Source organism: Pseudopodoces humilis, chromosome 10, assembly GCF_049639895.1.
Source record: "Pseudopodoces humilis isolate 2021_Gansu_Grassland_sample_001 chromosome 10, ASM4963989v1, whole genome shotgun sequence".
NCBI classification, from domain to species: Eukaryota; Metazoa; Chordata; class Aves; order Passeriformes; family Paridae; genus Pseudopodoces; species Pseudopodoces humilis.
In genome coordinates this window covers 19,827,013-19,899,101 of record NC_142209.1, presented here as the reverse complement: position 1 = coordinate 19,899,101, position 72,089 = coordinate 19,827,013, and the positions used below count along the sequence as shown (strand labels likewise).

Here is a 72,089-nt window from a genome sequence, read left to right as displayed (position 1 = left end):
TGGAAAGGGACGCCTTTCACTATTAGGTTGCTCTATCCAGCCTGGCTTTGAACAATTCCAGGGCTAGGGCATCCAGAGCTTCTCTGGACAAACAATTCCAGTGCCTCATCACCCCCACAGTAATGAATTTCCTTCTAATCTCTAAACCTACTCTTTCAGTTTAAAGCATTCACCATCACTACAGGTCCTGGTGAAAAGTCCCTTTCCAGCTCTCTTGTGTCCCCTTTATGAACTTAGAAACTGATGTTAGGGTCTCTTCAATGATGTTATGTGGATGCCAAATGCAAGAAGCAAACAGGGAGCACAGTGCCTGTGTGAAACTAAGTCACACAAGCTTCTCACTCTGGCCTGAGAAAGCATAAGAAAGAATCCAAACAGTCCTTGGTGAAAGACAACAATCTTTGCAGGAGTTATTTAGGATCCTTGTTGTTTAGTTTCAAGGAACAGTCAAGGGATGGTGTTTCACTTGAACAGTGATAGTGATGTGTAAGTTTAATGACCAATGAGAGTTTTTCCTCTCAGACCTTCTTGAACTTGTCTATAGAAGAAAAACTACAGTAATAAAACTTGCTGTCTTGGAGCTCTCTTGGACAACACAGCTAAGAGAGTCAGTGTCGTGCTTCTCACCGTTCCTAATATAGCGTGACAATGTTAAGGTCTCTTCTACAGGCTGAACAACCCCAACTCTCTCAGCCTGTGTTCCCAGGAGAAGTGTTCCAGCCCTCTGAGCATCTTTGTGAACTCGTCTGCACTCACTCCAGCAGGTCCCTGTCCTTATGCTGGGGCCCCAGAGGCGGGTGCAGCGCTCCAGGCGGGGTCTCACGAGGGCAGGGCAGAGAGGTAGAATCCGCTCCCTCAGCCTGCTACCCACACTGCCTTTGGTGCAGCCCCGGCCACAGCTGGCTCTCTGGGCTGCAAATGCACCCTGATGGATCATGTGGAGTTTCTCATCTCCAAATAACCCCAAGTTCTTCTCCCAAGGGCTGCACCTGTCCCATTGTCTGCCCCACCTGTGTTTGGGCTTGGAATTGCCCTGACCCAGATGCATCACCTTGCACCTGCTGAACTTCTTGAAGGTTGTACAGGCCCACCTCTCCAGCTTGTCAAGGGCCCTCTGGATGGCATCCCTTCCCCCCAGAGTGTCAAAATTAGAAATTGGTTCTGATTTGCTGTAACAAATGGAACTGCTCTGCTGCTGGTCATTAATTGGGTCATTAATCCTCAAGTGACATACAGGAGGATCAGCTGTGATCCCATGCCAATAAACAAAGTAAGATGTTCCATGGGTTGGGAAGGCTCTTGTAGATTGACTAGAGTCTGAGTTTTCCCTTGATGAATATTTTATGCCCATTTTCTTTGGAAATTTCTTTCATCCTCTGTGTTGTATAAAAGCTTTTTGAAATCCGTGGATTAAATATCACAGTGCTAGAATTAAGAATGCAATTATTTATTGTCAAATAACAGTTCAAACTGAGAATTAACATTCTTTTCATGGTTATCATATGATAAACCCACTCTGTGAGATAGAGTTCTCAGCTGCCCTCCTCTTTAGTTCTGTATCCCTATGTTCTTGACAGACCAAAAATAGTGAAGTGAAAGGAAAACTGTCCATTCAAATGAAATATATTATCCAACACAGACATGGAAACTTGAATAAGGTCTTCTCTGTATTACCTGACCTATTCAGAATGACTCAATTTCCTTTTTTTTTTGTGTGCTTCCCAGTGAATCCAGACGCCTCCCAAAGAACCCAGGAACTTTTCTTTATTGCTTTCCTAATGGGAACCATCTGCCAGTGGTGCTGGGCAGGCACAGCTTTGCTTAGTTTATGGGACCATGATCCATGGTCGATTAACCAGGCTTTTTTGGTTCTAGAAGAGGTGTGTTTACAAAAAACCAGCCCCACCATCTGGTACCGTTGGCTGTAGGTCCGCTGCAGATCACTCACAGTGAACAAATATTTTTCTCATTTGTCAGTCTGCCTTTGTCCACACACAACTGACTTTTCTAATAATGTTAAGTGTTCCTTATTGTACTGTTTTACTGCTACTTATGGATTATTTAATTCTTTTAATGGCTCTGCAATGGTTCATTTGCTTTCTGAAATTATTCTTTAAAGTACATGTGCAGATGGGGATAGACAAGGTTGATTCCTCCTGCAAGGAGCTGTTGATAGATTCAGAGATGCTGGCTGCTGAGCACTGTTGTAAATATTCTCTATCTCAGCTCTGCAGGCTTAGCCTCTTTGTAGGGTGTTTGGGAATATCTGACAGTACAGAGTATAAAAGCAGAACAGTGCCTTCAGCTTCCAAATGAAAACGACTGATCATAAACCCCCTATTTTAATGGCATTGTCTCTCCCAGGAACATTTGAAAGTTGAGCCAGCAAACTCCCAAACAGATTTTATGGACCAGTCACACCCGTGGGCTGTTCAGGCACGTGTCAGTCCCTGGTAGAGCGTGTACCAGCTCCCAGAGCCACAGCTTTACAGCGCTCTGCCCATCCCCTCTGCAGTGCTCACACTGCCTGGCCTGGAGAGACCAGGAACCAGCCCAGGAGAGACCTCACTTGGGAGAGATTTCATCAACAGCAGCTTTTCAGAAAAGGCTCACTTGGCCTTGCTGTTCTGAGCGTGGTGTGATAAACCAGACTGGCTCCTGGACACCTGCTCAGAGGGACCACCATCACCTGTCCGGCAGGGGAAATGAGAGCAGCACCAGAGAGAATGGCACACGTGTGCCCTGGGGGGGATGTCCCTTCTCCCCTTCTCCCTTTCCAGCTCTTTCTGTGCAGGGCTGCAGCTCTGGTGCTTTCACAGTGCCCTCTGCTGCAGGCTCCTGATTCGAATCCCAGCAGAGCCCTCGGTCTGCTCGCATCAGTCGGGAGAGCAGGTACAGCTCGGGGGTCAGAGCCCAGCACTGAGGGGTGCCCATGTGCAAAAGTCCCTGACACAGTAGAGGGGTTGTGAGCTGAGTGAGTGAGGCATTTAAATGTATTTAAGAATTTTTATTTTTTGGAAAAAAACAGAAAGATTTCTTGCATCTACCTGTCACATTACACAAGTATAGAATACTTATTAGAGATATTGTGATTTTTCTTGTAATGCTGAATTGCTGAGGCTCTCAGAGATGGAATACAGAGCCATGTAGGATTGTACAGAGTATATATCCAATGCTCTGGATATATGTATATAATTTGTGTAAACAGAACATTTTCATATGTTCTTGAATGGTCTAGGTAGGAATAAAAAAAAAAGAAAAGGAACCCTTAAGAAATTCAGATTAGAATTGGTTAAAATAAATAAGATTTTTCTTCAGATAAAAACACAAATATTGAAATAGATATGCATATATACAAAGTTGATTGATTTCTTTCTTTACCCCTGTAACAATCAAGATCCTTCAGTTGCAAAATACCTGGATTGCTTGGCACTTGGCACAGGCATATGTGATGACTTGGGGGGCCATTTTGACATGCTTCTTCAGCCTTTGGAGGGGTAAAGGTATGTGACTCCTAGGTCAATTTGCACAACTTGGCTTTGTGACTGTTTTTATATCTAGCTGAAGTTTTCCCCAGGAGATGGAGAAACCTGATTTTTGTTTTCTGAGGGAAACTGTGCAGAGGAATGAGGAATCAATGACCCTGCTTGGGGCAGCAGCCACCTCTGACACCCTTTGGGAATGGGGGGAGCTTGTTGTGAATGGACTGTGCTGCTGGGTTTTGTGTCCTGGCCAGGAGTGAGTCCAGAGTCTAAGTCCCCTTTCTGACTGCACCAACAGATAATTCCCTTCTGCTTTTTCATTGCACTGGAAGGGTGGCAGAATGTTAAGTACTTCTCCCACTTGTTCATTTCCATTTCTGACAGCACTTGTAGTAAGTGGTGGGCACACAAAATTATAGCTCTGTAGTGGGTGAGAAAGCTGCTTGCTGCATTCAAAGCGAGACAGACATTGACAGCAGACTTTGGTGCTTGCAACAGAATAAATGAGACATGTCAGGAACTATTCTGACAACATGCCCAAAGCTTTGGGGGAATCTTGCCAGACCTCAGGCCGGATGTTTAACCTTCCCACCTTCTTATGACATTACCACTTGTTAATAAAATATCCCCACTTGAAGAAAATACAGAGTTCTTCCCTCTGTGTTCTGTGCAGAGATATTTCAGAGTGCTTGTTCTGTTCTTTGAGGGCACTGTAGTTCCATTTCCTCCCTCCTTGCAGGGAATAATTGCCCCATTGCAAAAACATACAGTTGAACATCACTACTATATTCTACAGCCTCAAATGAAAGCCTCAGAATATTTTCATGCCAATAGTAAAGAACAATGAGCATGGACATGTTCCTTAGTATTAAAATGGTAGCAAAGAGGGAAAATTAACATAGTCCAACTCATGAATGGGGCCTCATCAAATTAATTGGTGAAATCTTGTTAATACTCATTGATATTTTTTATTGTGCCACAGCTGAATCATATTTTACATAAGGATGTTGTTCAGAAATAATGCCATTGATGAATTATTATTAGTCACTTTTACAAAAGCAGACCATAATGTTATTTATTACAAATAACATACAGGAAAACAAATCAATGTTAGCAGTGTATATCTGTACCTAGTGTTTTATATTGATTTACTTTTTGCTTTCTGGAACTCAAGAGTATTCATGTGTAAAACATGCTCTTGATATTTTAATTAATTAGGTTATCTAAACCAGTAATAGAAAGTGGAACCCCTGGCTTTGGTGCTGTCTGGTTTATTATTATCCTGCTACATTTTTGGCAAACAATGCACAAATTTCATGCTGTAATAACTCCCCTTGGATTAGCTAAGGAGCAGAAGGAAGGGAAAAGAGAAAGGATATAACATGAATGCTGTGTTTGCAACTTGTGTTCACTTTTTTGTCCCCTGTGACAGTATAGATTTGATGTAATATTTAAATTCAAGCAAAGCAAAGTCATTGATACAATTTCTTTCTTGTGCCATGATCTATTTAGGCTGAATTCTGTTGACAGCTGAGTAACACTGTTACCTGCCAGTATGATTACAGCAGTGTCCGCCTTCATTTTCAAATCCAATTTGCATTTAATAAAATGAAAGATGAAAGCAACCTGGCTGAAAGTGCATCATCAGCACCAGCTTGCTGAATAATGGATTTGAAAGACTGGAAAGAAGTCACCAAACTACTTACAACGTTGGAGTGAATCTAGGTCAGAGAAACTTCAGCATGGCTTATTGCAAGCCCATGACATAAATCATCCAGGAGAGGCCAGAGAAGACCAGCTTCCCAGCTTATTTATTGTAGAAAAGATTGGCATTAATGAGCTGGAGGAGCAGAACGCATCCATCTGGGATCAAAATATCAGCATGTCCTTCAAGGGGATGGTGACTATCCAGAAAATGTGTCCAGAGAGACCCTGTGCTCCAAACCACGGGGGAGTTTCCTGCAGACTGCACTGTCATCCCGAGGTACCCTGTGCCCTGCTGTGCAGCCCTGGGAGCACACATGGGAGCTGCTGGGGGCTCAGCGCTGCCCTGGCTGGGCCAGCAAGCCTGCCTGGGGGCTGAGTGCTGCATCTGCTGCTGCTTTTACAGCTTGGCTTTCCTGGCCTCAGCTGGCCTGGCTGGCCTCATTCTGTCCTGGCTCCGATGGTGTTTCTGTGGTGCTGTGAGGGTGATGGGGGGAAGCCTCCATGTGGCAGTGGTACAGATTGCGGTGAACCAAAAATCAGCCCTTTGTGAAGATCAGCCCTTTCTCGTCCTGTCATTCTTCTTTTTGCACAGGCAGGAAAAGTGCTTCAGCTTTGGTTCATGAGGGTTGAATTACTGCTGTTTGCTGCCTTTGAGCAGAGAGGATTGAAAGTTCGTGGGCTTGGGACTAGCCTTGATTAAGGCCTTTTTTCTCCTCTGGGGTATAAATATTTAGTGCTCAGTTGGACAGGGACGTTTTCCAGTGCAATTCAGTTTTCAGCATGATTTCCACTTTAGCTCCCATTTCTAAGTCACAAAATTTTGCACTAATGATTCTGGATGCAAAAGAATGGAAGTAGTTGGATTGTGGGAAATTTGATATCATGACAATGTACATATGTTATTTTCTTTCCTTTATCTGCTTTACTTGTAAGGCCTGTTACCTAACTGTTATTTTCCTGGCTGGATTTCCTGTTTTATGTTCTAGTCCCAGAGTATTTATTTCTCTTTTGTCTGCACCCAGTACTTGTAAGTGTCTTAATTTTGTTTTTTCTTGACATGCTCCTGTGATGCTTTATTTCATAAAAAAGTACACCTGGCAGGGAAGCCTTGTTTAGCCCATCAGTCCTCAAGAGTGTTTATAGAATAAAAAGAACTTCCTGATGTTTCTGAAGGCGTAAATATGTTCAGCCACACCTAACATTCACAATTGTAAGTTATTTTAGGTTTTTTTTTCAGGAAATGATAATTATACAACAGTAATTTCTTTCAAGTTTTACTATCACATGTATTGCAAGGCATGGAGGAAACTCTTTGGTTTCAAAGATTTATGTATCTTAAAAGGGCTATGCCTTTGTTTGGTTATTACTGCTGCCACAGTCTCCATAATGCTTGTCATTTTCATAAGATTTTAAAAGTTAAGCTGTATAAAACATGTTTCTGATGCAAGGAAAGAGGACTTGAATATACCTAACCAGTGAAGATGGGCAGAAAACCTGCATAAATCTTACTGGGGGGGCTAATGTAGCTGGAACCAGGATGGAAAAACTTTCAAGGGCCTGACAGCTATCAGCAGGACCTGAAGTGAGGGGAAGCTTTTGTTCAGCAGAGCTGATGAACAGCTCATTGATGTTAATAGGACACTTTTCATGTAGTTCGAATTTTTGGACTTTGAATCAGGTCTAACATTCTCATTGTGACTGTGATATTGCAATCCTTCTGTTGTCACAAGAATGGCACCTTCTTCAGAGGAGATTATTTTCTTTTGGAAAGGGAGGGAGCCATGGAGGAAATAATTGATAGTCTTAAATCCTGTACTTTGGAAATTCAGGTTCTCTTTATAATCCTCATAGAATGAGAAAAAATTACTAGCAACTGCAAAATACTTACAGCAGACCTGATAATGGAGTAATTATTTTACAGAAGAGCACATTCTTTATTGCAAAGATGAGCATTTAATTCTATCAATACACAGCTTTGCAATAAAGGTAATAATTTCCACCAGAACATGTATGATTAAATGAGAAACTTTGTATAGGGTTGTCAATCTTGAATGTTCTGGTAGCAAGGAAAGAACAAGGACACCTCGTCTGTGATTATTGTTATTGGGGTGGGGGTGGACAGAAAGTTATTATGAACAGTGTCTCAGCTCACCTTAGGTGTGTCCTTTAGATCCACAAAAGAGAATGGGGGATGAGGGGAATAAAGAAGTTAAATTGCAGAAGCAGGCAGCCTGCTTGCTGCTGAACAAACCAGTTCATTTTCCCTTGGAAAAATGAAGCAGAAGCATAAGATGGGGAAATGCATGATCTGTGCCTGAGGAGAATAATACGAAAGTAGAGAGAAAAAAATTAGTACAACTTAGGTTTAGGAGAATAACATTATCTAAAATTACAGTTCCTTGGAGGCAATAAAAATGTTTTAATATCTTTATTTTCCCCATTTTTGATCTGTGGGATTTTTTTTTTAATCATTAAGAATTGGAAAAGTGAAGTTCTAATTAATTTTTTAAATATACAGGAAATTATACTGTTGTTTCAGATGGTACATATGCATGGATTAGTAACTTAAAAAAAAGTGTTTTTTTTCTTAAACTGATAATTGCATTAGTGGTTCATAATCTATTAATAAGAATGTAACTTTCATGTACTTTGGTTAAAAGACATGCTCCAAAGCAGAAAAGAAGCATTAGAGATGTGCAGTACAATCCTCAGTGTACTGGCAAAATACATGAATGGAACACAGTGGAAGTGAAAGCAAAGTTTTAGGAACAAGCATTTGAAGTTCACAGTTTATACCAAAGACATGTCTCTGGAGAGCTGTGGGTCACAGCAGCAGGAACTTCTGTGCCTGCTCACACCACAGACCTGGGAACATCTGGAAGGTGACCGCTGCAGTGCGTCAGGGTAAGCAGCACTTGTGTGCCCAGAACTGCACCAGTCACCACACTACAGAAGAGAAAAGAAGCTCATTTTCTCATCCCTTAGATTTTAGCTTGTGTGGCACAAATTCTGACAGGCTTGTGCCTGTATGTTTTGTAAGCAGTGGAACTATCTGCAATATTTCAGTTTGTTGATGTCCTGTGGCGTTGAATTCCTTGAATTCCACAGATTGCGTTTGCATGAAGTTTTGGCTTTTAACTTTCCTGTTATTTCTCACTTTGATCATTAGTTTGGGAAGACAAAGAAGTGTGATCTCTGTTTTCTGAGCCCTGTTGCAGCAAGAGTTGGTTTATGGGAAAGCACCTGCAGAGGACAAGGAGAATGTATTTGTTGGTGAGCACACAACTGTAGCAAAACACCAGGAGCTGTGAGCACTTTGAATTTGCCCATTTGTTGATCTGTTTTTTGTCTGTGTGCTGTCCTCTGCTGGGAGAGATGGGGCTCTCCAGCCTCCTGGGGCAACTTTTGAGGTGTCAGTACATTGCTACCTATGCTTACCCAGCTACTTGTGAGGTGTCAATGAACAAGTAAAGAGGCTCTGTGCTCTATATATATTGAGTAAGAAGATGCTTCTTAGTATCAGGTGTTCTTATGTAAGGTTTTCTTATACAACCTGAGAACATTTGCTGTGGTGCATGTTTTATTATAAAATGACTTTACAGATAATACTGATCTCTATTTAAAGGAGGCCAAGCTATGCAATAGCATTGGGCTGGACTGGGCTGTATGTAAATGCATTGTCAGCCAGCTCCCAAACTGGTGAACCAGGTTAATGAATCTTTGTTCTTTCTTTGCAACTGGTAACAGTGAAAGCCATCTCATTTTGGCATCCTGCTATTCACTCTGTTATTTTCTGCCCCTTCAAGCTGCTGGTGTTTTCATCTCTGTATTGAAACTTACAGACTACGGAGAAGTCCAGGATAGAGCCCAGCCCTCGCTGACTTACTCCTCATTGAAAGTTACAGATAAATGCTGTGGAGCTGTGGATTTGGGGTTTAAGGAAATCTAAGCCTCCACAGTGGGAAAAATACCCTGTAACAAAAATATTAACCCCAAATTGCTTCAGAGTTCAAAGCTGCAGACCAGATTGAGAGTGTTCAGCCTCATATGTGTACATTTTCTTCAACACAGAGATGAAAGAAAGCAAGCGACATCCAGAGAAACTTCACAATCAATCCTCTTTTTAATTGGGACTGCAAGGTATGTGTCAGAGGAAAGGCAATGGAGACTCAGTAAACCTGATGTCTTTAAAAACAGAATATATATAGATATTATATAGTTGTGTAAAGGGTTGCATTTAAATTTCATACTGGTTACATGCTATTATAAATACACAAGAATGGGCTATGAACCCTTGACTTTTGTTAGTTCAGAATCTACTTACATGTTTTAGTGTGGATATATGCATAGAATTGATAATTGGGTCCTTAACATTACTTCTAGACATTTTCAGCCATCTCAGCTTCTCTACATCACATTCTCTGCTCAGCTAAAATCTTAGTGAAAATCCCATCCTTTCTCCACTGATAGTTTTAAGAAGTGATGGGACATAATGAAACTGACATCTCCCAGTTTGTGTTGAGTGGATGAAGACACTTCTTTAGAAGCAAATATTGCATGGAGATATATAATTTTCCAAAGAAATAGCCCTGATAAGGAACATTTTCAAGAGACACACAATAAAGTCTATAATTGAATAGCTGAATCCAGTGCCTGTATTTTTAAAATCATACTTTATTTGCGAGAACCACAGTGATGAGTTTCAGACAGGGAGCAGGTACAAAACTCCACGGGGAACACAAGACAGTGTGTAACCCCAGCCCTTCCTCTCCATCTGTAGGCTAGGGGACATACTTTCAAGTGACAGTAACACAAGAAATTAAAACATTCCCTTGACATCAGAGACAATAATTCAGTCTTTGTTTCCAGATGAAAGCACAGACTCTTGCTTGCCACTGTGACAGAAGTAATTTCGAAACAACAAGTGTTAGGGAGCACTCCGTGGGCTACAATGAACTACAGGTTTATTGCCTTTTATATCTTTTGTATTGTTTTTTATTCTGCCTAGATTTAAGTTACCCAGGGAATCTTGGAAAGATTCTTTTAAATTATCTGGACTGAGAGGAGATAATGTTGTACGTATTTGATACCAAGTACAAGCATCCTGACACATGAAGACTTATTTTTTAGCATACAGGTAGATGTACTCAAAGAGACATTTTGATAATACAGAATAAGAGATGTGAAAACAGCCTGACCCATTGGTCAGGATTTAGCAATCTGGGCTATGCATACCTGGCCAAAAAGGACAATAACCTTGTTTGCAGGATGTCTTCTATTCTGGCTGAACAGTGAAGATTTATTCTGGCAAAGCTGTCAGTATGGAAAAGAGCAAAAGCAGGGTGTGATAGAAAAATGATTCAAACAAGAAAACCAACAGCTGGTTTGAGTTGGGTCAACACATATTCTAGTTTTTGACATCCATGCACAAAGAGTAAAATGCAAGTTGACTAGAAAAATGCACAGATAAAATTTATGTGCTCCCTAAGGGATGCAGTTTGCTGAAATTCCAGAATTCAAGAGGTTTGTGCAGACCATAAAATGTCATAAAAATGTCAACAGTGTGTTGTATGACCAGTCTTTATAGAAACTGTTATTTAAAATATGTCTATAAAAAGTTTATAAATAATGCAAAATATTAGTGAGGACATAGATATGATTTTACTCATTCAGGACTGACCAGTATAGCAGTTTTTGATGTCTTTTTCATGCTTAATAGATACAGAAAAAGTCATTCCAAAGATGAAAAAGTCCTTGAGACTAGTTAAAGATTTATCTTGTGTTTCTTTATCTTAAAAATGGAGATAAAAGCAGTCTCTTTTAGTTGTTTACCTTGTTTGTTCCAATTCTGGGCCTTGAATTTCAAGGACCATAATTTCTGTTCAGGCATCTCTCTGACCTCAGTAGCCCTGACCTCAGGCTGGTGTTTCCAAGCACTGCAGCTAAAACGATAACAATGTTAATGTTACCAGTAACAGGCACGGCATCTGACGTGGGAATGAATCTGTAAATATTTTTTTCACTTTCCCATTCAAGAGGAAAGAAGTATTTCTGAATTACTGGAATGTAATTTTTTATCTCTTCTTAATAAGAACGGTGTCCATGGTTACCTCACTGCTGCCAGTCAAGCCAAGTGTTGTTATCAAGGTCTGACTTCGCAGTCATACATAATAAAACTGATGGTGTTTATAGATGTTTTATTAGTCAAAATTATATTCCAGCTGAAAGGTTTGCTAAAAATGAAATGGAATTTCATTTTGCATTAAACAAGAAAGAGTGCAAAGGAAAAATATCTTATTAGAGACAATGCCTTGTATGCAGGTTTATAAATTTGACCCTCATTTTGGATACAAGTCTCTAATCTTGCTGCGCAAGCAACACATGCTGCACAATAATAGCACAGCCATAACATCAGGTTTTAAAAACTGCACATTCAGTGTGACAGACTTCCTTGGAAATTATCTAAATCTTGTGGAATGTGAGTCAAAGGCAGGTTAATACTAAAAAGCTCTGGTGACCCACTTTGAATGTTGTACTGCTCTGTCTCCTGGCAAGTGTGTGACATGGGCACAAATTGCATGGCAGACAGTCCTTGCAGCAGCTACTCTTGACTGTGGTTGGGAAAGTGGCTTTTCTCAGGAACTAACTAAAGTAGATGCATGCTCTCCCAGGAGATCACTTGTGGTGCTTGAATTTTAGGTTCTTCCCCATTCCTAAGTAGTCCAAGTGCTCGAAGGCCAAGTGCATCTATGCCTGAACTGCTTCAGTTAGGTGGGAATTGCACAGAGAGAAAGTGGGGACTAATTCTCTAAGGACATACAAGAGGTTTTATGCTTCCAGTCAGGGCATGTAGCTCCTGGTTGTCCTGATACCCCAGAGGATCAGTAGGGCTCAAGGGTGGGATTCTTGGAAGCTGATATGCTCTGAGCTGCTTCAGTAGGCTGGGGGGAAATGTCCTTTCCCCCAGACAGGCACTTTGGGTGGGAGGCAGGAAGCTTTGTACACCACAAGCTCCACCTAGGGAGGAAGAATGAAGTAGTGCCCCTTGCATGCTCCCCGATCTTGTGGTGCTGACCTGGAAATGCAGCTGTCCAGAAAATCTCATCCCCAGCAGCTGTCCAGAAAATCTCATCCCCATTGTAGAGAGGGTAAGCAATTCTCTAGAATGTCTTTCTGTTAGAAAAGACAAGAGCAGATGAATTATAACATACTATTCCTTTTCAAATCATCTTTACTCTAAAATCCTCGAGAATATTTATTCTAAAATACTTTAGGTTATTCATTCCTGGATAGGGGACTCTCAATTTTGCTTTCTTTTTACTGCAACCTAATTAAATATTACTTGAAATGGAGGGAGGGATGGGGAGGGGTGGGAGTATGATGCCCCAATTAATGGATGACTACTGTAATCATAGAACATTTTTGAAATTAAATGGAAAGGTTTCCTGTTCTGGGTGCAGCCAGTACCATGGATACCAAGGATATGTACAGTCCCAAAGAGGAGTGCATAAGGATAGTGAAGCTGCAGTAGTTACATTGATGTTACACATATTACATTATATTACACGTAACTTCTCTCTGGCCTGGGGAATACAATAGCTTGTAGTTCAGTGAAAGTATGTCTGCACTGTGCCATAGAGGGACAATGCAGAGACATTCAAGCTGCTGCAGAACTGAAATAATACAATTGCACTAGCATGTTGCAAATAAGGTCTGCCAAGAGGACTGGCATCATTATCTAACCTAGTGATTATGGAGCTTGGCCAAGAGTGATGTATTCCTGGTCCCAGTCTCACAGTCCTTGATTATTTCTGGCTTGTATTTGTTTTTTAATCCAGATGCCATCTGATGTTAGGTATTTGAACATCCCAGGGAGCAGAAGCTGAGTCCCAAGTCTCTTCTACTCAAATCCAGGCTTGTCCTTTTTTGCAGGCTTTGCATTTTCCCCCAGGAAGTAGAAGCCATAGTTTCAGCCCTCCTCAGCAGGGAAAAGCCTGGAATTCAGGTCTACCGCTTCCTGAGCAAATACTCTATTCGGGTATTATGCAAAAGGCCATGTCTGTGAATAAAAACTTGGCATACATTAAGATTGCTCAAAGCATACCAAATAAATCAGGCTTTTCAGGAGGGACAGCTAGTTGGTAAATCCCAAGCAGCCTTTGTTGACAGAGAAGTGCTTAGATTGTCAGCTCAGCTTGGATTTTTCAGAAATCTAGTGCAAAATCCCTTTGTGTCTTCTGTTTTCTTTACCCCCTGAGCTGTGAGGTGGAGTATTCGTGTTTGGCATTCAGGATGAGGTGCATTGCCTGTCCTGTGCACCTATAGCAGCTGCACCCAGAGCCTTTCCTGTAAAAGGGTTTGTGGCTGAGAAGCAACAGTGCAGTGAGAGCAGGAGCAGTGCTGGACTGTTTGAGGGCAGAAGCCTGGCAGGGGACAGCACCCAGTGAATCAAAATTCAGAACAGGAGACTGGTGAATGTATCAAGAGGGAAAGCATAAACAGACCCCCATTCTGCTTATATGTTCAAAAGCTGCTTCTTAAAAATAAAGGAGAAATAAAGGTTATAGGTAGAACAAAGAGGTTAATTTAAAAAGAATTGTATAAGCCCAAATTTTAATTCAGCTTTGAAAAGAAACAGCCTTTTAATTCACACTTGAGCAGTTAATGTTTCACCATTGCTAGTTTCCCAAAAAGTCATGCTTATTGCTTACAAGCTGAGCTCTCAGATGAACTGTCCAGAGGCTGTGGCCCATACCTAAGTAGCCAGATAACTTAATACCAAGCGACAGCAAGTACTTTTGTGCAGCTGTGCTGCACTTGGCTAACTGCTCAGGATGTCCTGGAAAATGATGTGTAATGTCAACAACATTTGTATCTTGGTTCTTGTCTCAGACATGTGAAATTGGAAAGCCTGATATGTCTGTCCTGGGTACTCAGAAACTTCTTACTGCTCTGGCATCTTTTCCCAGACAGTATTAATTCTCCAGTTTTGTTACACAATGGTTTATACATACTAAATCTATTTATGTGTTCATAGTATAAGGGTTGCCAGGGCTTTATTTGCATTTGTGGTTTATAAAACCTGAACATGATTTCCTGAGTGCGTGACAGTGCCTTATATTGTCTCCTGATGTGCTCTGAAAACCAACCTCCTAATGACTTTTAGCCTATTCCTTAGGCTGCTTACATTATTGTGAAGTTGTTGAGTTACCTCTAACAGAGCCAGCAGCTCACTTCTGATATTTCATTCCCTTGTGAGATGGTAAAGCATCTCTTTTTCTCAGCTGCATTAGTTGTCTCACGGCAGATAACTCAGCCCAGATTTACATAGGTGTTGGATGTCACAGCTGCATGTCCCAGCGGCAGCAAAAGGCACCCAGGAGTGCTCAGTGCTTGTAGAAAAATGGCATTATTCGGATTTCAAATTTACCACTTCAAATTAGAGGAGTGGAAAGTATGAGGCAATGAAGGATGGGATTTATTTGCATTCTCCTGTATACTGGTGTGACTACTAAATATGTTTTGAGATCCCTTGAGTCTTAGTGAGAATGTAATATTTTTTTTTTTTGTCTTAACAAGGAAAGGAAGAAAATGATGGATGAAATTGGATGTCACAAATTTTATTTAAAGACCCTGTCATTGATTTACATTTTATTTCTTGGTCCAACTGGAGTAGGAAAATCCTGCTTTTACAGCTCTCCAAGTTGTATGATTACAGGAGTACCCCCTAAAGAGCTGATAAAACAAGTGTGACAACTCAAGATAAATAATTGCTCCTGGCTAATTGTTTCCAAACTACAGATGCAGTCACATAGTCAAAAATCATCGTGGCCAGTTCATGGAACAGCTGTTTCATATAGAAATGCTGTGATTCATTTTGTATTCCTGTGCATTATGTACTCCTGGTGAATTTAGTGCAATTATGTGTAGAAAAAGGTTATCACTTTTTTTGAGGAAGGCACTGTAAGCTGCCATTTATCCAGTGCTGTATTATTCCTCTCTACAAGAAGCAGCCAGAAAGGTGTGTCAGAAAGACATTATCTTCAAAAACACATGAAAGGGGTCAGTCAGATTTTAACACAGTTTTGTGCAATTTATATTTGTTTTCCATCACATTAACTGTTAACTGTCCTGTTTGGTAAAGATGCATGGTGATAGGAAAAAAATCCAAACAAGAAATGGCAGGATTTTCTAAACAAATAAACAAACTGCCATACCAATAGAAGAGATTCTGCCCAAATTTGGCTCTCCACCCATGGGAATGAGTGTGGAACTGAAGCTGCAGTGATCCTGTCTGTTAATTTTCCTGGGTGTTTGTTCTGTTATCTCACTTTCCTTCCTATAAAATGGGATATTAATCCTTCTTTCGTTCAAAGAATTAGTTGGGTTTTGTGCAGTCCTTTGGTACTATTAATGAAGGATTTCCTCTGCAATTTAACTCATCTCTCCCTCTTTGCACAGACAATCCTCACTACACCAGGAACCTTTCTTTGCAGAGTCAGATTTGCTGTTTTTCATTAGGAGCTGATGGATGTAAAGCCGAGATTTTCCCTGAGAATCTGGAAGTGAAGCTGAAATCACTTCAGTGAAAAGTGAGCCAGCGTGGTGAGTTTTATATCCCTAAATTAGCACTGAAGAGAAGGAGAAAACTTAAGAAGTAATTTCACAGAAAAAGCCTCAGTGTGCTGGTGAGTAGGAAAATAAAGCATTCTTCATCCATGAATCACGCTCACTCCTGGGAGGAGAGATAGATACTTATTGCTCTTGCCATTTACCCTCTAGCCAGCTGTCTGAAGAAGAGTCATGCACCTATAGCCACATGTTGAAAATATCTTCTCTGCTCTCTCGAGTTGTTATAATGGTTAGAACAGAGAAGAATTGAGAAGGACTTCATTATTCTCCCCATTTAATTTTGCAGTGTGCCCTTTGGTGCTTCTGCTCTGCGGTACAGCAGAGTCATTCTGATTGATGTATACATCTGGTGGACACCAAAATAAGGCTACCATTACGGAGAAATACCGACTTTGAAGTCATGAATTACAAAAGGAAGAAAGCAAGCAGTAAGACCATTTTGAAAATATGAAGTAACAATGCTTACTAATTTAGCAGATATAGCACAGAAGGAGAGCACCAAAAAGCAAATAACCCACCCCCTGAAGTATGGGACTCTAGTGCTGGCAAGCACCAGTTCAGTCTTATCTCCTATGGATACAGTTGGATGCAGCAGCAGGAGTGTTATTTTCTCCCTGCATGATACGAGTCACTTCCACAGGAGACAATATGCAATCCTAAGAGTGAAGCGCGAGGTGTTTCAGATTTGCTGAATCTCTTGCTTTGAGTCATTGATTTCTTCACATCGAATCTCATCCCTGGCCCAGTTAGTGAGCCATTAAGTGAGGAGTCTACTGTGTTGATGAAATAATAATTCTGTTTACAGAGTGCCTTCTCACCAAGGCACTGTAGGTGCAGCACACTGTCTGCTTAATTCACACTCTTTTAATAATTAAAGCTTTTCTACCTAATGCCTTTGTGAAAAACTGAATTCTTGTGTGAGCTTCAACCAGAAGCAATTGTGGAGAGGCTTCCTGGGGAGCAGTTCCTAGAAGGCTGCCCATTTGTTTGGTGCCAGAGCATACTTTCCTCTAGAATGAGGAAAACATTTCCTTGTTTTGAGGAAGGTGCTCAGGCCTCTCACTCAAGCATGTCAGCTGAGAGCACAGCTGTACTCCATTTCTGCCATGCTTTTGTTCCAGTAGGGATCACCATACTCTGGGTACATAAGTCGTGTGACCATTCAAAGTCATTTTTCACCTTCAAAAAATTAAGGTATCCTGAAATGATATATATTCCTTAAAGAATAAATTATCTTCTGTTAACAGAGAAAAAGACAAGCTCAAGAAAAGTAAGGGCTAACATGATTTGCTGTCTCCAGCCCAATCCAGAACAGCAGGATTTTACCCACCCAGCTGAGGAGTGCCCTAGAAGGGAAAATATCCTGTTCATATGGGTTTTTTTTGACAATTACCTTCTATGAAATGTCTTTTTATTTTTTAAAAAAAATTTTAAATTTTTTTTTTTAATTCTCATGCATAATTAGGGAAAGAAGGAGAAGGGGAGTGAGGTAGGCTGGTTGTTAGGTGATGTGCTGTCTCATTCCCTAACACCTGCACACTGCTGGCTTAAATGTGAGCAGCTCCTCGTGTTCCACTTAATATCCCTTAGGGGCACTTGCAAAACTTGTCCAGAGCTTTTCTTTCCTGGGCCATAAAAGCACATCTTTGTATGCTTGGTAAATCTAATCCAGGAGGGAGTAAGGCTTAGTCACAAAGGCAAAAATTTTGCTCTAACCTTAAGGGCTTTTTTTTCCTTCTGTGGACATTCATGAAGTTTTTATAAAAAGAGACATTAGGGTTCTGTACACACCTTGTGTGGGTGTAAAAATGACACGCAAAAAGGAGGATATAAAGGATCATGTGTCATAATCCTAAAGTGGCATTGTTTGTGATTTGAATCTGTAGACCTGCTCTTGTGCTAATACTGGGTGATTAATTGGATGCAGTGGCTGGATAGATCTCTGAAGTGATCATCTACAGGGGGATAGCTGAGAAACCAGTTATGAAACATGGTGACTCTCACACCTGACTTACATAACTTCCCTTAACCTCTGGGAAGACCTCCCACAAGCTGAAGCTCTTGTAGCAAAATTTAGACTTCAGATCACATTACTGCTTGTTTTTGAAGTATGCTTTGAACAGGAAGAAAACCTAGCAGGGAACAGATGATAGTCCATGTTGGCAGGAATGAATTAATTTGCTTCTTCCACTTGTGTGAACATTGGCTTCAGGAAGCAGTGTCTGTTCCTGCTGCAGTGGTGTGTCCTTGCTGGCTGTGTCAGGGGACCACTGACACCCTCCATAGGTTAAGCTCATCAAGCTGAAACCTCTTGAAATCGCCCAGCTTCTTTTTTTTTTTTTTAATATTCTTGCATTTCTCTTCTCTCTCTCCCTATGTTTGGAGGGTCTCTGGCTAAGGGATGGTGCAGAGAGAGTAATTTCAATTCTCAATGTGTTGTCCCAAACACTTTCTCTGAAGGCAATAGGCTGCAGTAGTAGGTGAATAGTTCTGGTGGCATTAGCTCACCTGTGAACTGTTTCCTGAAAGCTACTGGTGTCTGGCTGCTGACAGAGGGCTGGAGCTCTCATGGGAAGGGTCACCAGACCCCCAGGAAAGGTGTTTGTTGAAAGCAAATGTCATCAGCCAAACTGCACCCACGTACCACCATTGCTGCTGTGCAAGCAGGGGAGCAGCAAACACAGATTCCTCAAAAAATGCCTTTGGAAATATTTTCCTAAGACTTTTACTTTGTTTTTGTCACAAAAAGCAAGGCTAGAAGATCATCTGAGAGCTCTTTAAGATAAATCCTTTTGTGCCTTTCCTACAGATGCAGGTAATTGCAGAGAGATTTGGGATCTGTCTAAGTCAGATCCTGCCCATTAAAAAATATATCTCAGTGTTGGATTTGACATGCAGTGTTGACATCCTTCTTTCTATAGTAAGTCAGATGATATGTTTAGCAGACAGTTACTTTGACAACTTTCCTTCTGAGAAGCTGGAGGAAAATGCTGAAAATTTCCTGTAGCTTTTGACATTTTATGTGCTTGCTGGGCTAATCTTTGTAAAATCCTGATGTTGGGAGGTGACTTACTGATACCACAGGCAAATGCAGCTCCAGAGACTGCATCTCATTGAAGTTAGGGAGCTGGACCTCCTGTTAACAAAAAATATTGCCTTCCTTACATTAAAGGGAAAACAGACTCACCAGCTTCTGAACTTTGATACCAATTCTGCAGGATCTTTCTAAACCTATAATTTCTGTCCATTAAAAAAAATCACCTGCACAAATCTTTCAAGAAATTATCAAACAAATACTATTTCCTCTTCATAGTTTAAATTATGTCTTGAACGATTCCCTACACATTTTTCTTTACTTTCTCCTTTCACTTTGCTGCACTAGGAATACTTCTGTATCACGAATAGTTGAATAGCTAAAACCCCATATTACGTGATAATAACTAACTCCACATACAGACCCTGAAATCATTATGAAGAGTTATTGAACCAGACTTGAGCTGCCTATGTGCTCATTCAGAATGGGATGAAAGCCAGACAAGAGGCTTGTAGAGGGAGTCAGTCTGGATGTCTTATTGTATCACCTCCTGCATTAATAGAAAACACCTAGAGTGGGATCTCAACAGTTTTCTGGAAGACCTCTGACTGCTTACTTTGAATATATTTTTTCAAAATAATTCTTTTCCATAGAGTGTAAAATATCTAGTTTGTTTTCATTTGTATTGGTTTGAAGAACATCTATGCATGTACCATATTTTTTCTCCAATATATGAGGAGAATGTTTTGTTTCCTTGCAGTTATAAATTTTTTTAGGGACATGTGTAATGAAATGTCCATATGTTTTGGAAGAGTTCCAAGCATGAATATTTTTAGTGTCTGATATGCGTGTCTCTGGTAGAAGATACCATCACAGTATCCTTTCTGAAAGTACAAGTAGGCAAAGAGGCTTCTTCTCACAAAATTAGCCATAATGAGAACTGATTATCTATTAATGTACAGGGATTTCTTTTGTTAAATGGCTTGGTCATGTTTGCCCTCTAGTGGCAGTGGGTTTGCAGCGGATGGAGCCCCCGAAGCGTCCAAGAGGAGCAGAGAACATCACGAACAGATTTTATTTAACTCTGTTTGTTTTATGGTTCTGTCTATTCATCAGCCTCTACTGTGGGCATGTAACTGTACAGGGAAGGCTTCCTCTCACCTAGAGGTGAGGGTGAAGTGTGAGTAAGCCTATTTCCTGCTGCTCCATTCCCTCAAGGGTAAAACCATAGGGGAGATCACCAAGTCTCCTATCTAGAAGGTAAATGCAGCAGCAGCTGGTAGGAGCAGAGGGGGCTGAAGTCTGGTTTCCTGAGGGTTTGCCATAGGAATCTGTTCAGCTTGTTGAGCCACACTTGATTATGTAGTGTTTTCCTGACAGCCCTGCTTACTGACTAACAAGGGAAAAATAAACCCTACAAATAGCATAATGCAGAATTAAGGCAAAGAGAAGAATTTAAAGCAGGAAAGGTCTTTTCATAGGAAGGAAATCTTCTGGGGAGGGAAGAGGGTAATGAAACCCAGTAGCTGTGAAATTGCTGTGTGATCACCAAGCAAGAAAAGCGCTTGGTTTGTCATTCAGGAAAATTATTGCAGTTTTCGGTCTTGAGACATTAGAATAGTAAGGCAGACCCTGCCACATATTTTATTTCTCATATACTGCTTTAAAAGATCTATCAAAATTTTTGAAGCAGAAGAAACTTTTTTCCTTTTTTCCTTAAGTGCATATTTATGTGGAGGAAAACAGCAAAGCTCATGTTTTCAGTGTTAGTGCAACTATAGAGGAAGTGGTTGACATTTTAGGATGATGTAAGGAGGAAATGACCAGGTATCTTCCTGAGGGGCTGACTCTGGGTGATCCCACTCCATCTGTATTCCAAACACCTATGACTCAGGGCCACTGGTTTTTAAAAAGCACTATTTATTACTGTCTTGATTGCCTTAGGATGAAGTGCTTGTAGAACAGTGGAACTGTAACGAGAGTCTTTTTGGATGAGAGACTTCCTGAGCTAAAATATGAGTTTTGGCAGCTTGGCTAAACAAATATGTTTCCAGCTAGCAGTTGTGAAAATCTCACACTGTCTCCAGCCCAGAGGTTATGCAAATGTAAGCTGTTGTGGCACTGCTTGTCTCTTCTGCTCCATATGGAGCTGCAGTTAAAAGGGGACTTGATGGCTGGAACAATGGTGAAGGGATGGACACAATTACAGGAAATATTTCTGTTGCTGTTATGGGTCCATTCGGGCACAGAATCCTGATCACCGATTTCAGAACAAATCAGATGCATATACAAATAATTAAAAAAACTTCCTATAAAATGAGATTTTTAAGGAGAAACAAGCTCAGGAGGAGCAAAAACTTACACATTTCAACAACTCTTCGGCACCATGCTGAAAGCATGCAGCAGGTGAGTGAAGGTGACATTCAAATGTTCGTACCATAAAGGAGTTACCCTTAGAATTGTTAATAGAAGCTGTGAAAGAAATGAGAAATCCTTCTTAATTATATTTATATTGGCATGATATAGAGCCATACTGTACTCTGAGCTATGATTCTGCTTGGCCAGGACAGGGCTTACTCTGTAGGTGTTTGTTCATGTAAAGCTGCAGATTTGGTAGAACACAGAGCACAGGGCTTTGCCTGTGCCTATAACCTAAAATATGACCTTTAATTCAGCCAGTCTGTGCCTACTCATTAAGAGAAAGCTGAAATGGGATAACAAATGATGTGCAAAAAATTTAGTGCTTTGAGCTTCAGATCCTTTGAGAAATGCAAATGAAAAAACTTCATCACAGCACCCCAGAAAAGCTCCTCTGTCCCCTGCCTGAGTGAAGAAGGTGAGGCAGAGAGCAGCCTGCAGGTGCTGCAGAAAGAATTCACTTCCCAGGGCAGTTTGGGGCTGTCACATCGCACCTTGCTCTGCGCAGGAGGGGGATGTCGGCATCCCAGAATTTCTCATGAGTGGAGCAATCCATTTTGTCGGCCTACCAGCTGGCCAAAAGGTGGGGGTAGTGCCAGGTTCCCTGTCTGCCTGGTGCTAAGCAGCTGGCCCTGGGCATGCTTAGGAGCCTGCAGAGCCAAGCTGAAGGCAGGAGGCAGCACGGGGGAGTTGGCTGCTAGCTGGACTCGGAGTTGGCAACCTCACCCGGCCCAGGGAGCGGTGTAATCCGTATGGCTGCAGCTGGGGATCTGAGGACTTGGCAGAGGGGGCAACCTGCCTGCCAGATTTATTTTGGTCTGTCAGGCAAGGTCACCAATTAATTCCTCTGGAGCATTTCAGTTTGGTTGCATTAGGATTTTCCAATGTGAAGCTGTAGTGTTGTAGAGACCAATGCCCAGCTTTACAGAGGAAAGAAAAAGACTTAGATACAATGCTTATACCCAAGACTGAAATCCTTAATACTCCCTTCTATACCTTTAAATAGTGAAGTCTTTCACTGCTAATTTTCACAAGCTGTAGAGCTCTCCCATATCCTGAAAAGAAGCCTTGCTTCTGCTCAGAAATGGTGGAAAATCTGCAGGGCTCAGCCCCTTCTCACATGTATGATATGAAAAGCGTCACACAACTTGCTCTTCCCTTTATACTCCACCTGTAATTATGCTTATGCCTATTTCCATACACTGATTTAACAGGTTGAGCAATCATTGGAGATGTGAGTCCCATTCCCTGGCCCACCACCCCCAGCTGTGTTTCAGAATGGGCAATGCATGTGCCAAAACCTAGAAGGTGGTTTCAGGTGTGGAAGCCAGTTCCCAGGCAGCCCAGGGCCCTCTATGTATGACAACATCTTCAGCATTTCCTCCTGAAGTCATGCTGGGCATGGGCCTGGAGGGAAAGATGCCTTAGATCCCAGCTGAAGTGTTTTGCTCTCCTCAATAAGGGAATCCAGTACACTGCTCTGGGATGAGCACTGTGCCCTGGCTCCAGACACAGGAAAGTCAGGCCTTGTAATACAGCAACTCGGAATTCCAGAGACAAAGGGGGCACCATGACTCGGGGTGTAGATCCAAAGGAAGTGGTGTTTTTTCTCAAAGGTGAAACATTCTGAGGTTCTGATGTATCTGCATCGAGTCTGCAGTAATGTAGGCAGGTTAATGCCACGGTGAGACAAGCTCTTGTCTGCCAGTTCTAGCCCCAGCCTGAGCCTGTGTTAATCTCTTATGCCCACAGAGAATCTAATCTATGCATCATCCCCCAAATCATGAATGGATCTTGAATATTAATAGTTTTGTTTTGACCGCAGAAGCAGGAACCTGAGTAGAATTCTAGAATGTTAGCTTATTCAGCCCAAAATATTGGCTCAGGTTTATTTTTTTTTTTCTGTAATTATCTTTTTTATCAGCTGGCAAAAAAAAAAAAGCATCAAAGCAGCTTTAATTAGAGTAAATTCTCAACCACATAAGAGACAGATATGACTACAGTTACACTAAGCATTTAAATATTGTTTCATATTATTGTTGTTAATGTCTATAAGGTATGCTGAATTACTTTTTCTTGTGAAGGTTAAGAAGATACATAGAGGAAATAATGTAAAAAAGATGGAGATAAGTTTGAGGGAGCTAGTCACAACATTACAACATTTATTGTGTTTTTCACCATTTACTCTGCTTTAAAATTAATTTCATTTCCAAAAAAAATTTGAGAGTCACATAAATATCCTGAGGCTTCAGTATGAAAGGAAACTATGATCATTTTTCCAAGTGAAGAAACCAGAGATGTGGCAAAAGCCTGAGGATTATTTTTTCAACACCCTAGTTTAGCACTACACTTGTTATAGTGACCCTTGCAGAATTTTTGCAGGACTCAGGGTTTGATGGTACAAGTCTCCATTTAGTATTTTTCTCCAAAGCACCCCCAATTTACCTAAAGATCAAATGCATCAAAGAAGAATATGGCTTTTTGGTAAGATACCTGAGTATACTTGGGTTAGCTGCTACTGTAAAGATTTTGACTTAATTTTGCCTGCAGTATGCAGATGGCAATTGAGAGTCATCCAAAACAATCCATAGAGGTTTTGGATGTTCAAACTTGGATGTTGTGGGGCCTAAACTCCAACCTTGCCTAAAATCAACATCACCTTTACAACAGCTACGGTGTCACATATGCCCCTGACTCAGGCTGCTCATGATCATAGATGAGTGAAAGGCACTGCAGAAGGAAAGGCCAGGGAGGAGAAGGAGCAAGTTTGTAAAGCTCCAAAATCTTCAGCTTACTGATATTTTAGCCTGAGGTACGATGTGAATTCCAAAGATGCCTGAATAGATGTGGCATGGTGCACAGCTGCAGCACTGTCTCCCCCAGGAGCAGGGTGAGGGTATGCTGAGGTGCCTGCATTGTCCTGACCAGACCAGTGGATGCATAAACAGGGAAAGAAAACTGGGATGGAAGGAAGAGACAGGCATAATGAAGGGAAAGCTCTGTGACCAGATCTGTCAATATAGATAATTCCTGCTTCCCAAACCCATCTGAAAGGCAGCTTAATAATATTAGGACATAGAAGTGTTTGCTGTGAATTACAACTAAGTGAATTGCAAGCGAAAAAAGAGGGATAACCAGATTTTTCTGTACATTAAGCATTTTCAGGTACCAAGATAACAACCTTCTCGCACTGATTCAGGATGAACTCTAAGTACTATTTTTGAACAGCTTTGGATTTTCTTAGTAAACTGTTCTTCCAGCACTGCTTGTAGTATAATTATTGCCTATCCAGCAATACCAGAAATAAGAATGTCTTATGCAATGTCTTTTTCCTCTGGGGACAATGTGAAATGGTGTTCAGAATGGTACCAAACTATAAGGTACTTACAGGGAAAAAAATCACATAGTAATCAACTGTGGAGATAAGAGGGAAAAATACGCCCCAAACCTTGATTGGAATGTATGTAAAACTACCTGGAATATATCAGACCTGTAAAAAAACCTAAAGGAAAAAAAAATTAAAGCATTGTAACTAAATAAAAAAGCCAGTAGATGGCATGAGAGACCTTGAGATTCGACATAAAATTCAGATGGCCACTAATAGCTACTCACTTCTGCAACCTTCTGAGCTGTCTCTGGTTTTAGCCTTAACTACTGTATTTGCTAGATTCCTGAGGTTTCTTATTCATCAGCTGCACTTAGATCCGCACAGTACATTTATTTTTAGGGACAACTAAAGTTCATTTAATAACTCATTCAAACATGCTGAGTAAAAGCTTAGCTCTGTTGAGTTTAACCATTGGATTCAGTGGGGTTAGAATTGTAGATGCTATTTTTTTTAATGCTCACACTGCGGAGCCAGCATTTCATTTCCAGGAGGGGTCTGGTATTAGTGGTTTTGTCCTTTCCTATCACACTGCAACTCCTTTCTCTGGAGCAGGATGATTGTGCTTTCCTGAGAGTCACTGTGTCCTTTAAAATTAGTAAATCAAAAGAGCCAGGTCTGAAGGACAAAAGGTTTGTTGTCTTTGTCCAGGATACAAAAGGCTATGTCTCTGATAGCCTTTCTGCCTGTCTGTAAAAGCACCATCCAGTTCGAGGCTTTTAGGAATAATCCACTAAGGTTTAACCAAAGCTGACCCTGAACAAATTAAGAATAGTGTTTTGATTTTTTCCAAATGTATAGTTATTTTACAGTTGGATGAATCTGAAAATGAAAACCTTCAACTTAGCAATAAAATATACTCATGTGGTTAGGAGATCTAGTGGAAAAATTTACTTTTCATTTCTAGAATCACTGAAGAACTTGCAGAACACATATGGGACTATAAATTCATAAGCATTTCTGACTCCATCAAGTAGGTAAGTAGTCATATCTTTCTGATGCAGAAAATGAGACACAGAAGTCCCCAGCCTCATGCAAAACCACATTAGATATATGCAAGGGCAGAATTAGGACTCAAGCCTGGTTTATGCTTAGGTCTGCATAATTTTTCCGACACTTTTTAAAAAAAATAATACTAGAGTACCATAATTGCCAGATTATGTTACTTGGTTACTGCAGTAAACTCCAGAATTCACTAATACATACAATTGAGAAGCACTAGGAATGAAAAGTAGAATGCATAAAAGCTCAGCCTGCGTAGTACACATTTTAACACTCAGTTGGGGACATAGCTTTGGCTTGTTTTATAAGATAGGACAGGCATGATTTCCAAATGAGGTTTAAATCTGGACTGCTGATATTCTCCCAGATGGGTTGGAAATGTCTGTGTGGTGCATTAGAAATTCCAGAAGGGCTTTTTCACACTTGTACTGCTAATGTTCTTAATTCCTTTGGCAAAATGAGCTGGTTCTAAGTCTTTTGCTTTGCTGTGAACACTACCAACCTCAGGCTTTTCGAATGTTCATTACATTGTGATTTTACAGCTGCAGTGAAGACTTTCAGGCAGTCAAAGGCATTCAGCTGTCTCAGCAAGAGGGCAGTAACGAACAGGAGTTGGACAGAAAGGAAAGGCGCCCCTTCGAAGTGGAAATAATGAGAGCTGTGTCCCACCCATGCCCTGTGAAGAGCACAGAAAGGTCTGTGACTGCTTTCCCCTGCTTGAGCCTGCACCCCAGCCCAGGCTGCAGTACTGGTGGGTGATGGTGAGTGACTTCCCTGCCCTGGGAGCACAATTTCTTCACTTACTAATGGCTCTTTGCTGTTACTAAATCCCTGTTTTAGTAGCTGAACATGAAATTTCATTTTTCTTCTCTCCCTACTACCTTTGTCTTATCTGAAGTGGTTGACTGGCAAAAGTTTCTCTTTTGCAAACAAGTGGATTAAAGAGAGAGGTGTTGGATTAAAGAGGACAGCCTGATCCTATGAAAGTCAATGTCAAATCTCCCATAAGCCACAGTGAAAACAATACCAGAAAGAAAAGAACTCTCCAGGTGTAAGACTACTGTGATTTTAAGGGAAAGTGGAATGCAATATTCTTCATCTCCCCTCTTGTTTGAGGCTGTTTTGCAATCTAGCACTTCTGATGAGTTAGTAAAACACAGCTTTTGTACAGAGAATTTGTGAATGCTTTATTACAAATAAAAACACAAGGCAAGAATTCATGCTACTGGTCTTAGTTTGGAGACACATGCACCAAAAAAAGCTGTTGAATAGAGCACTGGCTATTTGCATATATTCTCAAATACAATACATAGATGAAATTAAAGCTGGGAGAAGAGAAAGAGGCAGGCCTTTTGCCTTTGTAGGTTATCCCCATGAGAGAGGCTTGGGGCAGAGGCAAATACCCTTGCCCCAGAGTATGCACCAGGCATCTAGTTTGAACAAACCTGTAATGCTTACTTCTGGAAGTAATGGTGTTATGGCTGTACATAAAGAAAAACTGGGCCTTTTCTGAAAGTTGGTGACAAGCAGCAACTCGAGAGAGAGTAAAAAGAGTACCTCCTTATATTATTCATGCTTCTGCTCTTAAAGAAGAGCACTGTGAAGTGTTATGCTGTAATTGGTCAATTATTTAGTCTTCAATCATCCTTCTGATAGATCAGTTTTTAGTTAGAAAGAAAAGTATTTTCTTTAATGACAGTTTCCTGCCAGGGGTTGGGTTCAGCTGTACCTTGCCCACGCTAAGGCTTCTCTTGGAGGAGAGTGCTGGCTGCTGTTCACTGTTATGGAAAACAGACCACGGTTCAGTGCACAGCTGATTTGTGACACAGGGTGAAGAGATATTGTGCCATTGCAGGGGGGTTTGAAGGTGCCACCTATTCCTGGTCCCCTGGGGTGGGAGGGAATTACCTTTCTGTACAGTGAAAGCTAGCAGATTGACTCTTCACTGGTTAAACACAGTCTGACTGTCCTTCTTGTATTTTATTTCAGCTTTATGATGCTATTGATCTTACATATCTTTCTATATATTGCTTTTTGGAGTATTTGGAATGCTACTTGATGTATTATTGTTCCCAGAAGTTTTTGAAGCCATCATTTTCATAAATATACAATAGGAGATGGTAAAGCAAAAAAAAAAAACTTCCTATTCACACTTTCAGTTAGTTCATGAAGCACCAGCACATCCATTGAAATTTAAATGAAAATGGGGACTGTGTCACACACTATAGCTCTCTGGAAAGCTACAGTGGGAGTCTAGCAGTCCAATTCATTCCTTTGTAGAATGTACTAAGGCTAATGGTCTTGCTGGGAGTAAAATATATTTTTTTGCAGAACGGTTCCAGGAACAGACGCTGCTCTTTACCAGAAAACATAAAAGAAAACAAATGCTTACTGTGTCTTTAGTATGCTAAATATGAAATTCTTTGCACAATGGAATGTTAGCAGTAGCCGTAATCATGTTTTCTTTTCATCACCTAGTGAACATAATTTTAAGAGCGGACTGCTGTAATTATATCTCAGATAAAAGGGAGCAGAATTTCTGTATAATATTATAGTTGGCCTGATTGTTTTGTTGATAGGGAAAAATAAAGAGAGACCACATGAATACTTATTTAATGAACATATTTATTAAGCAGTGCAGACTGTACATAATGCATTTGACTTTGCAGTAGGCTTATTTTCTTCAAGCACCTTTCTTAATATTTTACTACAGCTATTATGTTCCCTTCTTATCTGTCCAGCTAGTCAATTATTTGTGTAGTATGTCTATAGCACACCGCCAAAGCGTTTAACTTAACTACAGCTGCCAGTGCAGGTACAATCAATGTCAGCTTCCACAGACTCCACAACATCCTCAGATGCAGATTTCTTATCGCTGCTTTTCTGCCATTCCAACAGGCTTACAGCAGTTTCTGTCAGAGGAGCAAAGCCATTGTTAACTAACATCAAGCAAATTAACACGTTTCAAATAAATACTGTTTTGATGGCTGTCAACTCCCTCATCAAGTAAAGAATGAAATCCTGCCCTCACGGCTGACATCTAACTGACTCATTGACTTGGAACAGGATTTTCATCCATGATATAATTACTGTAATACTTCCCCAAACCAAAATGAATTACATTTCATGCAGCACAAAGACAAAAGGAGGCTGTGAAAGTGCTGGAGGTAGCCCCTGTCAGTATAAGACCACCACGTACCAATCCACATCAGCAGTCGCTTACGTTAGTGCTGCATATCACTGGGTATTACAGCTGACTGTTTGTCGAAGTTCATTTCTGAAGGGTAAGCCCTTTGGAGAATTTTCAGAGGTTCATAAACTCCTAATTAAAGTTTCCCATATATTGTGAAATCTGGCAGAGCATTGTCAGTTGCAGTATTAACCTTACCACACTGCTTTATCAACAGCAGCTTGAATAAGCCATATTCCTTAATGCTGAAATAATCTAAATGGAGTAATGATATTCATCCTCCCAATAAATATTCCTAGCTAGCTGGAGGTTTATCACTGCATCTGGAAGAATATTAGGACATCCATTTAGATTAAGTTTGTATAATGAGAATGCGTAAAGCTTTCATAATTTTACTTCCATTTGTTTTATTCCTTAGTTGGACAGTACATTTGTAACATGCCATCCCTCATCACAGGGAAATGTGGACACTGCTGTATGAGTTCAGGTTGATCGGTCACTTATTTTCTGAAAGGTTAACACTCTCTGTGGCTAAATTACTGTCCAACATTAACTGCAGGTTTTGCTTAATAAACTAGATAATAAATATTTCCCAGAAAGATGCTGGAGATGCTTTTAAAAATACATATTATGTTTTCAGGCTGTGAAATGAGAAATAAAAGAAAATGTCTGGATTCTGCTTTTTATATACGTTATGTCTCTTACTCTTGGCACACTGTGGGTCTGAGCACATTCATATCCATGTAGGAAACAGTATCCCTGCAAACTGGATCACGGCTGAGTAACCGATCCCCATGCGTAGGCCTTGTGGGAGGTTTGAAATATAAACCAATATGTGGGCTGAAACTTGGAGTGATGCCTGCCTCAGTCAAGTTCTTAAGGCCACAGTCTTGCTGATTTGAGGACAACAGGAGAAATTATGCATTCTTGTACTTCATTTTGTCCTTGCTCCACTAGTAACAGTGATGGGGTCCTTCAATTTTGAAACAGCAAACTATCATGTCTGAATGCTCATATAAAGAGTTGAGAAAAGTTCTTTGTCCTGTGCATGCATGTTCCTAGATTGAGAAAAGTAAAGATCTCTACTGCTTCTACTGCTTCTCCAAATCATCAGACAAAGAAAGAAAAAAATAGCTTTGAAGTGCTGGCCTTGTATTCCTATTGATCCTTAGACTAAGAAAAAGCAATCAATTTAGCAAGATAACAATAAATGGTATATTTTTTTCTTCCTTCTCCCTCTCCTCCTCTTTTTCTGCTTCCTTTTATAAATAAATAAAAAAAAAAATAATAAGGCCTTAATTAGAAATATTGCAAGCAGGCTTCCCAGTCTCTGCTTCAGGAAATGGACAAGAGAAGCCTGCAGTTGCTCTGAAAGCAGCACTGGCTGCAACAACTAACATATCTTTTTTTCTGGTTTTCCTCTTTTCTCAAACAGTTTTGTGAGAGAATGAGACAGCTTTATTATAGCCTAATATTCTGAGACAGTGAGTGGTCTGGGGTTATGACACTTCAGAGATACAGACTTGGATACACAATAGAAATCTGTGAAACATGGATATAACAAGATTTTGGAAGGATTTTTTTAGAGGGTGGGTTTTTCTATTTATGAAAGAATGCATCCATTCTCTTCTCAGGAAGCTATCAGAAAACTATTAACACTCTCTCTGTGCTACCTGTTGAATAGGCTGTTGCAGATATTTGACTATTATAGAGAGATCCTCTGCACTTTCCTGGGCTGATTCAGCACATTGCAGGTATTAATAACACAAGCAAAGTGTTCTACACAGATGTTAAAATTCAGACATAAAAATACCCTGTCCTTTCCAGTGCTACTCAACACAGGGGTGCATTTTCTCCAGTGAAACTACACTGGATTATCCCAGCTAACAATGGGTTTGACCAACCATGGTTAACAAAGAACAAACCACTTCAATAGATACTTCCTCATGGTGAGTTTTCCTGTAAGCTATATAGGTAACTAATTAAAAGACTTATGAAAGAATGCACCAGAAATATGTGTAGTTTCCAGTTTGGATTCTCCTTTCATGATTATGAACTTCAGTGTGAATCTGTGTTAGACAGTGCCTCAGCTCTTGGTACAAACGAAATGAGAAAAGGGCTCGTGGTTTCTATTTTTTTTTTTTTTTTTAATCTGGGGCATGAGTATGTGTGTATAAAATACCTTAAAAACCAAACCATTTTCTGGAACAATCTGGGGAAACTTCCAGCAATGTGTTTTTGCTGATGTATTGCACAGTGCCATAGCATGGCAGTCTAACTACAGCACTCATGTCACACTACTTGACTGACTTTCAATTGCCTTGCCTGCCCTGGTCTACACGAAATTGCAGGCTGTAATGTACATAAAACGGCTCAGTGTTGCTTATCTCAACTTTATGGAGATCCTGAAGACATGACAAATTTTATTTTGTGATTTTATTGATCGCTGCTGCCCCTTTTACCTCCGCAAATGTTTTTCTCAGATGATGCTACCTGCCATCACCTAACCTAGCTTTTAGCTGGCCAGCACTGTCAGCAGTTATAGCAAATACTAATGGGATTAAAAACAGCAGCTCAGAGAGGAGCAATACAGGTCTGTGCATGGCTGCGCTGCGTTTTGTTCTTTCGAGTGCTCTGACAGCTCCTGCAGTACGTGACACACAGAGGGAGAAAAATACTGTACCTTTTGGGAAGCAGTGGAAGCCAACCTTTACTGAAGCTTTTTCAATTGGAGTACAGTCTTTCATACATTTCAGTACTGGGTCAACAGAGTAGCACGTAGATTCCTCACCATCAACAGTAGGATTTCGATTTAGCTTCACATAACTGCGCTGCAGCTTGCACCCTAGGAAGAAAAGGAAGGGTAGTTAGAATTGTAGGAATAAATCCCAATCAATCCTTGCAATAATAAAGGTCCATATTTTCTCTTCAGCTTTTATAAAAACGCAGGTATCTGACAAACCATTTTTACTGTAGTGAGGTTATCAAGATAGGACAATAAGTTTGTTGACGAGAGTCTGAAAGGGGGCTATTTTTAAAATCTAATTGCACAATACAACCCAAATGGAATTATGTATACTCAGTTTTTTAGAAATACATAATACACAGAAAATAATCTTTCATGTCTGAAAGCTATTAAGAATAGATACTGCAAGCACAATGGCTACTTCATTGCATTAGGAAAAATGTCAGCTGTAGTGAATGGATAAAAAAGAGGGCAGCATTTATATAATAACAACTGGGATAATTTTTGTATTGGATGATTTTTATAATGTTGCAATTATCTCACTAGAAAGGTATAATGTAACTTAGCAGGATCCCAGCTACGACTCTGTTTCCTGACACACAGATAAGTACAATTCCGCTGCCACTGAAGTCAAGGAGAAAACAAATATTAACTTCAATATAATTATTTTAGGTCCAAGGTAAATGGAGACTTATCAAACAAAACTGTATTGATGTTATAAGAGTCTAACATTGTTTTTCCAGCTACATGTGAGATGAAGCTCTTTACTGTAGGAGTTCTAAATATTTTCCTGAGATTGGACCCTCACATGGTGCAGAACAAAAATTAAATATTTTTGCACTTTGGAAACTTACATGAGTATAGGACCTGACACTGCATTCATGGTCTGCAACCTGTGTGGTGAAAATCTGCAGACAACAGCTGAAACTGTTTTGATAAATTGGTGAAAATCACACTTTTTTTTTAGTGGAAGCAAGATTAGGTCTGATTTTGCCTCTCAAGGAAAAAGCTGCTCAATGTAAGAAATAAAAATCAATTATTTAACATTGAATTGAACATTAGACAAAGACTTTTGCTGGAGTATATATTCTCTATATTCATAAGCAGTGTTTTAAACACTCAGTGGTTAATAAAGTTAAAATGGATACATATTGCTATTGAAATTTCTAAGTAAAAGATATCTACTGCTTTAAAAAAACATTTTCTAGCTGTTGCCAGAACTGAAATCATAATCTATCCAAGCATAAAGATTTTCCATATCCACTCACCACCAGAGCAGGTTTCTTCTAGCAATACCCATGAATGAACAAACGCAGAGCAGCTGTGTGCCAGCCTACGGTTTGGCATGAGGAGCTCATTTTCCTTTTCTCTGTCATTATTACCACAAACTCCGCAGGTCTTTCCTCTCATCCATGAAGCAACCGTAACCTGGAAAGTAGCACACCTTTGTAGTGAATGCTGAAGTGTTGGTCTGTCAACTGGCAAGGTACTAGACAGAAAAAAAGCAGCAACCTTGAAAGTGCAGTACCTGAAGATTTACACCATCAAAAGTCACCTTCTTCAGTCCGAGCCCTGGAACTTCCACGGTAACGGTTTTTCCATTTTTATAAATTTTAACATTGTCTGTAAAGCGATGGTGAATCATACAGTGATCATCTTAAATTAATGGAGAAACTGTGTAACACAAAACCCACCACAATGCATTTTCCTTCACAATGAACATTTTGCTGCTACAGCTAAATATATATATTTAAGTGGAGGGGAAAAACAAAAGTAGAAGAAATAATACATTTTCAAAAATATTTTACTGCTGTTACCTATAGTTGGAACTGACTTCTGTACCCAGTGTGCTAAATTTTGAAATTATAATGACAGTGGTGGTACTCCAGCTAAATGTCTGAACTAAAGCATCTCTCTGTGACTGTGACATGAATTTCTTTTCTGAAAAATCACCAGCCTGGATATATGATAAGAAAGGGTTTTATTCCCCTGTCAATTATGCTGGAGAAAAGTAAGAGTACTGTAGGAAACACGAACATAAGCCAATACAAATCTTAAGAAAGTGGTCTTTAATTTTCTCTTTGAATTAATTCTAGTTGTGTTTTCTTTACACTGAGATTTTTCTGTGAAATTTATAAAATCTTGATATTTAGTTCCCAAGTCAGTCCTGGAAGGCTCGGTATCACAGCTTACTTTTTTCATAATCAGAACCTCCACTGTGTGATAGAACTTGTTCTTCATTGCATGCCACAAGGAGAGACGAATTTGAGGCAGGACAGATCGTGATGTTCCTTCAGAAAAAGGAAAAAAAAAAAAAAAAGAATAAATTAGTGGCAAATTTAAAATGTGAAAAGTATAGCTGTTTGTGACTATCTGAATTTGAATGAATGAATAAGCAAATTTTCTTTCCAAAGTGCAAAACTAATTGGGACTGTAGGCTTTAATATTCAGCCTTTAAAGAAAAGACAACATGGGAACTGAGTAAGCAAGCTTTCAGATATTGGTGGTGGTAGAATTCAAGACAAGAGCAACTACACCATAGAGTCTCAGATGAAGATCCTTTCTGGAAATTCTGTCCCCATATGTCTCATTCAAAACCAGTTTCAGCTAGAAACTAGGTATCTCCCACTCCCAGACTAACTCACTGAGAAACTTTAGACCTGATTTCTAAGCCTCAGTATAACCACACTTACGCTGCTGTTGTATTTATGTGAACCTCTCTTGAGAAAGACTGAGGATCAACCTTTCTTGTAGAAATGATGAATTTTGGGTGCTCAGTACAGTCTTGAACCACCACCAGGTTGCAGCTTTTATTGAAAGAGTATGAATGGCTCACACGATCAAATGTTTTGAAGTCTCTCTCCCTGATTTCACACGTGGCTGCAAAACAAAACCATAAAAGAAGAGGCAGATATGACCACTGTATGTGTTGCTGTGAAGTACTGAAAGACACCTCTATGAGATTGAACTACCCAGCAAACAGGAAGAAAACTTCATCTCTTTGTCAGAAGCCAGAGTCTGTAAGGACATGAGAACACTACAAAATAACTACCTGCTCTAGACTATACTAGTATTGATTTTGATTGCATGCCAAACACAAAATTCAAACTAGCAGGGTCTAAAATGTACAATATTCTTGAGAAACAGGTTGCCATAACAAACTGTGATAAAAACTCCCCGCTTCCCACAGGAATGCTAGGCACCAACTAGTTTGTGGTCCTTTTTTTGAATAAAATAAACTGGACAGAAAATACACTGACTGTCTTGTTCCCATCACCTGATGCCTCTCAATGCAGAGGTGACACCTTCTCAGGAGGGGAAAAAGGCAACCTCTAGTCCTTGAAGACAGGAGTGAGCCCCAAACTCTGAATGTTTACAGCCATTTGAATCCTCTTCATTCACCTGCCAAAAAACCTGCTTCTCTGTGAGGGAATGAGCTGCTGGAAGCAGGGCTACAGGTGCTATGCTTCCCTGTAAGACCATTAGCAGGAAAGGCAAGGCCCAGCTATGGCAGAGTATGGATCTACACACATTGCTTATTCATGAGACAAACATATAAGTAACATTTACATTGATCTTCTTGTGCTATTTGTGAAGCTATTTCAGGGAATAAATTCCAGGCAGTGATATCTCGAGTCTCGTAAGCTGGAGATGGGCCTAAGGGCAGAGTGAATGGCAATCGGAATCCCTGACAATAAAGTGTTACCTGAAAAAGCAGAAATGAAAATACATTAAGATAAATTGAACCATATACTCAAAATATGACTGCAAAAAAAACCCCACTCTTACCTTGGAAATAAATACAAACACCTTGAAGATGCATTTCTACAATTGCAGTTGTGTTACTCTCTGCAGATTGCACCCTAACCTTCAGCTTTTGTGAGGAATCATCATCATCTCTTCTAGTCATATCTGACTTTATAAGATATTGTTAAGAACATTGTAACTGATAGAGATGAGTTTAAGTGATAATTGAGTGAGTTCTTAAAAAATAAGGCAACAAGTTGAGTAACTGAGATGATGGATGTGTTTGGAAAAATGAGTATCATCCATTAAAGGTTGAAAACCAGCATGTTCAGCATTGGGGTAAGATCCTTCACTGTAGCTATGAATTATACTTGCCAAGAGAATCAAATGAATGCCTAATATGCCGACTTCTTTATTATCACATATTAGAGATCCTGCAGTACTGAAGCACAATGGAGGGCTAAGGACACACAAGTTTCTGTGTATGAATAGCTAGCTGTTATTAATTTGCCAGAGATCCATAGGGGAAATTTTTCAAAGAGGTGCATAGAGATTTGGTGGACAAGGACCAATTAATCAGTGGGACCCTGCAGGCTCTGCCTGTGCAGGCTGCTCTGAGAGGGCCACTAACTGCTCCAGCCTGGTGAGAGCAGAGTTGTATTTGTGGCTTGCTCAGGCCAGTCACACCAAGCATGGCTACTGCAGATGTGGGACTGGAGTGCCAGCACATACAGATGATGTTTGTGGCTGCAGCATGGTGCAAAGTGTTCTCAAGGCCCCCCTCTATCTGCTCTGAGACCCTGAGTCACTCTGGGTAAAAATGCATAAAGGTGTGAGTGCAGAGCAGTCAAACTTGAGACAATTTGGCCTCACTGCTGTTCTCAGAATGCAAATAAAGTATTTGACTACAGAGTCTGATTTTCAACCTTCTACTGCAGCGGCCCAAAGCAGCACAAAATCAAGAGAACTGTTGTATGTATTTGAACACCCACCTAATATAGTCAGGTATATAGCAGCTTCACTAAAAGGGAATGTTTTGCTTTTTGTTTCTTTACATTAAGTGTCAAAACTTTCAAAGTTGAAAATCATTCAAGGTCAGGAAAGGGAAAATGAAAATTTAACGTACCTCAGGAGCTTTAATTACTGTATCAATTGTTCGTGGAGATGTTGCAGCTGCTCTTACTGTAAATTCATGAGATGGATTTCTCTGATGTACTTCTGAGAAGCCCAACACAAGTGCTGCACCAGGAACGTATCGTATGAATCTGGAGATAAGATATGGCAAACTCAGGTGCACGAACAAAAGCACACATGGGATAGTGAGGACTGCTGGCAGATCCAAAAAGTCAGGAAAAAATGTAAGAAGTGGAAAGTCAAAGAAGTAATACTTTGGGTCAAATTAAATGGTTGATTTTATCCAGAAGAAACATACTGGTTTTATTTTGCCTATTTAAATGGTTATTTTTTGAGACTGAATAGAAGAATATTTTAAAACATAAAGGCCTTTTGAACTGAAATAGCAAATAATTTAATATGGAAAATGAAATCTAACATGCTTTTGAAATATTTGGAGGCTATAATTTAATATGAAACATGGAAAAAGTAGAACACATTCATAAAATACTTGTGTACCGTGTTTCCATTCAAGCACTCTCTGCACAAGTATGTTTGGGTTGAAAAATTTCATTCAATTCTTTCAGTGTTTTTCAAAAGCCAAGTAGGGTAAAAAAGTCAAATAAAAACTTAGGAAATAATGAATTACATACGCTGTGCTTGTCTTTTTTATCCAGGATGGAAGCTTTCCCCATTGCACCTTCAGCTGTGCAGCTGGCTTCCTTGCCAGTTTTCCTGTGGTGGCCACTGCTGATATCCTGTAATCCCGACACTCCTTGCCCCATCTCAGTCTGGCCTTTGTAAACAGGGAAACAGTCACCCAAAGCTCAGAAAACAATCCCAGAATGAACCTTGAGCATTTCAAAATGCAAAATTTTCTTTCACTTATTTGTGCACTGTTCCTTCATATTTCCAATCTTTTGCTCTCAACAGGCTCACAGAGAAATTTTGACTTCTTCATACAAAATCTGAGGTATACTAGGAAAAATGTTTTCTGGTTTGTGTAGAACTACATATACATGTTCCTGTCTCAAAGCAGCCTCTGAAACATGTTGAGATTTCCTTAGATGTGGTAACTTAATCAATAAGTATTTTTTCCTAGAAGAGGACTCTACTTTAATTTCTTGCATTATAGAATTTAATGCACTATAATTTCTCTTTGCCTTTCCCAAGACCTCCTGATTTGAACCCACCTCACTTTCTTGAATACTGAATATCATGCTGAATCTGTTAATTGCAAAAAGCAGAGGTTTGCAAATTGTTGCACAAACATCTCTTGCTCTAAAAAGCTCATGAGAAGCACAACACAGGGATATGCAAAAAAAAGTAAGGACCTGTTCCTTCACTTATGATGCTCTCTTTGGCATCAACCTGTTACCCAACTTTGTTTTGTCTGTCTTTTCATATAAATATAAGAAAAACAACATTGTAAATATATTTGAGTTATGAATCTTTTGAAATCACAGGACAGTCTGATTTGGAAGGGACCGAGAAGGATCATCCAACTCCATCCAGAAAGAGTTCAACTCTGAAGTGAACCCAGAGTAGAACAAATAATAAATTGTGATGAAGAAGTCAATTTTTCAAATATTTTTTATTATTTTACTGGTTATATTTTGATTTATCTTAAAAATCAGTATTTTTTGCCAGATTTTGAAGTGTGTATTTTTTTTAATATTATCTATTTTTAATTCAAAAGAATGGTGAAACATTTTCTGAAACTTTACGAAACATTTCAAAATAAGTATGCCTTTCCTGTTTAATACTCCTAATCAGCAGATTCTCAGTGCCTACTCTGGGCTTTGTAGATGTCTCTCAGTGCAAAGCTGCCTGTGCACTTACCTGTGCTTTCAGAGGCAGTATCACAGCATCAGCACATGCTTTCCAATTGGTTTCAGCCAGCTGAACCACAACTAGTTGCACATCAACTTTGGCAGCATCAGAACGAACATATGCTGTAGCTTGATAACCTTGATTTCTGTTGTCACTCCTTACTGCCTGTGCCACAATCGTAATGCCAGGTGGAATTACATCTCCCAGGAAGTTGCGCTGAAAAAGAGTCCCCAACCATCTGTGCTTAAGTATTTTTGTGTATTCACCAGAGAGCCTGCAGTCCAGTTAATGTGTGCTGATAGCAGGCAGCAGCCCTTGTCCTTCATCAGTTTAGTTTACAGTACTTATTTCTATATCCACAACAGTTAAGGATGAATTTGGTTGGAAATTCAATTATTCAAAGACGTGATTATTTTCATGAGGGATCCAAGATGCTTCCAAGCTATCTTTATGCATATAGCAAGATTTTGTTCATTATTTTCATGTTTCAAATAGCTGCCTACAATGTGTACTAGAGACATTTAGAGTAGCAAATGCATTCACAACTTATTTTACTATACTACAGTTTCTTCAAGCCAATCAGATATTTTGAAATCCCTCTTAGTAGCAGAATTACCCCAGACATTGCCTACATTTGCAAAACTATTTTTTCTATTATTATGTAGATACCTTTATGCAGTGCAATTATAGAATACTAAGTGCATAATAAAGGTAAAGATGATCTGTGCTTAATGGACCTGCACATTTACCAATCAGTAATGTCCATGGAAAGTCTGATTTTAGTTATACTCTACATGCACTCATGACCTCCAGTCTACATTTAAAAATAATTAGGCAGACTTATTTATTTCTTCTTCATTTTTACCTAGAGCAACTGATTTTGTATTCTGGGCTTTCACAGGGAAAAGAAAATTCTTTCTTCTTTAACTTACAGCTACATTCCCTTCAACGTGTATAATTTCCAAACCCAGTCTTTCACATACTGCAAACACCTTCAGAAATGAAGTAAAGGAAACAGGCAAATAAAAGCCTGAACACAAGGGGATTTAAAAAAAAATAATTTTTTTTTTCAGGGGGAAATATCTCAATGAATTTTGACTTTCAATTTACAGTCTTGACTTTTAGTGTCCTTCCTGAGCCTAACCTCCTCAGCTGGTTGGTGCCACCACATCTACAGCTCCCAGCTAAGCCTGGCTACTCTGGGTACCACACACAGAGCTGTACCTCACGTGTCAGGCTGGAGCCATGGCTGTGGTGATGAATGCTGACTCTTTTGCTCCTCCTTGAGCTGTGAGCAGAATTTTCTCCATGGTGGTGGCGGCTGCTGCTGCTGCTGCTGCTGCTGCTGCTGCTGCTGCTGCTGCTGCTGCTGCTGCTGCTGCTGCTGCTGCTCCTGCTGCTGTTTCTGTGGCTGCTTCCCAGTTCAGAGGAAGATGATGATGAGCTGCTTGATCCTTTATGATCTGGATGCTATGAGATAAAAATAGGTTAAAAATCTATGAGGTAGCCTCTAGTTTTACAGTGTAAATATCAAAATCACAGCTATCAGCCTCCCTTTATAAGTAACAGACTTGGACATATCTAGAGTGATATTTTTATTTCCATATATAGACATGAATTATGTTGGGTTGGTGCCTCGGATCCACCTCAACATCTCTGCTGAAAGAAAGACTGCTAGACACTGATTGCAAAGGACAACATCACACTGTTCAGATCTAACGCTAGGGAAAATGAAAAGTGGCATTTCATAAACGGTCAAATACATCCATACCCAGAAAAAAAAAGATAATACAATTTTATGAATAACACTATAAATCATCCTCTTTCACATGCAGGATATATAATAGCTGTACAGGTAACACCTACAAAAGCCATTATCACCCTTCTAATATATGCTAAAAATACCTTTGTGCCATAATGTGTACTGAACCTGGTTTCTGAAAAAAATCTGTGTAATGATTTGCCATGGTTGCCTAAGAACTGTGGACATAACTATTGCCACTGGAAGGTCCCGCTGCTTTATGGTTCCCCCATGGTCTGTGTTAACTTTGGCTGCATTTGTGTGTCCTAACCCAAATTTGAGAACTGCAAATGCTGCAACACCAAAAGGATGTAGTGTAATAACATATTAGTAATAAATCTGCTTTTTTTTGTACATCATCAATATTGTTATTGGGCATTATGGAATGGTAAAGGGAAATGGCCCAATCAAAGCCTTTCAGTAAAAGGCTTGATCTCATCAGCTGCAGCTACCATGGCAATGTGCACTTGAATTAGGCACCTACCCAATGGATGTGAGCAGGCCTGAAGCGGAGACTGTATACTTTTGGAAGGTGAGATTCCTGCAAAATTCCAAAAGAAGTTATTACCTACAGCTCAGTAAAGATCACCTCCCAGCAGAAGCTGAAATATTAGACATTTTACCCATTCTGTAGAAATGTAGTGACTGCTGCCACTGTTCACTTGGTTCTTGACGTGGTTCGTCTCAGCTCGTTTGTCAGATTTGCTGTGCCAATGGGAAACACCAGTGCTTTCACTGCTGCTGCTACTCCATGTTTTAGGCTTCTGCTCACGGACACTTCTCTCTCCTTTAGCAGCACTGGCAAGTGGAAATGATGTGGTCTTGGACTGCTTCTTAGCCTTATGCTTTATACCAGATGCTTTGCTACTGCTGCTGCTACCAGCACTACCTCTGGTACTGCCTCTGCTGCTGCTACTACTGCTTCTGCTGCTGCTGCTCTGGCTGCTGCTACCACTGCTTCTGCTCCTACTGCTGCTGCTACTGCTGCTGTCCTTGCTGCTGCTCCTACTGCTGCTGCTCCTACTGCTGCTGCTACTGCTGCTGTCCTTGCTGCTGCTCCTACTGCTGCTGCTACTGCTGCTGTCCTTGCTGCTGCTCCTACTGCTGCTGCTACTGCTGCTGTCCTTGCTGCTGCTCCTACTGCTTCTGCTCCTACTGCTGCTGCTACTGCTGCTGCTGCTACTGCTGCTGTCCTTGCTGCTGCTGCTGTCCTTGCTGGTCCTGTCCTTGCTGCTGCTACTACTGCTTCTGCTCCTACTGCTGCTGTTGCTGTCCTTGCTGCTGCTGCTGTCCTTGCTGGTCCTGTCCTTGTTGCTACTGCTGTCCTTGCTTCTACTGCTGTCCTTGCTGCTGCTGCTGCTGTCCTTGCTGCTGCTACTCTTATTGCTACTGCTCTTGCTACTGCTACTACTGCTCTTGCTGCTACTACTGCCCTTGCTGCTACTACTGTCACTACTACTGCCACTGCTACTACTGCTGCTACTACTGCCACTGCTGCTACTACTGCCACTACTGCTGCCACTGCTGCTACTACTGCTGCCACTGCTGCTACTGCTGCTACTACTGCTGCTACTGCTGCTGCTACTGCTGCTTTTGCTGCTGCTACCGCTACCACTACTGCTGCTACCGCCACTGCCCCCAAAGGGGTAGAACTTCTTTCCTTTGGCTTTGGACTGCCCTGTTTTCAGATTTATCTGGGTTCCTCCCTGTGATGCTCTGTCATCAGAGCTGCTGCTGGAGGGGCTGCTCGTTGTACTCTCGGCACTCCCACTGGCACTGCTGGCACTGGATGATGACCTCCTATATTTTCTTGTCCCCTAGTCAAGGGGAACATTGGAAAAAAAATAGTTATTTTTCTGTGTTCCTGCAGAATGGCATAAGTAAAATCAGATGCAGACACTTCTGAGTCTCTGCTGCCTTAGAAGACAAGGTGTATGCATGATAACATTCTTGCAACACATCACAATAATTCAAAGGCAATTTCATAATAATGTGTTAAACCCACACATAAGCAGAACAATGCCCCAAACACTTTTGTGATAAGGAGAATGCAGCAGGTGACCACACAATGACATGTAACTGGTATCAGTAATGACAATGCTGTAGCTGTCACTGTCTCAGGGCAGGCTGTGTAGTTGGTGTCAGAGCATTTTGCTGCAGTTGCAGTAGCTGTAAATAACAGACTACTTTTTGACCACACAACAGCTATTTTATTTCTTACAAGAGATTTTCAGAAAAGCATACAAAACCAACTTGCTCTTTCTAATGTCTTTCGTTTGCAGAAAGGGTGAGTGCCAACAAAAGACCTGCTGAGAGAGTTGTGTACCCAAAAGTCTGTCTTTATTTTCCACTTTGGTATAATATCTAAACAAAGGAAGCTACTTAGTAGAAGGAATAAAATTAAGCTTTGTGTAATGTCTCCCACAAATCCAGAAGTGGAATTTTGCAACAGTACCTGATCATCAGTGTCAGCAAGGATCTTCTTCACTTTTTTAATTGCTTCTTTTCTGGAAGATGCTTGTGCTTCTGGATCTTCAAATGTTACTAGGCGTACCATTTTTGTAGGAGCTTGGTCTCCTGCTTGAACTGTGACTTGTATTTTTTCAATGGGTGCCTCAGTGTAAACTGAAATTTCATGACAATTAGTATTACTGTTACTATTAGCAACTAAATGAGAGAATAAGCCAATTTTACCATAATTTAGCAATTTTTTCTCAAATATAAATATTCAATGATTATTATTGGTATTGAGCAACTTTGTTCAAAATTTTCTCATATAGCTAAAGCACATAATGGCAATAAAATTTTAAAATATGACCATGATACTGGATTTTTTCAAGCCAATAAACAGAGTGATCAGCAGATTTTAGTCAAGTGAATTGGATTGCTTAAAGAGATAAACCATGGGTTAATGAATTAAACGTCAGACAGGAGTAGAGGCTCAACTCTTGAATGCTACAGAATGGCCCAATGGTTAGGCCATTAGTTTGGTACTTAGGAAAGCCAGATTCAGTGGCCTGCTGTGCTTTTATTTCTTATGATCATGGATTAAGACATTAAGGACTAGATCCTGGCAGGGTTAATCCATAATTCCCTTTTAGAGTCTGGGTTTTAGAATGTAGCTACAGGACACTGCATCAGATCTGTTGCCCATGTCCAATTGCTTCGTGCTTGCATCCCAAATCCAATGATTCAGGATGCATCAGACACACTCTGCAGGCACAGATCAGCCCTGCTTGACGCTGGCCACGCTGAGTGACATTGCTGGGAGAGCTGGGAAATTGCTTCTCAGGCTACTGGGGGAGAAATGGATTCCTGCTGTGAGCGTAGCCTGTTGCCAATACTGGCAGGCCTTGTACTTCTAAATGTGGATTTAGTGATACTTAAGATGCAAAAAATATATAGGTACATATACATCTGTATCTATCTAGCTGTATGCCTGTGTGTGTGCGTATTTTCACCCACTATTTTCTTTTTTGTGCCCAGTTGTATTTACCTGGCTTGAAGGTCATTCTCAGGGCATGCTCTCCAACCAGGTAATAAAGAGGCACGTTCCTGATAAATGCTGCGTGCACACTTTTCTTCTCAATGCACACTTGAACTCCAAACGTACTTGCGTTGAAGCACACGGACCGAACAAATGGCTCTTTTTGGGAAGAAGAATGTCCAGAAGAAAAGGGATTTCCTGATGAAACATCCTCTGCAGACTGTCTATCCTATTAGATTGCACACACAAGTTAATTCAGACAACTGAGTTAGAGAAGAATACCTGCATGTTATGTACCTTACTTTGGTAACAGTTACCTGTACCCTGCAGGGTGAATTAACCAGTTTATTTGAGATACCAAGGCAGTGACATAGGACAACTTGGTTTTAAACTGGACAAAATTCTGATCTGAATGGGTTGATTAGACTACCTACCCTAAAAGGAGCTTCAGGCTATAAGAATGGAAAATTATGTCACAAATTAATTCTAAATATTTAAATTTGTTTTCCTGGAATATTAGATAATGTTAACAGATTCTTGATAAAGCTGAGTGTGCTTTAGACTGACTGGAGTTTTTTTCTTTGATTTTAGATGTGTCAGACAACAGAACTTTCAACTATGTCCACAAAAATTCTGACTCACCTGAGGTCTGACATGAATGTGACACTATATAAATTAAATGGTCAAAACATATAATGTATTAGAAATTTCCACTAAAATCTATGCAATTTACATCTAGTAAGCAATGCTTACAGAAGAACAAATTAAAATTAATTAAAATTGGAATCAAATCCATGAAATAAAAACTATGATTTTCTGAAGCAATGAAGCAAATACCTAAAGACACAATAAACACAAGCTTTCATTTCACATATAATTCAGGTTTGCAATTAGTTTTTTAATGCTGTTTATCATATCTCACAAGATTCCAGCCTTGTATGAACCTTACCAAAAAAACCTGGAATTTCTAGTGATACTGGGAAATGCTCCACTCAGTGCCATTTTTCAGTTGCTGTTCATTTAAGAATAACTGTGGAGTTTTCAGGAAGGGCAGCACAGAGGCACAAAGCAGAATAAAGCTTGTTCCAGGGTATTGGAAACTGTTCTCACTGATAGCACGTTTGTCTATTGACTTCTCCATAGGAAAGTGCTGCTCTTGTCCTCTGTTCATCTCTTATTTTACCTGAAAACCCTTCAGAGTTGCAGGATAACAATGAAACCAGAACAGGACAGAATATTCTTCACCTCTGTCAGTCTTTTGCTGAAAGAATTGTCACAGCGATGCCTTCACAACACTGCCCATCTTAGAAACCTATCCTGGCTTTTACAGAAACCTGGCCCAGGAAGTCATGACCCAAACTGCACTCCATCCTTGAATCAGGATGCTTATGAGCATTAAATTTGGCTCTCTGAGTTGAGCATGTTGTGGAACATTTGTGACTGCCCCAGGAATGTGATGCTTGCATAATGGCTGCGAAGTATTTTAAAGATCATGGGCCTGTAGATGGCAGTGCAAAATTAATTACCAAAGAAAATACTTTTGTTTTAGAAAAAGTCTTGCAAATTTGATGTATTACAGTCCAGATTTTAAAATAATGTTACTATAAAGCTATTTGTGTTATTAGATTGAACCTGACTTATTTCAAGTGAAGCAGCATTGGTCAGAGATGAATTGTACCCTTTCGAGAAAAGAAATGGTTCCCTCCTGTGTAGAAGCCCAAAAAAGAGTATTCAGACACGACATCATTTACCCAAATGTTATCAGTCTCGCCTGATGCAGAATCTGAATTGAAGGACATCTTCATTATGTCAGGCACTGCTTCAGGTAAAAGAACTGGAGTCATCTTAGTAGCATCCAAATCCCCAATATTTCGTGTAACAGCAAATGTCTTAGACCTGCAAAATAAGCATTAGAGGAAACCAGTATTGATAAAGCACTGCTGAGGAAAAGACCTGAATAATGCCTTGTAGCCTGCACTCAGCAACAAGTATCATACCTTGCAAATTGCTTTACAGATATTTACAACATCCTTCCTGTTATCTGTGTTTTCAAGGACTGCTAAGAGTCAATAAAGACACAAACCAATCTCAGGGGCAGATAGCCCAGTCAGGATTTTAGAATCATGAGTACAGGATAAAAACCTTACAGCTGGTTGGATCTTCATACCCTAATACCATGAAAAACAACACACTTAGAAGTTTGGCTGTGGATTACATTATTAAATTTTTGAGTCACCCGTTTTGAGCTCCTGGACTTTAAAATTTTTAAACTCATTATTTGTGTGTTCACTGAGGTAGCCTTATTTCTAATTTCTTTTGACATTATATTTGGAAAAATTCTGCCATAACTTCAAAAAACAACATGGTGGCTACTGAAAACTGTTTCCTGTGTTATTTTTATTAAAGCAGAATTGAAGAAAGGAGCATGAAATCATGAAAGTAAGTGTCTCCAGCTTGATTTAAATTCACTAATACTCATGGCTTGGCCATGACTTGGCAAGAGGTCAAGAGAGGTGTGCAGGAAGGTTAAGAGCCTATTTATGTTAATGTGCTCAGTACTTTGTTCCCAGTGCTGTGAACTCTAAGTGCATTTGTCAGGATCCCAGATCAGTGATAGAAGGTGCAGCATGAGACTGAGGCTCTTATGATAAAATATTCTGAACCCCTGGCTTCATACCCCACATTCTTCAGGGAACTTTTTATGGTGCTGTGGACTGAGAGTTTTGTTTTGGGTCAGAGAAGCATCTCAAATGCTGAAATGCTATTGAGAGACAAAAACCTGTTTCCCTCAGCTATTAACACTGTGCTAGCTCTACCTTATTAGCCATTGTCAGCTAGCATTCGTCTCAAAATCCCCCATATGCTCTTTCTCAAGGATGAAGCTGATCTCTTTGCCCTGGGGCTTTTGTGGTCTGCCAATGGAGGTGGCCGCTGTGACAGTGAATGGGAAGATGGTCTCAAAATGGTCTCTATTTTAATACGGTCCACACTGTACTAGCCTGAGCAATTCCAATCTAACCTATTTGAAAGATGAATTTGTATTCATTTGATAGCCCTCTCTTCCTCTTGAAGGCTCCTACCGTGCTGTGTGCAATGTAAAGCACACAATTGCTCTTCATGTGGAACACCTCAATAAAACGTGTGTCACCTGTGGGCTTTGTTTTCTTTTCCATCTCTCTCTTTTTTTAGATAAGGACATGACAGCAACGCTCCACGCTGGGTGATAGGAGAACCTTGAAGAATGGAATCTGAAATAAAATATTCTCCCTAACAAGCAGAGGGGATAAAAGAAAATACAAATCAACTTGCATTTCAGATGGTTCATCTGGGTAAAGAGACAAAAAGGGAAATGGTTTTATTTTAATCCCATTCAATAATTCAAATGACCACTGAACTGCAGGCTGGATCTCCAAGCAGAAAGCCCTGGGGTTTCTTTTCCAATTTTTTTTTAGTATTTTTATGCCAATAGTCTACTCCTGCCACCTAATGAAAGTGAAGGATCGATTCCTCCCTGTTGAGCACAGAGAGCGGACAAATGTAGCTGCATCACAGGTGACACGTGTCAATGTCTGCAGAATCACACGGCACAGTAAAAATAGGCTACAAGAGCCAGCTCTGGTGCTTTAACAAGAAAAAACAGTCACAAAGAAGGCCTAAAGCTATGGTATGAAAGAATCTGTTCTCTCTGATCCCACACAAGGGGAAAAAAATAAAAAGGAGGTTTTCCAATATGTATTAGTGCATTTTTGGATGAGAGAAGAAGCTGTGCTATAATATAAGTCAAACTCACTGCAGGGGTAAGGGACAAGCAACTCAGCTATGTTGGACCCACTGATGTTTCAGTGAGTGTGGCCTTACACACATCCCTAACATGGGGACAGAAGACCTCAAATGTCTGTTAGAACAAAAAGCAATCAATGAAAAACTATTTTCCCAGGTGTGACATCACATGTAAACAAATGAGAAACAAGATACAATCAGTCAGCCAGATCCTTAGCTCTCTTTCTGATGTGGTGAAATAAAATATTCTGCCTTTCCTACACATCTCCTTTCCAACTTTGGTGCAAAGGTGTTATAAAAAGAGAGACTTGGAGCCCCACCTGTTTCCCTTTTCTGCCCTCCAGACACACCTCACTGCCTCAACAAGATCACAGTCTAAGCTGCCTCTTCTGCATTTTCTGCTATAGATGTATAGAGGTATGTATTCATGTTGGTAAAGGAGTTTTCTAATTACCTGTTTCATTTTATAAATAAGATGCCTATGTGAAGAAATTTCTGCTTATCCTACAGCTAAAATAAACAAAAAACCTTATGATACAAGCTCGAGCCATGATTATATATATACTTCAGTACGCTGTCATTATGAATATGTGGTATATTAGCAAAGTGCATTCTCTGGCAGCTCTCCATATTTATACTTTAATCACAGAGCTCTAATTTCCCCTGAAATTTATTTGATTTTTACTTCTTGTAAATTTTGTTTAAAAGTATGTTGAAGTAGCCATCTGTAGTATACTAAATAATTATGCTAAAAGAGCCTTAAAAATAACCATTATTTTTAATTAAATTTTGATAAGATTGAATTGAAACACATGCTATATATTCTCTCCATAGTACGATTAATTACTGTGCTCTGATTTTTGCTATAGAGAGACTTGAGCCCATAATGTGCTGATTTGTCTTGGGAATGCAACCTCTCTATCACCAAAGTTTTCTTTTTTTTTCTTTTTGAGCTTGTGATTACTTACCTGAATTTCTCTTTGGCTCTTGAAAATTTATATAAATCCCACTGCTGTGACAGGTTATAACCTTTATGGTGTGTAGGATATAAATGAACTTAATGCTGTTGAAAACTGTTTGCTTCATGTGTCTGAATATGAGATATGTTGGGGAAAATAATATCATATCCTGTCTAGCTTTAATGAGATGGGACTATAGAAGGTAACCTGCTGACCATCAAGATAGTGCCCAATACTAAAATATTTTGAACGGAGCTCACAAATACAAGAAAGATCAGTAGCTTTCTTTAAATGGGGAATTTAAAGCTAACAAGGGAAGGTGTCACAATATCTCTAAAATACTGACTTCAATTGGATCTTTATTATTTGGTATATCTATGCAAAAGAAAGAAAAAGACTATGTTCAACTAAAATTTTAAACTCAGTCTATATAGCTATATATAGATATATCTATATATCTTTATCTATATAGATATATATTTCTCCTTTCTCTCTACCATGCCTGCTCATTTCTTTTCATGTTTCTAAGATTTTACTTTGCTTGGTCTTTGACCTCCTCAGTGATGTGGTTCAATGTTACATTCTCCAGTTATTGCTTTGCCTTCACTTGCACTCATTGCTGTTTCATTGCTCTGTGTGGTTTCCACTGGCCATTTGTTTTGTAACAGTGAATGGGAATGCTTTTTGGAGAGAAATTGATGGTGCTAGAAGTCATCTAGTGACTATTAGCTTTCTCATATTCTTGGCATTATGGAGCTATTTCCAAGTGACTACTTCACTTTATAAATGGTAATGCTGCAGGGTCTAGAGCAGGGTTTGTGCTGGAACTCATGGGCTTCTCTGCTGTAATACCTTGTTTCTGACACTGAGTTGCTTTCTGCTTTATGACAATGTATTTAACCCTTTTTGTGTCTCATTTGATCTCCCCTTAAGCCAAAAGAGACTATTTTTTATTTATTTGCAGGGAGGATCCTTCTGTTAAAATTTCTCTCTGCTTGAGGCTCTAAACTCCCTATCAGTATTCAATATTCTCATTTCAGTTCAGTGTGCTTATTGAGTTCATTAATAGCTGCCTCACCCTCTCTAACATTGGGAACTAGTGAGAGCTGTTGCCTGCAGTCCCTGATTGCCTTAGGAGCAGACTGTCCTGGCCTCCATAAGAAACTGAACCAAAAAACCCCATGCAGCTAACTTTTCATCTCTGTAATGCTGAGACCCTCCCTACCTCTGCATGGAGGGACCCTTGTTACAACCACACTTGATGGAGTGGAGGAATTGTCTTAGGGAGGAAGATGAGATGTCAAATGGTCAGTGGCTATTGAAGGAGAAGGGGAAATAATGATGAGCCTAACTGGTGGCTAAATTGAGGAGACCTGCAGAGCGTCTCTGGGCCAGCAGCCATGAATGCTAATTGCAGCTGGATCAACCAACTGAGCTCTTTTGTTACTGCTGTATTCCTAGAGCAGAAACCTGTTAACATTTCAGTGGTTTGTGTAATCGTCAATTTCTATTGTCAGTGAAGCTTTTTCCTTTGTGATGAATTTTCAGCTTCTCTTTCTCAGTTTTTTTTCATGTGTGCATGTGTGAGGGTTTCCTAAGTTTGGTCTACCACTTTGATTCCTTGGACATACTCTTTCCGTTTCCTCCTGCTCTTTGCATTTGTATTTCCATCTGTTTTCATTTGTTTGGCATCTGGCTACAACAGTTTTCCAGAGTGTATTGTAATTGCATGCACTGATAATAAATCAAGGAGACCTAATAGGTAAGAAAACCAAATGGCAGCCACAGGGGAACAAGGTAAAAACATATAAGAAACACCAAACCCTCTATGCTTCAAGGCATCTAATGCAAATATAGATGGGTTAACTGTTCTAACTGATAGGATTCAGCTGACTTATATCTTACATAGTGTTTCCAGGTCAAATGTTTGTATCAAGATAGAAATTTTATGTCATTTGTGTTTCAAATAGCTTATAGATCTCAACTACTGTCCTAAGGAGGGTTTTCAGGTGAGCACCACAGAAGATAACACACATTTTCAAGCAAAGTTTAAGTACATGACATTTCATTTAAAATAAACATCAACTATACCAATCACCACCACTTATTCAAGCTGTAGGTCAAAGACAAGATTCCTAAATATATTTGGATTTATTTAGGAGACCCTGTTTTTCTACATAGAAAGATACTAAGTGCTATTTCTTACCTTATGCTAATTATGTTAGTCTCATCTTTACATGGTGGAATTTCAATTTTGATACTTTTTTCCCTCATCTGGATAGTGGCAACAACATTCACAGGTACATGAGCACTCATTTTGGTGCGTGCTTCCAGCCCTGCCTGGACTGTGTGTGTGTTGATTCCCATTACAAAGGTCATCTCCTTGGCCATGCTGAAAAGGTAGAATGAGGGTATAATTATGTTCATGCAGCAAACAGCTGTTGAATATGTATGTCCTCTGTCACTTGAAAATATTATTCTTTTATACTAAACACCTACCTTAGACTCATTTTGGATCTCAGCCTAATGTTGGCATTTAGTAACTCAGTCAGTCTGAAATCAGACTTTGGAGAAGGTGTAATCTGTGCTTGAACTATTACAAAGAAAGCAAAGAAAGGGTTAAGAATGCCCTCCAGTCCTAGCAAGAATGTTTGTATTGCCAAAGCAATGAGATATATTACCATTTCCTGCCACTTTTGTGATAGAAGAGTAATAGAAGCTGGTCTCTGTTGGGAAGCCAGTGCAGGTGGGCACGATGCGGCGGATCTCAGAGGACAGAAGAGTTTTGGTCCACTGCCTCCCTACCCCACTTTGAAGGCTACTGATTATTCTCCTTAGTGAAGGGATTTTTTCATCAGATCCATACCATGCCTGCAATTACAGAGTTCAACATGTCTCAATAAGCAGAACTTGAGTATCATGAGCCGTGTCATTAACTGTGCCTCAGGGGAAATACTGCCAGCAATGATTATAAATAATCCTGATCAAAGCTTGACCTTATTTGCCTTGACTAATATTAGAGACAAAAAACCCAACCATGGATTTATAAAAGGGAGAGAATGTATGAAAGTAACAGTATTTTAGATCTTTTGATGCTTGGGTAGTGGTGCTTTAAAAATGATACCTGCAGTGCGTTTTGGATGGTGTTTTTATCAAGTCCACCAAAAAACAGCTCTTGGCCAAACATCTTCAAGTAGCCTGATGCAAAAGGTTTGTCACTGGAGAATGCCTTCCAGTCAGAGAGCTGTGTGAGAAGATGAAAAAAACCTGATTCTTCATAACATTTGAGAAAGCAATATCAAAGATTTTATTTTCCTCCAGAATTTACCGTTTTCAGAATTTTCTTGAAGTCATAGTCAGTCTCCCAGTCCCTGTCAGGAGAGTAACCTTTAGCAAACACCTCCTGCAGTCCTTCAATTGTTATTCCTACCTGTGGGAAGAAGTAAAGTGCAGATGCCAGTGGATGATGGTTGTAAGAAGGGAATAGAGGGTAAACTGTGGGTAGACCCAATTACCTCCAAGGGATCAGCCACTCTTCCAAGGAAATGTGTCCGTAGCTGGGACATTGCCATAGCTGGAATTAAGCTACCCACATTATTCAATACCAAATATTTAGCTGCCAGCCCACTCATAAGGAACTCTGCAGAAAAATAGGCAGTAAGACACAGCACAGTTAGTTTCTAGGTCAGAGTGTATAGATCGTATCTATTTTCTGATTAAATAATCAGCATCATATGAGCAAGGCCGGAAAACTCCGCTATAAAACCGGTGTTCTAAAACAGTTATAAACAGAATATTCTGAATTTTTAACTAATAATGGGCAAAGCTACAAGCTCATTGCATGGTGATGCATAACTGATCATTGCATGGTGGTTATGTTATTTTTCCAGTTGCTTCTGCTATATCATAGAGTCATAGTATGGTTTGGGTTGGAAGGGACCTCAAGGATCATCCAGTTCCAGCCTCCTGCCATGGGTACAGGCCCCCTCCAGTAGGCCAGTTTGCTCAAATCTGCATCCAACCTTGCCTTGAGTACTTCCAGAATTGAGGCATCCACAACTTCTCTGGGCAAGCTGTATCAGTGTCTCATCAGCCTCACAGAAAATAATTTATTCCCAATATCTAATATAAACTGACTCCCTTTCAGTTTGAATACATTCCCCGTTGTCCTGTCACTCCATGCCTTTATATAAAGCCCCTCTCCACACTCTTGCATACTCCCTTCAGCTGCTGGAAGGCCACAATTAGGTCACCCCAGAGCTGCCTCTTCTCCAGACTGAGCAGTCCCAATTCTCTTAGCCTTTCCTCACAGGAGAGGTGTTCAACCCATCTGATCATCTTGCTGGTCCTCCTTAAGAGTTGCTCCAACAGGTCCTTTGCTGAGGGCCCCAGAGCAGGATGCAGCCCTGCAGGTGGGGTCCCACAAGAACGGAGGAGAGGGGCAGCATTTCCCCCTTGTCCTGCTGGTCAGGCTTCTTTTGCTGCAGCCCAGGACAGGATTGGCTTTCTGGGCTGCAAGTGCACATGGCTGGCTCATGTCCAGGCTCTCCTTCTCAAGCACTCCAAGTCCTTCTTGGCAGGGCTTCTTTTGATCTGTTCATTCCCCAGCCTGGATTGATATGGAGAGTGCCCATGTGCAGCATCTTGTGCTTGGTCTTGTTAAAACTCCTAAGATTCCCATGGGCCCACCTCTTGAGCTTCTCCAAGTATGGAAAATATGCCTATCCATATCATTTACATCCAGCCACACTCTGTAAAATCAGCTTATGAAATGCTTTTATGAGACATCATTTAAGGCACCTTGACAAAGGAGATGAGAAATGAAAACAGATTTGCCATCCTTTGCTAATAGTTCAGGGAAAGTGATACAGATGTCCTATAAGTACAGATGGTGAGCTATAGATTTGTCTCTCAAACGACTCAAAGACTATTTAATGCATCTTGTTCAAAATGCTGTAACCCTTACATGAAATGCACCAATTATTAAATTATTGTTAACTAGTGAGTGAACTTTGAGCAAATAATTTGTTTCTGTTTATTTCTCTGCTTATATTTATCATCTATAATGTTCTTAGGCACAGGTAATCAGTGCAGAGCACAGTCAGGAATTCCTCTTGGTCTTGGCACAGTTATATCCTGTCCTGTTTTATGAGTTAAACTAATCCCACTGCTTTTCTAAATTTCCTTGGGTTTCAAGAGGAACAATTCCTGCAATCAAGACACAGGTACTTATCCCACCCCACTTTTAGTAGATAGTAATCTACTAAAAAAACCGAAAAACAACAAAGTGGTGCCACAATGGTACATTACTAGGGAGCTGACAGGAAACCTGGAAATGTGAAGACTAGTTTTTTTTCTGCATGAGCTTAGCCAGAGCATTTCCAGGTGTTTTGTGGACAGGACACTAAAACTGAGGCACAGTACTTTAAGTGAATTTGTTAAAGCTATCTTTTATGTTCTTACCACAAAACCTGTTAGTTAAAAGGTCCATGGTACATCCTGATACTTAATGAGAAGTATTGCTTATAAATAATAAAATGATTGTATAGAATTCATTGATTTGAAAAGAGCAGCAATATTTTCCATACCTCAGGCATTACATAGTGCTAATGCTCCAGGAATATATTTGCCATTTCACTGTGAGAGTTTGATGACACCTTCATATATCTGATTAAATGCCTTGCCCCAAAGATGAGGGAAAGAAGACTTAGTGAGCAAAGGTATGTATAAACATTAGTACACGTTTAATTATATGAATCTGAGCATATTGAGAGTCAGATTCTAACAGTCTCACACTGAGGAGAACCTGAGTCATCTCTTTGAGTTCTGTAGCAATGTAGAGCATGAAGCACTATTTGTGGTGGCCATGTGTGACAAATTCCAGATTAGAGGCAGATTCAGCTGACATTATTGCCTGTCATTAAAAATTCAGCATCTAGCACCACAAAGATCTGTGATGCTGAGGGCAGATTTTTTGTTTTTATCAAGGAAATAGGTACTGCATTACAGCCGTCACTATGGTAACTCCTCCAGAATGGACTCACAGAAACACATTTTACCTGTGGCTAGTGGAAACAAATTAAATTAGAAAGCTGGAGGATGGATCCTCTTCCCATACTAGTGTAGTAGGAGATTGACTTAATTTAGTTGAGTTATACAAGTCTAAGGTCAGCATGCTTGAGAAGAAGATCATGTTTTTTATTCTTCAGGATGAGGAGCTACCTATCCATGGCAGCCAAATTACTGACAACGGTCTTCACCAGGAAGTAACAGCAATTCCCTGATGTACTGCATTTTCAGGCTACAGCCAAAATAAAATATTCTATTTCACATAGCCCCCTGCCAGCCCCCATCCCTCATACATATTGCACCCCTCTTTCTCGCAGTGTGAAAATTTAGATGGCTTAATTTTAAAAGCAAAAATTAGAAGTCAAAATGAATGCCTAAACCAAGAAACACATATCTTCACATTAACAGAAAAATGTATCTATCCCTGAATGTATTTAAAGTAGTACAAAAGTTCACATGGTGTATACTAGTGACTGTGTTTCTTTGGGCACTTGCTGTCTCCATCATTGAGGCAGCAAGCACTGACTCATATATTTTATATATATATATATATATATGTATAGTATATTACTGTGATTCTTGCAGTATGTATTATATTTATTTACATTATAGAGCACATTAAATGGTCATGTAAAATCCATGAAACTGGGGCAAGACAATAATAAGATTTACAAAAGTCCTTCAAGTCACACCCTTCTCTCCAAAAAGGAGGCAGAAGTACTTGTACACTCAGCACTGTGGATTTCAGATGTTTCAGAGTCTCTTAATATTGATTACTTTGAAAAGAATCTTAACGCATACCAGTGAAGAACACAAGTTCTAAAAACATCCAACTCCTGATAGATAAACAGCATGTGTAAGGGGACTGTGTTTGGAGCTATAATCTCTCTAGTCTGCCAGCTACATATGCCAAATCACTGAGGCTGTCGTGGTCATTTACATAGGGGAGTTGCTTTAAAAAAATCTGAGAAAAATAACATACATGGAAAACAGCAAAAGCTACAATGTGGGCCAGCAAGAACCTGTCTTCTAATCTGGTCCTTCCCTGCTTTAACTACATTTTTATGTGCAGCTCTGATGTAACTGGCCAGTCTCCAGACACCATATGTGGGTCCACTCATTCTAGTAAAGAATCTTGGTAGGAAGATGCAAGAAAAATCTTTAGACGATAAACCTGACGTAGCTGCTCATGGGTGCAATGAATTGTCACATCTGAATGTTTTCAGAGTTTTCTGTTTCACTGGGCACAATTGTTGGGGTAAAGACTATTTAGCATCACATTTGAATGCAGAAGGAGCCGTAGGTGTTTAACACTGGTAGAAATTAATCCACTTCAGCAGTAATTTAGGTCCCTTCTGTTTGTTTGGTGCTGAACAATGGTATGAAATTGTTAAGCACCACTGAGAATACAGCATTTGATACAGGAGCATGTGCCTCCCTGACTAATGAAAACAGAGGGTTATAGCCCCACAAGCCCTCTGGTAATTTCATGCTGGCAGTGTACAATTCAAAACACACAGGGACCTAAATACTCTTCAGCTGCAGAGCCTGAGATTCCTATATTTTTTTCACTGAAGATGAGAAAATACAGAGGAACAACATGCAGCCTAACAGCTGGCTAGGAGAATTAGGCTCTCATGCTGTACAATTCTTTTCCCCCACATATTCACCAATATATATTTCTCTACAAAATCTTCTGGATCTCACCTTTAAAGATACTGAAGCGGAAAACCTTGCTGAACTGATATCCGGATTTGTCAAATTTGGGACTCAGTGCTCTGACAGCCATTCTGCAGGCAGAAGCCCTGAAAAGGTTCAGTGAGCACATTAACATTTCAATTAGCTTGCAACAAGTGTTTCTTCTAGGAAAGGAATTTCCCTTACATCTCTTGAAGATCTGGAGCTGTGCTTCTACCCAGGGCCCTCAAGTGAGAGTAGATGAAACTTGCCACTTGCATGCTAGGTTCCCTCAGCACAGCATCAGCTAATGCCATCACGATTGGAAGTCCTGGCTTGGTTTCAAGCAACACCGCTGCAGCTAACATTCGGATTCGAGGCTGACATTTTTGATTCAGGAAAATCTCAAGGGTAATAGCCTGGACCTGAAAATAATAGAAAATAATATCCAGTTTTACTGCATGTTTGAACATTTTGCTAATAACCACCCAACACCAGTGAATGATCTGTTTCATCACTAGCACGGTAAAAATTTGGATTATTTAATTATTATTCCTGCTTTCATAGTCTGAGGGCTGGAAGGGGCATTATGGTAATATAGAATGGCTTCCTACACAATGAAAACCAAAGAACTTCACTGGATAACTTGTACACCACGTCTTTTATCCCTTTTTGAGTGATCCCACTCTAGGTAAAAGAGATTTCATGAATTCTTTACATACCTGAGAAGAGATTTCAGATATCACTTATCCCTATGCATAAAGGTACAACTTATTTCTAATAATGTGATCTTCTGGGGTACTTTCTGCTAAATAATAGAATAAAAATGAAACAAATGGAGCCCAATTTATTACCAGGAATCTCTGTGCCATATAGGCAGTTTAAATCAAAATTTAATGCAATAAACTTAATTTCCTTAGTAGTACTTGTGGTTGATGTATTTTCCCTCAGCAATATTCACTATCAAGACCAATTTTGTACTGGAACCTTTCCAGCTTCCAGGGGGACACAGGAGCATTTGGCCCTAATTGTGGATGATGTGATGGTGGTTTCCAAATGTCCTGGCAAACCTTCTGCACATCCCTGTCCTGCCTGGGAGAGTGCATGTCCATGAGCTGAAATGAAGAATGACCCAGGAAACTTCAGCAAACTTTGGGAAAACCCTGACTGGTTTTATTAATTTGAATAGGTTGATTATCAAATGCCAATGTAGAAGAGGTGGCAAAGATGCAGCAGGCCTAAATGAGGCTTTTCAAACTAAACAGTAAAAAAGGCCATGAAGTAAGTGTGTTTGATCCAAATATGGGAGTGTACCTAGCTGCAAAACAGGCATTAAACAGTTTTTTGAACAATGAAAAAAGTGGTCACAATCATTAACTTGTTTCAGATCAATTTTCTCCAAAGAAAATGCATAGAAAATCAAATGAGTGGTCTGGAACATCAGTGGAAAGCCAGGCCAAAGTGCAATCAGAGATGCAGCGTTATTCTCAAACACCAAATTGGCTTTTTTTTTTTTTTTTCCACAGCAAAGACTTTAACTTCTACCTTTGCAATTCCCTCCCCTCCCTCCCCTGCATTTCCCTATCCAGCTCCTGCACTCTACTAAATTGTTTCTTTATTCTTCTGGTTAAAAGCATACCCTGGCACACTATTGTCTGTGGATCAATGTGTGCACTCAAACTGGGAGGCACATGCAAGAAATGAGTATAATGGAAACACTGATACTGATTAGTAGGTGAATAGCTAATGAAAGCTTTTAGTGTACTTTTTATATTAAGAATTTACTTATATAAAACAAAAAATTTCAACATCAGGAAAAGAATTTTGAAAACCTTGAAAAGGTTTCCTTTTAAAAGCAGATTGCTTCAAAGTGAAAATGATTGTAAAGTGACGTCTGCAGTAGATGAGAGTATGCTGGTGTAGGCATTGTATGAGAGATCTAATAATTATCTCAGTCAGGGACAAAAGTCACATTTAGTAAATGCTCTGTTTATGACTTAAACCAGCACAATGTCTGTAAATTTGTAATTAGGATGCAAACCCATGGTATCTATTTACAATGAAATGCGGTCTTGAATTACGATTAGATGTGACACTCAGTATTAAATGTCAGCTCTCTGAAAACCTTGTTTTGTGGTTCTCTCACATACCAAAGGTGAAGTATTACTAAACACATTTGGGTCAATAATTTAGTTTTCTGTATAATGTCCTTGGAAATTAAATGTTTGCAATGGAAATACTGATTTGTCTCCAACAACAATGAATGTATCCTTTTAATGGGATTTTTTTGTTGCAGTCTGAAATATCGGAGGTTAATGTCAAAAGAAATAAGACATGCTTACCAAGGAATAGCTTTGTATTTTTTTAAAAAAAACATAATGTTTGAAAAAAAAGATCTGTTTTTCCCTCATCACCCATTATCCATTAGCAGCCTTGTGAGTGGAAGTCACAAAGGCAAAGGAGGCAGATTTGTTTTCTTACCGTTTTGGGGTCTTTTAGGCCTATGTTCTTCAGGGCCATCACAGCAGCTGCGTGGACCCTGAGAGGAAAATCCGAGGCACCAGCTGCATATCCTGGCAAAAACTTCTTGATGTGCTTGATGCTGGCTGGATGTCCTACATTCCCAAGGGCTTTCAAAGCCAGGGAAATTTCTTCTGTGCTAGACTTGCTCAATGCCTCTCCTGCAAAGCCATGAAGAAGCTGAAAAATGAAAACAAATCTGTTGAGTTCAATTCCAGCTCTTATCTATATTCCATCCACCAGCCTGTTCTGGGTTTGACTTCATAATTTCAGTTTGTTCAATTCATTTATTTTAAATATTTTCAAATTCTTTTTTTTTGCCTCATGAATAGAACATTTTATTCATAGAACAAGTATATCCAAGAAAGCTGCAATGGACAGCTTCTTCATCACTATACCCTGAAGTTATCGAGTAAGATTTTTAAAGGAAAAAATAATGGCTAGGACCTTGTGCCCACTGCCTTTCAGGGTAAGTTGGGACCCTGAAATAATGCTGCTTGAGCATCTCTCTCTCTCTCATAGCTGAAGACAGGTGCAAAAGTACAGATGAAATTGCTTCAGACCCTAAAAAAGATTCCTGAAAATATGGCTAGTGGTGGTGCCCTTAACCAGCTAGGGTAGTCTCTTTTCAGCATAGATTAATAGATGCAAAATGAGTTCAGTGCCAAAAAATCAGCTCATTTTACAGCCTTCACTGTGAGCAACTGGATCACACTTCCATTAGTATGGCAAGATTAAAAGTAGTTGTCTGAAGGCTGAGTAATCGCAAAGAACTAAATCCTAATAGAGAAGAGTTTTAAATGATAACAAATGGCACTAAAAAAGAAATTGAGATCTTAGAGGATAATTTCAATACAGATTCTGTACTTTAAAATAACACATTTGAGATCCCTTGATGGTGCAGAAACAGTCTACTTGATATTACCAGTCCAATGAAGGGACACCTGAAATGCATTGAATCAGCCTAAGCAATAATTTGTTCTGGGAAAGAATTTTCATTGTCTGACACAGGGTTCTCAGATTTAATTAGCTCAAGAGCAATGGTGGCAATTGTAATGCAGGAGACGTATGTTGGGATGTTGGCCATGCCTACATACTACAGGAAAAATATCATGTCAGGCACACAGTGTATTTGGATCACCCTGCTCTCACTGGGGATGGTGGATTGATGGGTGCCAAAGACTAAACACACATTTCTCTTTCCCTCCCTGTTACTGGCTGAGTGTTTGGCCCCTGTAAAACATGACATGCATTTTTAGAACTGGGAAATGCTATTTAATGACTACTCAAATTGTTTGGAGGCCTGCTGATTAAAAGCAGTGCAGAAGGGGTGGTGTTACTGCTGTTTTAACAGCCTTATAACCTCTGTTGATGACAGGGCTTTGCTTCTGGCTGGGATACATTAATTCTGGCAAAAACCTGGGCTTTTGTGTCAGTTAATTTATAAATATACATAATACCTATATTTAAAGTATTTTCGAGCAATGTCACAGGACTTCACTAATAATTGGCAATAAAGCAATCAGAGATACTCAGTTGGAAAGTATTCTGAATTGTCTACTTCTTCTTCTCACTCCCTTTTGTGTGCTAATCTAAAGATAAAAATGATGCATTTAACCAACTGAGATTTCTTTCCCCAAAGAAAACACTGTATTGAAGCTAAATGCAGCTTTCTGAACAAGGAAGAAATGACTCAAGGTTTAATTTTTCTTTTAAATGATAACTAACAAGGTGGTTACCTGTAGACATTGGGAGCAGGAGTCTGATGAGGAGCACTGTTTGTGGCACAGTGACGCGTAGCTGAGGTGGCAAACCTTCCCAAGCACAGAGCTTGAGTGCTGGCACTGCTTCTTCACAATGAGCTGGGGAGAAGGCACTTGTTTGTTACTACCATTAATGAAGAGAAACATTACTGGAAAATATGCTTCTACCCAATGGAAGATAAAACCAGGCTTTTGATATCTATTTTTGTTGATGAATTTTCAGTTAATCTGTGGATAGTACTGCATTTGACAGTGTAATTGTAAAATTATTCCAAGTAACATCTGGAAGGCAGATCTGTTTCTTTTACAGTGTTTCAGATTTAAATTTGGCATAGCCTATAATCCAAAGGGAATAAATCACCCAGTTATGGAATGGAAAAATGCACATTATTGAAGAAATATTCATCATGCTTTATGATTGCCTCAGCTATAGGTACAATGAATTTAAGATTTGTTGTGTATGGACCTCACTACTTGGGCAGACAGGAATACTTTTTATAAACACAGGAGCTGACAGGAAGCACCAGCTCACTGGTTTCTTGTGTAGGAAGCAGAGCACCAGAACACAATGACAGCTGGGCTCTCATGGCTTTCATTGAGGGTAAAACTCTAGTCTGAGGTTCATTGTCTCTGCCTAGGGTAGGCAGAGATAAGTTCTTGCATCTGAGACTGGAATTAAACCCTGCATATCCAGAAAAAATTGCAAAAATAATTAGACTTTCTCCTACATGGACTTCACATTGACATAACTCCTTTGGTTTTGACAGATCTTCTCAAATTCATACCCTTCCTTCTAGGTCAAATAGGACAAATATGTGGATGCAACAAATATGTGTTTCTTGCTCCCTTGTCTTTGTAGGGAGTCAGAGATGTAATCTGGTGTAACTATAACGTACATTTGGAAAAAGAGACTAGAAGCCACTGTTTGCAGCAATAACCTCTGTCCCTGAGAGGTATTTTAGTCTTTATTTCCTGTTTCATTCCAGACTCATTTTTGCCCTTTTGATTTGTATTCCCCTCCCCTTAAGACACTCAGGAAACAAAGCCCTTTCAGCCTCGCTAGAGGATATAAAACCTTTATCTTTTCAGAGACTTTGCTATCATGTCAAAGGAATAAATACAACAGACCAGCAAAGTGTGATTTGAGAGTGTTTAGAGAATCCTACCGTTGCCTCCTCCATCACATCCCACGTTGGAGTGCTGGAGTGCAGAGCCACAAGCACTGTTTGAATCACTTCCCAGCTGGTGAGCTCCTGCCTTTCCATTTTATGCCGCAGGAACCTGAGAGCACGGTGACTGGCCACTGCAGGAATTATATCCAAAATGTGGCGCCTGTAATGGGAAAGGCAAGCAGCATTTTCCAAATCTGCCTCTGAGCACAGGCATTCCAGAGGGTCTCCAGCAGAAGCAGCACCACCTTTATTGCCTGTACCTGTACGCTGGCCGATTGGAGAACTGCTTCCACACCGATTCGTAATTCTCCTCATTTGCTGCACGGAAGAGGTGCAGAAGCTTGAGAGCTTTTGCTGGTGCATCACTGGGAAGCTGCTCAGAGGTGGCTTCTACTAATTCTTGCAGGCTTTCCTCTATCTGCAGAAAGATGAAAATGCAGGAAGCTCACATGCACTATTTCCCACATGCATAGATTTAAATCACCAACAAAGAGTGTCCAGCGGCTGGGCTTTACCTGGTTTTCCACATCTTTTATTTTGAATAAGTGGACAGGAAGCTGAAGCAACTCACTGCCAAACTGATACTGAAGAGACCCACGATTCTGATACTCTTTTGGTGGGACCTCTGCCCTCTGTTTCTGCACATCAGTCAAAGCAAATTTCTGCCTGCAATGGAGACCCCAGGAAGAAAACATCACAGGATGCAGGGTAAAAACAGCAACAAAAAAACCCCACCAGTAATTCTGCTTCCCCATATTGCAGTGCAACTACAAAAGGTTTTTTTATTGAGGGCAAAGATATTTACAGAGAGATACATTTGGACATGGTGCTCAGAACCATACTCTGAGAAGGTGTGCACTTGCACAGCAGGGCTCAGATCAGAGCCAGCCTTTGCCTTCCTTTGGCAATAACTTGGCTTGAGAATTTATGGAAGAAGAGGGAGGTGAGCAGCTATGGCCTGAAGAATATCACAGGAAGCACCTGTTGTGTCTTAAGGAGTAAACTATTTACTGTAGAAAAACAAAAATGGAAAAGTTGCTCAGAAATAATAATTTAATTTAAACATTCTAAGAAGTCCATAAAAGCTGTCATGTGTCTGTGTCTCTCCTGGAAGTTTTAAATGGAGTTGAAAATTTTTAGATACAAAAAGAAATGCTACAATCTTTTTACTTGAACTATTGCAATCTCCCCCCCCCCCCCCAAATTTTGTTTGGTAAGCTGAATATCCTGGGGACTACAAAAGAAGGTTCTCATGACACTTTAAATTGGATTTACCAAACAAAAAGGACCACATAAATTCAGGATTAGTCTTTGGAAAAGTGCTCAACCTTTTGAAAACTTTTTCAGAAGCTACAAACCTTCATCATTTTTTATTAAGAATAATTCCAATGAGAGACTGTCTTTGTAAATGTTTGCTATCTTCTTACATTTTCAGCTAAAAGATGTAGCCTATCCTACCGATTATGTTTAAAATGGTTCATTTAGGACACTCTAATAGTTAGGCATTTGCACCGAATAACTGAAAACATTCCAAAAGCAATATTGCTGTACTACAGAGTCTCTCACATTCCAAAAGCAATATTGCTGTACTACAGAGTCTCTCAAAATCTCTGTAGAAAATTGGTGTGTTTATTTTGGAATCTCTATGATCTTCTGTATAATTTTTATTCACTTCTTCCATATGGATTGTAGAGAACTGCTGCAGAAAAATAGCATATAACTGCTTTACAGACAAGCTGCTGGAATTTGAATAGAAACTGCTTCAGAATCAGTAGAGATTTTTCTCTCAACATTTCATACAATATTATTGAAAGGGCATTTGGGTCAGAATGTATAACATCAGGTTCACTTGGGCAGCTTTAATTCTCCCTTTCAAATCATGCTGAATCTATTGCATCTTAATTTTCATTGTTTTGGGAAGAGTTATATCTGCCTAGAATTAATAGGAAAATGCTGTATTCTGAAGAGAAGAGCAAATTAATGTTAAAGATAGGATTAAAAGGGTGAAACAGTAGTAAAACCTCTCTTGGCTTTGAAAGGTGCTGCAAGAGTCATATGCTGAGCAGGTCTGAAAACTCAGCTCCAAGTACATTAAGGCCTTGATAGATAATTTTTTTCTAATAGAGAATACGCTGTGGAAATAACTTCTGAAGACTTGAGTGAGATAGTCACATCTTTCCAACTATCTTATATTTGTCCCCTTCAGCTGGGTAATGATAAAAATGCAGAGAAAATGGGAAAAATAAAAGTACTACACTTCTGGGAGCTGAGAAAGACCTTACTGAAGACAATCTCTACAGGCTGCAGAAGGAGAATGTAAAGCATCCTAAATCCAGACTAATGCTGACTCACAAAAACCATGAAAGCACTGCAGTTGTCTCTATCTACACCTTGACTCCTTGACTGCATAAGACAGTAAAGCCACTTTCTTTTTTGTTTTGTTCAATTAGGCAAATTGAACTTGTTCATTATATATGCGAAGTTAGTCAGTGAGTTACTGATACAAACTTTCTGATGTTGCTGTTTCCAAAACTGTCTATTATACCAATAGATCCTTGCAGAAGCTAACGGAGCGATAAAGATCACAGCACCTAGAGTGGGACTGAAGAATACCTTCTGCACTGTGGCATTTATGCAAAAAGCCTCTCCCTTCAGTAGGGCACTACTATTTACAGAGTCCATAACTAAATAAATAACAGAAAATTTTTTAAATAAATGAATTTGATAGATGAAAAAATTTTTCAATACTGAAAGTTTGAGTGCTTGAGCTAGGGGCACAATTTCGTAAACAAAGATATTCTTGTTTTGCCTCAAATTTCTTTAAGAAATATGAAAAATTTGCTGTGAAAAAGTAAATACATTTAACATGCCTTTCGCCCAATTGTTTTGCAATAAAACCTGATTTCCTACCAAGAAACAGTTTTGATGGGAGATTTGCAAGCTGCCCATGGTATTTAGGAATCCAAAGTACTACCTAGGTTTCTTGTGAACTGGTCTCCAAGGATCTCTTACTGCATTATTATTTTCCAGGGAACTCTCTTTCCTGAGTAACTGTCTTTCAAAGTATTTTACTTCAAATATATTAGTTCACAATTTCTCTGATGGAATTACATTTGTTTTGGCTTTTATGGCATAAATCAAATATCCCTGAGAAATAAAATAGCCAAGTCCTGCCAAGTTTAGCTAACAAAATTTGGATAGTGATGTGCACGTTTCAGATTTACAACTAACAGCAAAGGTTGTTTTTATGAGCTGTTTGGGATTTTATGTAATTAAATACTGGCAAACAATAGGCTGTGGAAGTAAAGAATTTATTTCACTTACGGACCTTCACTCAGATTACCGAGTTGCTGAATTAATGGAATATGTACAGTACCTTGCTTCTACGATAGCATTTCCTCCTGTTATCTCGTTGAAGGGTGCAAACTGGTGGATTTCCTCAACATCAGCTTGTGTAATTACAGCTTCACTACGCGTATATTTAATTTTGTAATTGTAAGTAGCAGTTGCACGGGAATTCTTGTTCCTCTTTATAATATAGAAAAGCAATGAAACAAAGAAAATAAAAAGTCATTGAGCTTTGAAATTCTGTGACTAGAGGCTATTACATCATGCACTTCAGCCCATTTGTTTTCCAGGGCTGTTTTGTTCATTGGCCTTAAGAGCAGTCAATGTGAATTCTGTGCACTCACTTCCATGGGAGAGGTCAGGCACACTGCCTGTCTCCATTACTTTTACTGCTAAGAAGTGTTAGCTGCTTTTTCCTTTTCCCAAATCTAAGTAATTGGTCATTCCCTCGAGAAGCAGACACATTTTCTGAGGAGAGCAGCTGCATAAACCATGCAATTTTTTATTTCAAAGACAGGATTATAATAAAATGCAGCGGTACCTGTCTTGAATAGCAGAAAATGGACATCATGACTATTTTTTTACTCAACAGAGTAGGTGAATTAACTCATGCTGATACTTAATGGTTTCCAAGCCAGCTAGTTTGAGCTAGCTCAAGTGTGCTTGCAGTACACGATAGTGTGCAGCCCAGACCTCTGCTGCTCTGTGAGATCATTTTCTTACAGAAAGAAAATATCGACAACTGGATACAGCAGATCTGATTCTTCCCTCATTTTTAGTATTTTAAATGAAGAGATTGTTTGGATATCAAGTGGTGTTCTGCATAAGAATATAAAATATATACATATAATACCACTCTGGTTTACCTGCTGGCACGTCTTGCATGGATGAGTGTATGCTGAACCTGTGACAATTTGAACTTTCTCTTCACAGCTGTTCAGGTCCTTGGATTTGGTCACATAGACTAGGTTTGCTCTCTTGTTTTCCTGAATTGCATATGTTGTGTTACAAACACCTCCAATCCCAGCCTGGCAAAAATGGGAACAGGATCAGAGAAGTTCTCTATCACGCAAAGCTTAACTTCACCACATGAAAACTTTTGTTTAATTCTGCATTTTCAAAATTACCAATGGAAATGAATGCTTTATTTATCCTTATATTCCTCAGAAGCAAAATTGCAATGATCATTAATTTCATATCTTCTTTACATGTAGAAGTTGTCAGTAAGCCAAATCAGAGTTACACCGAGGGAACTAAATCACCCTGAAGTTTCATTTGGAACCTCAGGAAAGGGGAGTAACAATCTTCAGTTAAAACTGTTAATTATGAAATAGGATTTGAGGAATATTAATAAAAAGGTGTCAAAATAATTTGATCAGTCAGAATGAAATCTTAACAGCAAAGTATTTCAAGGTTGGAGATGACATTCTGCCCTCAAAACTTGCTTTTACAGACAGCTTACAAAAAAGGCCTTGCAATATCAGGTGATCTGTCATAATGTGACCAGAAAGAATTAAAAAGAATTTCAGGATAACAGTTTTGATTGTGGGTCTTCTTGAGTTCACAGTTTTAGCTGAGCTCTTCAATAATATTTTGAGCATATACATTTATAAGAGCTTTTAAGTCTCCACAGTCAGTGAGATTTTTGTAGAGGAAAAATGCTTGATTGCATTTTAGGAGGAAGAGCTGATTTTTTTATTATTGTTATTTATAGCATAGCTAGTGCAGAGACCAGCTCTGGGCTATGTGAGAGCAGTGAAATGGTCATGTGGTTTTTAGGAAGCAAGACGTACCCACTTCAGCTTAACAGAATTCCCTGAGACACTGTGTCTTTGGAAAGGCTAGAAATAGGAGTTGCCCAAGCTTTCTGGAAGTCTTGCAATCTGCAAATACAGGTGTGGGTCTCTGCACACTGCAGGGTATGGTAGAGACATCCAGACTTTAAATGGGACAGTCCAGCCCAGAGAGTTCAGTGGGATGAAGAAGACTCCTGCCTAGCTGGACTTCATGGCTGTGTGCAGTTCAGCTAGCTCAGATACCCTGAACCCACAGGATGGGATGTACACTTCCCCAGGTTAGTCCTTTAAACCTCTCTGTAGCTCAGATTTTAGGACTAATAATATTTATCTTCCTTTGCAGAGTGACTCAAGATTGTCAAGCAAGGGTGCCAAAGCTCATTAATCAGTTGCTCTCTAAGAAAGGCAAAGAAAACGTGGAAATTATTCTAGGAGGTGAAGTCACATCTACTACCTAGCAGTGAGAGTAGAACATATTGCTAACTGAATTAGAAAGAATTAAGATGTGAAACTAGATATGAGAAAATAGTGTTGCAGAATATCCAACAACACCCCCCAGATTTTTATGTGCAGCAGTGTGAAAAAAATTAAATCACCTAGCTCCCTTCCCAGAAAGAACTCTACTTACATAAAAATAAATTTAAAAATATTAGAGTTACTCTGGTCTATAGTTTCAGTAAAAATAACATGAAAGTACAATAATTTCAGGTTTTTGCTGATCTCTGAGTTGAACGTAGTCTAATCAATGTAAATATGGTTTCACAAAAACTAAACACATTGCAATTTCTGTGGTGAATAGTAATATCAGAAGATTGACCTTGACTAATATATTAAAACTTGAAAAACAGTGAAAATTCCAACAGAGTATCAACTGCAACTGTCAAAACTGTTACATTATGACATATATGCTATTTTCTTCCTAAAAGAGGAGCTAGAAGAGATTAAAGTATATATGATTGGTATAAAAAGTCAAATTACTGTTATTTTGACTTTAATATTTAACTATATTGTTAAGCTTGTACACTGTTCACGTTTTATGTGGGCTTCATCTTTCACAGTTTACTTTCTCTGGAATTACAAGCCAGGTTTTCTAAGGGTTTAATTCTGCAAATGTATTTTCTGAAATACTTTCATCAACCAGTTTAAAAGTATGCTCTTCTGTTGTCCTGTTTAAGTACATCTCCACCAAATGTTGTCCCATATGAAGCTTAATCATGATTTCCCAAGCTTATAAGCTTTCTTTCTTATAAGTGAAGTTTATGTCAAGGATGAATTCAGAAAATGCAGTAGAAGATTCTGAAGTGAAAGTTTATTTATTTACAAAGGCATCACAATGGCCAAACGCAAAACTCACCTCCTGTAAACTGTATGAATTCTGCGTCTTCTTTACACTCAGCTCCAGCACATTCAAAATCCCTCTGTAGATGTTCAGACCATCATCTGAGACAGAATCAGGAGCCATAATGCTTCCAACGTGGCCATTGCTGTACTCAAACTTGATGGGGCTACTGAGCTGCCCAGTCAGGACCTGGGTCAGTTTCAGTGATCGGGAGAATGAGCTTGTGGGCCAGACACCATTGTACTCCGCGGCCTCGATCGAGTGGATCTAGAACAAAGGGGCAATAAAATGCCTCTTTAAGTCTTCTTTCCCCAGTTAATTTTTTTTCAATACACATAAGCATCTAGAGCTTTAACCACATCAAAGCTACACTTTTAAATAACACAAAGCCTCTTCAAAGGGAGAACTTAGAAGTTGTCATTTAGCATAACTAGTGTCGATGCACGTATTTCTGTATATAAAAGGAAAGAGAAGACTGCAAATGGCTGATATTTCCACAGCCACTGCACTGTTCTGTTTCATAGACAATCCATATTGCCAAAGGCTGACTTGTGCAATGAAATGAGCCAGACAAGAGCCACATGAAGCAGGTTGCTACCCAAAAGTAGCATGGAAGATCTGCAGGAAATTGCAGGAGAAAGTTAATGTTGCATAAAGCATCATTAACTCCTGTTGTGAACTCTGTCATTTCCCTTGCTGGGGTCACAGAGCGTAGGCAGCAATCTGAAACTAATAAACACATGGCCTCTGGGCCATCCAGACATGCAGAATTAGTTTGAGCAGTGGACAGCAGATTACAGAAATTGTCCTTCCCTACATGTTTTGCTGTGAAACCAAAGGCTGAGGCACTGGCTCCAACCCCACTCTGCGCTTCATGCTCCAGCCTCAACCTGGGGCACATCCAAACAAGTAGAAAGTTGTGCTAAACTATGCATAACTTGAATAATTCTTACCCTATGGGAATGGGCATGTTTAGCTTAGCTTCTCAGAGGACCCTTCCCTTCTATATATTTTGGCAACTTAAAGAGACTTTTCTCTGACACCTCAGGCTGGTGATGTGGTGCAAGACACAGATTAATGTCTCAAAAAGCCACACAAACTAAATCCTCATACAGAAAATCACTGGAGACTGCACTTTCATATTTATTTTTGTTATTGTTGGTGGAGATTACTGCCAACCCCAGGAACTGAAGCTTACAGGCAAGGCTGTTAGAGAGTAAATCCCTCATGCTGCCTCTTGGACATGCTTCTGGCATATTGCATACAGACAGGTTTGGGAGTGCTCTGCAGGGTCAGGGCGAGGTAGCTTTCCCCAGCCCTTGGGGCCCAGGCAGGACTTAGGCTGTCTGCTTGGTTTTGAACACAGCTGGCAATTCTTACTTGTAGGTTTGTGATGAAAAAAATTGTCAGCTGGAAACTGCCCAGGGAACACAGCTTTTTATTTGGGTTGAATGTGAACTAGTAGGCTGCAGATGAAAGTTTAATTCCCTGAACCAACCCTCCAAACTCCAAATTTAAATATAACAGCAGCAAAATAAACTTTTCCCAGAGAAGAAGGGAATAAATGTACTATTACCTTTAGCTTAGAACTTGCCCAAAAAGTTATGCTTTTTTTCTTTTTCTCCTTTTCTTGCCTGAAATTAATTCTGAAATGGAAACTTTTCACAAATGCAGTAACACTGGTAAAATGATGTTAGAAAGTTTTAGAGAACAGGAGTCAATTTTTGGTGAAGACTCACCCTGGCACACCAAGAGCTGTTTAGGCAGGAATGAAGGATGATCTGGGATAAGGACAAGGCTGCTTCTGCCTCTTTTCTGGCAGGGAAGATTTCTACTCAACACTGCAGATGCGTGACTCTTATTTCCTTGACTATTTTTGTTTTGAAATCCATCCCCTTACAAATGTCATGGAAAAGCAATATTTCCTGTCTAGATCTATAATAATTTGAACCTAACAAAAATACTTAGCAACAGCAGGCTAATTCAGGCTGGAAGGCTACATTACAAGCATTAATCAGAGAGTCACCAGTCTTTTTAATCAGAAAAGTTTTCAATATGCTAAATTAAAGCTTTTAAAAATATCATTTTTCTTCTGCGTATCTAAAGACTAAATGGAGTTTGTGTAAAGCAGTTAAGGTGTGAACTTCTATATACTCATTATAAGTGGGTATAGGCTCCTGTTAAAGGCAAAAGTGTATTTCACACAATCAAACCCTTCAGTAATTACTCAGCAAGCAGTAAAAATATACAATTGAGGATGACAAAGAATGTCACTCAGGACCCTTCAGAAAAAAGAAAGATGACATTAATTATGCTAAATATTGAATCATTCAACTACTGTCACGTGTTTTATTGCTTTTTGTCTGCTGGTTATGAAATCAGTTGATTAAATAATCCTAGGTTGTACAGTTTGAAACAATTGGATTGATCCAGTAATAAATTATTGTGCATTCCAAATTACATTCCATTGTCTCCCTGACCACAAAGCAGAAGAAATCCTTCAAGCTCAAGGTTGGCTTGAGCTGAGAATTACCTTGCAAAGTGCAAATAGAATTTAGGGCACTGTATAAAAAATAACAGTGTTAGTTACATTATCCCTGAGTAAGCACAACACACGATGAAACTTAATTACTTTACAAAAGCTTAAAAAAAAAAAGCTAAGTATGATGAGAATTTTACCTTTCAAATTGAATACATTTTCTTACCCTAATAAGACAAAGTTTTGGCCCAATACCACTAATTTCCACTTTACTTTTTATTCTTATTCCAGCTCTTGCAAGTCCTTTCTCTGGAATTCCACTGAGAAGCGTGGTTTCATAATCAAATGTATAAACCTTGCTTTCACTGAAATCAGGTTCTGCAAAGAAATGGTTCCCATAAAACATTATACAGAATATACAGAACATATTAAAGTACCTGCATTAGAATGTATGGAACAAAAAAACCCCAATTTTTTTCATTTTTGCATTGTACCTGAATGAAATTAGCTGTTGTAAAGCCATACTAAACATTGATATACTTTTTAGATTCTGTTTTTAATTTCACTCATTATAATTATATTAGTTGATAGGAAAATTACTTACGGTAATTAAGATGCTGGCTCCCTGAAAGAGAAGAAAGAAATAGAGGAATGAAATGACAAAGAAAAAAAACAACCCCAAAATGTTAATGTATTGTAGTATAAAATCATCTGGCACATATAGCATAACCCTTTCTAATTAACTTTATTTCTGTTTCAGCACCAGCCAAACACCTTTTCTTCTTTAAACAACAAAAGAAGTAATAAAATAATTTTTTCTACAACATGTCTGTGAGTGAACTTATGTTTAGATTCTGAAGCCTTTTCCTGAATATACAATTTTAAATTCATCAAAGCAGATAAGTTAGATACTTACCCACCAGGGTTAAAACCAGGGCTAATATCAAGCCCTTCATGATGGGGATAAAGTAAAGGTGAATGTGATGGGTTCCTCTTTTATAAAGGCATGTGATATCACATGTTTCTTTTGGCACATTGGTTTGACAAATAAGTGTATTCTAGAATGCATATTGATCAATCAAAAAATAAACATTTCTGAGGTCACAAATGCTGGCAACTTCAAATCACCTCATGATTTCAGCTACCTTACTTTCTATATAGTTCACCATGTTTGTGAGCCCTGTGAAATTCAGCAGGACACCTTGGCAGGCACATGCTAGAAAAGAGATTTAATTTTCAAAATATCCTGCTTGCTATTCCCCCTCATTTCTCTACATTTTATTGATACAGTAAAAAATCCTAAAATTTAAATTATTCAACTATAGTTCCTCCATCATAACTGAAATAATTTGTCTTTCTTCCAGTCATGTCTTTAATCTTTTGCTATTTTACTCTTCATAGTGGTCACTGCTTTGGAGACAAACCCTTCAAGAGTTTCACATTGAGACTCTACTTTTAGAGGAGAATTAGTGGTTGATTATACAGATTTAGGCTTGAGACACCTTACAGCTCATAGGCATGCAATGAGAAACTGCCCTTCCATGGTATCTACCATGTCTGTCTTTGCAAGCCTATCTTGTTACCCACACCTGGAAAGATGTAACTTGTCA

General features: G+C 39.5%; 1 protein-coding gene across 1 annotated transcript; it reads right to left on the bottom strand.

Annotated features, from left to right (window-relative positions):
• Positions 1-28,453: 28,453 nt before the first annotated feature.
• LOC102113671 (vitellogenin-1-like) lies at positions 28,454-71,435 on the bottom strand. The gene is made up of 36 exons (XM_088060576.1): positions 71,396-71,435; positions 71,084-71,104; positions 70,706-70,857; positions 68,016-68,267; positions 65,732-65,893; positions 64,894-65,045; positions 62,033-62,183; positions 61,778-61,935; positions 61,512-61,677; positions 60,322-60,444; positions 58,544-58,762; positions 56,270-56,487; positions 56,093-56,190; positions 51,832-51,956; positions 51,645-51,746; positions 51,441-51,560; positions 50,998-51,187; positions 50,816-50,909; positions 50,523-50,708; positions 45,329-45,473; positions 43,587-43,806; positions 42,546-42,715; positions 41,489-41,907; positions 40,714-41,134; positions 40,575-40,631; positions 39,514-39,759; positions 38,299-38,505; positions 37,110-37,252; positions 36,470-36,608; positions 35,167-35,302; positions 34,290-34,476; positions 33,790-33,887; positions 33,125-33,219; positions 32,865-33,024; positions 31,534-31,695; positions 28,454-28,572 (listed from the first exon to the last, which is right to left on the bottom strand). Exons 1-36 carry the CDS (start codon positions 71,433-71,435, stop codon positions 28,454-28,456), a joined length of 5,853 nt encoding a protein of 1,950 aa, XP_087916702.1.
• Positions 71,436-72,089: the final 654 nt, after the last annotated feature.

Excerpts from the sequence above, each read along its gene's own strand:
- LOC102113671 (XM_088060576.1), bottom strand. The coding sequence starts at position 71,435 with ATGAAGGGCTTGATATTAGCCCTGGTTTTAACCCTGGTGG. Across the intron at positions 41,908-42,545 it reads TTGCTGACACTGATGATCAG|GGGACAAGAAAATATAGGAG; the intron begins GTACTGTTGCAA and ends CCCCTTGACTAG. Across the intron at positions 34,477-35,166 it reads AATAGCACAAGAAGATCAAT|CCACGTGTGAAATCAGGGAG; the intron begins GTAAATGTTACT and ends TTTGTTTTGCAG.